At 39.5% G+C, this 63,717-nt stretch overlaps 1 protein-coding gene across 7 annotated transcripts; it reads left to right on the forward strand.

Annotated features, from left to right (window-relative positions):
- The first annotated feature begins 23,296 nt into the window (after positions 1 to 23,296).
- Positions 23,297 to 41,651, forward strand: Tial1 (TIA1 cytotoxic granule associated RNA binding protein like 1). Of its 7 annotated transcripts, none has more exons than XM_020169861.2 (12): positions 23,297 to 23,478; positions 29,904 to 30,000; positions 35,331 to 35,480; positions 35,719 to 35,773; positions 35,935 to 36,022; positions 37,878 to 37,953; positions 38,977 to 39,085; positions 39,406 to 39,501; positions 39,613 to 39,697; positions 39,925 to 40,048; positions 40,387 to 40,526; positions 41,273 to 41,651. In XM_020169861.2, exons 1-12 carry the CDS (start codon positions 23,447 to 23,449, stop codon positions 41,397 to 41,399), a joined length of 1,179 nt encoding a protein of 392 aa, XP_020025450.1. In that variant the 5' UTR covers positions 23,297 to 23,446; the 3' UTR covers positions 41,400 to 41,651. The 7 variants fall into 7 exon arrangements, with proteins under 7 accessions (XP_020025450.1, XP_020025452.1, XP_020025453.1 ...); XM_020169863.2 differs by having other exon boundaries at positions 35,382 to 35,480; XM_020169864.2 differs by lacking the exon at positions 23,297 to 23,478 and adding an exon at positions 26,155 to 26,216.
- The last annotated feature ends 22,066 nt before the right edge of the window (positions 41,652 to 63,717 follow it).

The following is a 63,717-nucleotide window of genomic DNA, read 5'->3' on the forward strand; positions in this document are numbered from 1 at the left end:
ATCCCTGAGATGGAATCTGTGAGCATTTCAAAGACATTTAAGAGCTGATCATGCCTTCCAAGATGGTAGGCTCTAGCTGGAGAGATAAGTGTATTGCGATGGTTAATTTTATACGTCAACTTGGCTATGCCACAGTGTCCAGATATTTGGTCAAACATTATTTTGGATGTTTCTGTGAAACATGAGGTTTTTTGGATGAGATCATCACTTAAATCCTTTGACTTTGAGTAAAACAGATTGTTATAATTGTCAGCGAGGAGTTGCATTATCCTCAAGGTGACATCTAACAGTGTCAAGATGAGAGAGATGCCAACAAGAGGGATACCTCCAATCAGGAACTGGAAACTTGAACAGGATTCTGAATCAAAGTCTAGTTTGTATAGGTGGAGGAAGAAGGAAAAGCCTTCTGGATGGGAATACACATACACAAGAACAAATGTGTGAGCCAGGTGCCAGTGGCTCATGCTTATAATACTAGCTATGTAGGAGGTCAAACTCAGGAGGATGTGGGTTGGAAGCCAGCCTGGCCAAATAGTTCAAGAGACCTTATCTGAAAAAATACCCAACACATAAAACAGGCTGGAGGAGTGACTCAAGTGGAAGAGCCTACCTAGCAAGAGTGAAGCCTTGAGTTCAAACCTCAGTATCACAGAAAAAAATAAGTGTGGAGTCAGACTCAAGTAGGGACCAACTGAAGGGTCAAAGAGTCCTGGCACCAGCACCTTCCTCATGGCAGCTATCACAGTTGCAACTGGACTCTTGTAAATGGGGGTGTATGCAAAGCCTGTCTCCCTCTCTAGGAGGTAGGGTGGTGTCCTTTGTACGTGTGCCTTCCCTGTGCCCACTTATTTCCATTCTCAGCATGAGCTGACATTGAATAAATATTGTACAGTTAATGAATTCACTTTGTCCTCCCAGTAAATCATAACCTATGGCAGGAGCAGTTCCCTACACTGTTCCAAAAAGAGTCAAGAACTTGGCATTGATGCTTATGAGAACTGCTTTTCCTGATGAAGAGAGAATTTTATAACTTTCTGTTCCAAAATACAAACTTGTAAACAATTCAGACAATGCATAAAACTACAAAAAACCATTGCCTAGAGATGAAATATGAACGAAAATAACATTAAGTCACCTTCGACTGTGAAATTGACACATTATTATTGCCTGTTATGGGATCTTTGCTTGCTCTTGAACCAGACCCTTGTGTTTGTAGAATACCCGCTGCATGTGACAAATAAGCAAGCAACAAAGCCATAGAGCAGCCCTGCACTCGGGGAATGGCTTACTGATGAGTTTTCCAGAATCAAAGCTTTTATTAGTTCTGGGCTGTAGTGTGGTTGTGCCACCTCTTGGCTATGGGACACACACTCTTGTTTTTGTGCTTGAAAACACTTAACCCCAAAAAAAAAAAAAAAAAACACTTTTTTGAAAATGCATTTTTCTCCCCAAACTGCAGTGAAAAGTTTCTCAGAACATTTCTCTGAAACCATTTCCATTTTCTAGAAAAAGGGGTTGCTAAATTTTAAAGGGCCCTTTTCATGACTTCCTATTTAGGTCCCCTCTGGAAACTTGCCCACCTTAGTTTAATGAATTTTTTAGTTGTTACTTGTATCTAAAGATTACATTCTTCTTTTTACCCTGACAGGCCAAACTGGTTTAGTTTGGTCCCTTTTCAAAAATAAAAAGCAGCATTGTTCTTAGTAGAAAGGAATCCTTAGCACTTTTTCCCTTATTTATGTTTGGATTGTTTTTAATGTTAATCATTTTTAAGTAAATAAGTAATACATAAAATCCATCATTATTTGAAAATACATTTAAAATTTTAAGCAATTGTATAAAAGAAGTATTTGATTCAACAGGTCTTTTTTTTGCAGTACTGGGGCTTGAACTCAAGGCCTACACCTTGAGCCACTCCACCAGCCCTTTTCTGTAATGGGTATTTTCCAGATAGGGTCTCATGAACTATTTGCCTGGGCTGGCTTCGAACCAAAATCCTCCTGATCTCTGCCTCCTGAGTTGCTAGGATTACAGATGTGAACCACTGGTGCCTGGCTCTGATTCAACAAGTCTTAATCTGGTCTGTCTTTGTTTTTTTTGTTTGTTTGTTTTTTGGGTTTTTTGTTGTTGTTGTTGTTTTGTTTTGTTTTTGGGTTTTTTTGGCAGTTCTGGGGATCAGATCCAGGGAATTGGGCATGCAAGAACAGTGTTCTACCACTGAGCTATACCCCTGCTCTCTTTGCATTCTTTAGGATTGTTTTTATAGGGTTCAGTCTGCCAAGATCAAGTCATATGCTGGAGCAGGCAGTCTCTGCCTTCAAGGAAGGGCTCTGTAATCTGGTGAGGTAGCTATACCCTCTAGGACAGGACTGGCAGTCTCCTGGGGCATCAATACATTATTCCAGGCACAGACCACTAGGCTGTCAAGTAGAGAAGAACATCTGCTAGTTAGTGGCAACTCTTTGTTCATGCAAATGGTGGGCAGGTTCAAATAACAAGACCAAGGTAGACTTGTGCTAGACTCATGTACTAACTCACTGTGGGAGAGGAGGCCATTACTTAATTCTTTCTTGTTTACATAAAGGTCAGAACTAGATTTTGTGATTAGAATTTTTTCTCTTTTCTTCTGTGTGGTTAATTTTTTTAATGCATTATTTTCTTTCTAATCAAAAGCAACTTATTTGCACCCTATAAAACACAGAAGGGCTGGCAGAATGGCTTAAGTGATAGAGCACCTGCCTAGTAATCAGGAAGTCCTGAGTTCAAACCCCAGTAATGCCAAAAAAAAAAAAAAAGTTACCTTTAGCCAGGCATATTAGAAGTGTTCCAAGTGGTGGCTCATACCTATAATCCTAAGTACTCAGGAGGCAGAAATCAGGAGAATCGCAGTTTGAAGCCAGCCCAGGCAAAAAAATCTTGAAAAACCCACTACAAAGGGCTGGTGGAGTTGCTCAAGATGTAGGGCCTGAGTTCAAACCCAGTACTGCAAAAATAAATAAATAAATAAAACACAGAAAATATAGAAGTCACAGGAGAAAATTAAAATCTCACAAATGGGGAAACTTACGACATAGGATCAAATTCTTCCCCATATCAACTAGATGCAGTAAGCCTCTAGTTCTCAGGTCCTAGAGCCTGAGAACTAAGCTGCTGGTTTTGACAGTGCAGAATTTGCTCTGATCTAAGCACCTAGAACTATAAACCTCTGGCTTTTAACACTTTGACCCATAAGCCTCTAGTTCTCAGCGTCTAGAGCCATAAGCCTCTGGTTTTGTAAACCTAGCTTGTAAGCTTCTAGCACTCAGAGCTCAGGGCTGCCAACAATAAGGGAGCTCCTCCTTGTTCATTCATGATTTCCATCTAAATAGGGCAAAAGACACTCAGCAAAATGTTTTTGACAGCATGATTTCACTCAAACCTCATGAATAGCTACTCTTATTACTGTTGATTAATAGAGAACACTAAGGATAGGAGAAGTTAAGAAAGTTGCCCAAGGTCTCCACAGTGAGTGGAGAGTCAGGATTTGAACTCAGGACTTAATTCCTACCTATATTAGAGAGAACTAGATAGAATAAAACATACTTTGGAGTAAGAAGCACTTTGGTGATGGATGGGATAGATTCTTCCATGAGTCCAACTAGCTAATTAGTTCCATTTATTATCATTGGGACAGCTAATGCAAAGTGCAAATTTATTGTAGGTGTAGCTTAGTAAGAAAAAAGTTGCAGATCAATTAATTTACAACAAAATAATAATATAATAATAATAGCAAGCATTACTATGGAGCCTTCTGTATGCCACATAAAGTTCTTCTATTCTTTCTTCTCTTCTTCTCCACCTCCTCCTCCTCCTCCTCCTTCTCTGGTGCTGGGGATCCAGCCTAGGACCTTGTGCTTGCTAGGCAAGTGCCATACCACTAAGTGATCTCCAGCCCACGTAAAGCTCCTCTAAGAGCTTAATCCTTAGAGGACTCACTGAATCCTCACAGGAAGCCTAAGGCAGAGGTGCTGTCATTATCATTCCCATTTCACAGATAAGGAAACAGGTACAGTCAGCTCAAGGAACTTACCATGAGCACACACTGGAAAGTATCAGAGGGAGGCCGTAAATTCAGGCAGGTTAGTGGCAGAAATGTGGGCTCTGAGTCACAGGCCATGAAGCTTCCAGGGCAGGGGCTTCTGCAATGTCAAGGTGGCCCTATGTGAGGCCAGCCTCACCAAAGCAACCCATGTCCCTAAGAAAAAACCAAGGAGCAGACTTTTGCTTCTTAAGTCACTTTATAAATGTGGTCAGTGAGGTGTAAAATGGCCTGAGGACATTTGAAAAATAGAGCCTGAAGGCTGGCATGATCAGACTTCACTCCCTTATGAGTATAAGCCACTTGTTCGTATGACCCAAACCATGGAAAGGGGTCCCTTGTCCAGACATTATTTTCTGAATTGGCTGGGAGGTTGTTTGTAGAAGCTTGAGGAGTTATTTGATAATGAGTCCATACAGAGGCTTTTCTCAGGCTTTGATGAAATCTTTTCATTATGCAGATGTGACCTTCTTGATACTTAATAGAGCTTTGCTTAATTTGAATGCTTATGGAATTCTGTTTGGAGAGATTGCTATTAACAGAAACTACTCATTAGTTCTCATAAGTTTGGGTATCTTTCTGTAATGGAGAATACATTTTTTTCAAAAACTCATACCTACCCCTCGTGAACTAGACTCAGAAAGGGGAGTATGGCTGGGCGCTGTTGGCACATGCCTGTAATCCTGACTACTCAGGAGACAGAGAACAGGAGGATCACAGTTCGAGGTAAGCCCAGACAAAAAGTGAGACCCTACCTCAAAAATACTCAACACTTTAAAAAGATCCAACAGAGTGGCTCAAGCGGTAAAGCACCTTCCTAGCAAGCATGAGGCCCTGAGTTCAAGTCCCAGTACTGCCAAAGAAAAAAAGGTTGGGGGAAAAAGGGGGTGAGCTCGTGTGCATCTTTGGTCCATGGGACCCAAGTCTCCTTTCCCAAGTGGTTGTCAGGTGAGCACCAGGAGCCACCCACAGTCCTAATTCCTGTTGCAGATTCGTCAAGGGCCCCACTGCTCAGGCAGAGCCCAAACTCTGGCTGCATACTCCAAGCCCATCCCAATGACACCCTAGCTGCCCTTGCCAGCTGTCCTCCTAGCCCTCCTCCAGTGCTGTCTACAACACCCCACTTCCCCCAGAGTACCTTCTGCATGTTCCTTCCTGCCAGAAACATAGTTCTATTCATCTCACCCTTCAAGACTCTAGCAGGGTCTTCTTCCCCGTCTGCCCTGGGAGAAAGATTATCCCCACCCCTAGTGCCATGGCATAGTTCTGGAATTGCCTGATTATGCACAAATTATTTAATTATGAGTTTCTGCCTCTCTAAATGAAGAGTCTGGGGATCTGTTTATTTGCTTTTATTTTTTTCCTCATCCCCATCTGACACATGACTTGCGATGACCTGAAAAAAAAAATGAACTGGGCCATTAGGCTCTGCTTTTATGCAAGTGAGCTAAAGAAACATGGGAAGAACTAGTGGGGGAAGAGGGAAAAGGTGAGGCTGTCACATGAACAGGAGAGAACAGGACTTGAAGATAGGAATGCCTGCTGCTGAAGTGCCCAGAGCTGCCTTAGCTCCACAGAGACCATCCAGTTCTTGTCCCTGGGAGGCCCAGCTGAACTGTGGCCACTTTTCTTGATTTCTGAGACCCAGTTCTCTTTGAAAGAAGCCAGTCTCCAAGATGGTCCCATGATCATCACCTCCTGGTATCTGCCATTGTATATCTCTTTTCACATTGAATAAAGCTGACTTGTGTTACCAATAGGATATTAGAGAAGTGATAGTTGTGACTTTCAAGATCGATCATAGAAGACATTGAAGATTCTCCCTTGGTCTCTTGAGTCACTGATTCTCAGAGAAGCCAGTCACCCTGTTGTGAAGACCCTCATGCAACATTGTGGAGAGACCTATGTGGTGAAGTTCTGCTGCCAACAACCAATACCAGTTTCCTAAGCATGTAAGTGAGCTTGAAGATTTGAATCCTCCTTTCCCAGTCAAGCCTTTGGCTAACATCTTGAATACATAATTCAAGAGCCAAAACCCTTGGCTAAAACTGTTTCAAATTCATGACTCACAAAAATTGTGTGAGATGATGAATGTTTGCTGTCATTTTTTGTCACTAAAGATTGGGGTAAAATGTTATGTGGTTTCTTTACAACAAAAATCTCTTATGTTGGCTTGTGTGTAAATAGCCACCACATGTAACATAATGACATTTTGGACTAATGTGCCATGATGGTCTCATAAGATTATATCACCTGTGACACTGTAGCTATCTTAAGTTTTGCAGGTATATTCTATGATATTTGCACAATGGCAAAATGGCCCTAAAGGGCATTTCTCAGACCATGTCCCCATCATTAAGTGATGCTTGACTGCACTTGCAGTTTACTCATGGTTACTTCTTGTGGTTGGCAGGTTCCCATTTACAAACTACGGGCTGATATGCCCTAGGATTAGCACCTGCTCCATTGTAAAGATAGAAGAAACCTCTCTCTCTCTCTCTCCTTTTCTTTCTTTCTCTCTCCTTCTAACATGCTACTTATATTTGCTGTGATGCTGTTTTCAAAGAACTTTTCGCTTATATCCCATTGACCCTCTCAGCAATTGACTTGGAAATGTAGTTCTAGGTCTCAGATGTACTTACAGCTATAGATTAATTTACATTGAGAACTTTGCATAAGTGCATGGATAAAGTAGATTTTGCAGTGCTTTCACTTATATGTGACCAATAGATTTGTTTACAAAACAAATACTGAATCCCTACTACGTATAAGGAGTTAGAAGGAAGTAGAAATAGAGAGGAAGCAAAAATTAATCTCACCTCCAGAGAATTTATAATCTAGTAGGATCTTTCGAACTTACACATAAAAAACTAAAATACTATGCAGAAGCTTCTTTTTTTGGGAGCACTGGAATTTGAACTTAGGTTTCACCCTTGCTAGGCAGGTGGTCTTACTGCTTGAGTCACTCCACAGGCCCTTTTTTGTGATGGGTTTTTTTCAAAATAGGGTCTCGAAAACTATTTGCCCAGGGCTGGTTTCAAACAGGGATCCTCCTGATCTCTGCCTCCCGAGTAGCTAAGATTACAGGTGTAAGTCACCAGCGCCCAGCACTATGCAAAAACTTTTAAAGCCTACATGTGATCAAGCAGTGGATAATCTTCCCTGCTAGAATGTGATACCGACAAGGGCAAGGATTTGTCCTTAACTCCAACACTCCAGAGCTGTACCTGGCACATTTTGTTATATTTGGTGCATACCAAATATTTATTAGTGAACCTCCCTGTTTTCACATAACAACCTGCTGAGAAAAACATAATGCTTAGTGTTTGAGTCCAGAATCAGCCTCCAGGATTTGGATCCTAGATTCATTACTTGCTGAGAAGTGATCCTGAAGTTATTGACTGTCTCTGTGACTCAGTTTCCTGACATGAAAAGTGTGGGTAATAATAGTACCTAGTTACAGTACCAAATAATAGTACCCACAGAGTCATGAGTGTCACGAATAATTCATGTACCACACTTGGAACAGAGCTGGAACCATAATAAACACTAACATGTCAACTCATTACTGTCACTACATTGATGCCCATTTCACAAAGAAGTAGAGGCCTGGAGATGACCAGTAGCCATGCCTGTGGCTTGTTGTTCTTGCTTTGTGTTGTTTTTGTAGTGCTAGGGCTCAAGCCCGGGCCTGTGTACTAAGCAGATGCTCTACTACTGAGCTACACTCCCACCCTTATCCTGGTACCTTTTTTTTTTCCTTTTTGGTGGGACTGGGGTTTGAACTAAGAGCTTTGCACTTGCAAAGCAGGTGCTATCCACTTTAGCTATACCTCCAGTCTATTTCTTGCTGGTTATTTTGGAGATGGGGATCTTTTGAACTATTTGTCCAAAGTGGCCTTGAACTGTGATCCTTCCACTCTCAGTCTCTCAAGTAGCTAGGATTACAGGAGTGAGGCATGGATGTCTAGCTATCCTGGTACTTTTAACTGTATCACTTTATCTCCAAAAAAGGTGATAAAAGCAGGCAGACCAAGATCGGTGTCACAGTATTTTCTTGTAAAGGAGGAGCTCACTTTCATCCAAAGATGATGACCAAATCTCTGGAAAACAGTCTGTTCTGAACTGAAGCCAATGGGATCCTCGCCACAAGAGGCTTTTACTACTTTCCCTCTTAGCGGGTTGGCAGTTTCTGTAGAGAAGCCCCTTGGGGTGGATGTAGCCTTTACTGCACGACTCACCAGACAGTTTATAGCATAACTTAGAAACACCAGGGATAGCAGGATTACTAATCACACTGTCTGCTGATGTAAACTCTATTTGGATACAATAATGGTTTAAAATAACCTGCAGTACAATTACCACCCTGAGGATGAGGCTGGTTGAATGACTACAGAAATATCATTCAGATAGTTCATTAACTAATTACAAAGCCCACAAACAGAGCCTCTTGCAAGGCAGGGGCCGTGGGGATAACTCACAGAGCTGAGCTTGGGAGCCAGGGGGTGTTCAGTTCTCTCTTCTGGCACCGGTCTCACTCTTGACTGACAAAAGGATTCTTCCTTCCCTCACTGTCTGTACTATCCATGGAAAAGTGCTATGGGAAGTCCAGAAATTCTTCCATACTGTGTCCATATGGCATCTAAAAACCCCTCCTCCTCTCATGGCTCACTACATTTATAACTCAACACAGAATCTCTGAGCGCTTGGACCAGACAAGCAGGTGGCTGGTCATTCACTTACTTTGAATCTATTGTCTTTGCTGCCTGGAGGGGCTGTGAGCACTGAATGGGAGAAATGTTTCTAGGGACAAAAGGACCCCACTGCCCTGCTGTGTGGAGATCAACTGCTGGAGGAACATGAGTTCTCCATACACAGGACTAGGGTGACAACCCCACCGACTGGGCTGGTTGTTTTACCAGCATAAGGGGATTTTTAAAAATTGGTTAGAGTTGTAAAGATGTTTGGAAAGTGTATAGGAGCTTGGCAACTTTGGACAAGTCACTGTTTGGATCTTGGGTGGGTAATAATGGTGTCTAAGAGCTAGTGGATTGGATGACATAAGGAATGTAAAGTTTCTAGCATAATACTTGGCAAGAAGCCTGGCTCAGTAAATGTCGAGCTATTCTGTCATGTGCCTGCACACACAAGCTTCCATGTGACCTTTAGAAGAGAACAAATTTGGACTGTGCTCCTTTTTCAGCTGAAGCTCTGTCAGTGTTCAGGCCCCATGCTCAGATGGCCCAACTTGTAATGGTATCTAAGACCAACTCCTCAAAATTCTCCTGAACTTTTAAAATCAACAACAAGCACATCCTACCTCCTGCCTGGCAAAGGTCTCCCAACAGTACCATTTAGAATTGTCAGACCTCAGATCCCCTCCCCACTTTGTTTTGGGAAAAAAAAATTTTTTTTAATTATTAGCATATAATAATTGTACATGGGGGATATATTGTGACATTTATATATGTGCTTACAATCTATTTTAATTAGATTCACCCCCCCCCCCCAAAAAAAATTCTTTGCAACGTAATTGAGCCTAGCTGGCTGAAATACACTATTTTTCTATTTTCCTCCAAAGTGAATGCCAGACATTTCTGGGGCCAAAGACAGGATTAACGTTTTTCAACCTAGTAAACACACCCATCTGGCTTCAACATAGGGAGCATTAGTGCTGCAGCCATTTCCTGTAATCGGCTTGAACAATCCAGGCTGCAAGCTTGGAAATTAAATTCTAGAAATGATTTTCCCATCCTGGAAGCTGTTTCAATTACAGGTTCTTGCAGCTGAACCTCGGGAAAGAGGCAAACTTAAAAGCTCTTGCACTTATGTAATGAGTTGGTACAAAGGGAACCTGGCCATGACAACGAGGAAGATGCCACCTGGAGGCTGAGAGCACAGCCGTTGGGCAGAGCTGTGTACCTGCACTGAGCACCTGCTGCAAGTCAGACATCTGAGACTCTGATCAACACAGGGAGCTGCAGTCGGCTCCTCCTTGAAGACTTGTAGTCCAATGCTGGAGACCCATCACCAGGTCATATCCATATAGTAGCTGGCACTAAACACTGCTGCTGTGGAAGCATTCACTCAGGTTGGGGCTGGGAAGACATGATGGTGTTAATCAATCTCCATGATTGACACTAGTCAGCTTTGTGAAGAAAGGGGGGAAGTGCAGAGGAAAGAGCTGGCAAGGTCTGAAAGGTATGTAATAGTGTGTGTGTGTGTGTGTGTGTGTGTGCATTTGAAGGCAACTCCAGCCTGCCCCAGGATTCAAGTTCAAGGAAGGCAGTTTGAGGAGACTAGCTGGGCACACCTTTGCTCCTCTTTTAGCATTGGAAAATCCTTTAGACACTACCTCAGCATCTTGTCTTCAAGACACCAGGTGTGAGAGATGGAGTACCACAAGCCTTCCCAAGATTTGCAGGGTACATCTTTGTATTTCCAGGTTTCATCTTTACAGCACAATGTGGCACTGGCAGTAGTATTAGGCTTCAGTGGGTAGCAGAACAGCCAGTCCACAGAGGCCAAAGAACCAGCTCCCAGGGGAAGAACTCAGGACACAATAATCAGTCTTGGAAGGTTTCCACTATAGGCCTTAGGAACAAATTTCAGAGGTCATTAGGGAAGTGACCATGGGGTGTTTTGACAGCAAATATGACTTTACCAAAAGTTCCTGCAGTATGGAAATGACTCGGGAGTCAAATGCAGGCTCATTTCTGCATTCACTGGTTCATGAAGCAACAGCCTGTCCTTGTTCCTTTTTTCCCTACCCCTCGATTTGGGTGAAGGATGATTTAATAAGGGAGGGCTGAACAATGGGGCCTGCAAGCATCTGGCCGCCATCATTCTACTTGGGGTTGGTGCTAATAGTTAGTCAGAGCTGCATTTAAGTGAGTCCTAACCCTATCAGTTGTCTGTTGGATTTATGTGATTTAAAAAAAATTTTTTTTTACTTTAATTTCATGAAGTGCCAAATTCCTCACTGTTAAAATGGAACAGTGGAGCATGGGTCACTGTAGGTGTCAAATGAATGTTCATGGGAGGTCTGGTATCACATGAGTGTTGGTAATAATGGGTTTTATCCAGGTGCTGCTGGGTGAAATGTTGCAGCTAATGCCTACTCTTGAACTTCTCTAGCCAGTCTGAGGTATTTGGAGGCCTCCTGTTCTGTCACATGGTGGGTAACAGAGTTAGCCTGCCCATAATCACACACTCAGGAATCCAAGGTCAGCTATTCTTAAGAGCCTCCCACCAGTCTCTCCTTCTCCAAGCTCAAATAGGAACCTGGCGCCTTCTTGATCACCTTCTCTACACAAGGCTGTGGGGAAAGGGCACTGACTGGAAGTGATTCACTCTGGGTTTTCACTCACTGCAGTAATAGAAGTTGAATATTTCTGTGCTCTTCTCAGTTTTGAAATCCCAGAAGAGGGAAGATTTTGTTTGTTAGAGGTTAAAAAAAAATCACCTTAAATATATAGGGTAGCAGAGTGGCTCAAGTGGTAGAACGCCTACCTAGCAAAGCATGAGGCCCTGAGTTCAAACTCCAGTACCGCAAAAAAAAAAAAAAATTGTGCTGGTGGAGTGGCTCAAGTGGTAGATCGCCTGCCTAGCAAGAGTGAGGCCCTGAGTTCAGACCCCATTGCCACCAAAAAAAAAAAAAAAAAAAAAAAATGTGATTTTAGTCAGGCACCAGTGGCTCATGTCTGTAATCCTAGTTATTCAGGAGGCAGAGATCAGGAGAATCATGGTTCAAAGCCACCCCAGGCAAAATAGTTCTTGAGACCCTACCTCAAGAAAAATGCATCACAAAAAAGGCTGGTGGAATGGCTCAAGGTGTAGGCCCTGAGTTTAAAACCCAGTACTGCAAAAACAAAAACAAAAACAAAAAAACCCCAAGCTGGGCATGGTGGTTCAAGCCTATAATCCTATCTACTTGAAAGACAGAGATGTAGAGGTTTGAAGTTTGAGACCAGCACAGGCAGAACGTTTGAGAGATCTATCTCAACCAACAGGTGAAGAAGTGGTAGCACATGCTTGTCATCCCAGTTACTTGGGAAAGCACAAATAGGAGAATTGCTATCCAGACCAGCCTGGACATTATGTGAGACCCTATCTCAAAAATAACCAATGCACAAAACCAAGAAAACAAGAGGCCCTGAGTTCAACTCCCAGTACTGCCAAAAGAACCCCAAAATAGTATAGGACTCTGAAGCTGAGTTTTTTGCTTCTCTTGGTCTGTTTCCTAACCTATAAATGAGAAATAATAGTAATACCTTCCACTTAGGGTTATTGTGGAGAATAAATGAAGGCAAAGGAACAAAGTCTTACAGAAAGCAAGCAATTATCACCATAGCCATCCTATTTACTGAGATGACCTAGGGTCTCTTTCCAGACATCTTCCATGCTTACGAGAAAATACACTTACACACACGTGTACACAGAGGGGTTATATTTAAAACTCCTTGACTTACTATTTCAATTAAAGTAAGCTCAGGTATGTTTCCATATTAATGCATATTGACTCTTCACATTCTTTTTGAATGACTGGGCAGTATTTCATTGAATGGGTGTGCCACAAATTATATGAGCAAAGGGGGACACTTAAAATATATAATTACGTATTTGTTCAGAGGATTTATATTTGAAAATGCATGTGGGCAACCATTTGAATAATTTAAACACATTTTGAACATTTACAAATCCTATAACAATGCTGTTGAGGGAAACGAACTCAAATCAAGAGTACTATGGACCACAATGGACTTGCCTAATGAGGCAAGTTAAAAACAGTCTATGTTACTATACTTATTCCAGATTAATTTGGAACAGAATGGAGCATTAACGGAGGTGTGATAGTTGTTTGTTCAAGCTTTTAACTAAAATATAAAAGGTCCAGTGGTTTTACTATTATATTTTCCATTTGGTCTCCCAGTACCTCAAATTCAATCAGTGTCCTGCTGTTTAGAGGTATTTTGAAATGTGCTAAGTCTTAATTGAAGTGGAATTGCCTGAAACCAGAGTTAATACCAGGAGCAACAGGGAGTCGAATTTATGGAGGTAAACTGTTGCTAGCTCTGCATGTCGACTCCTTTTGGCTCCTAGGGCCAGTTTAAAAGCTGACTGAAGACTGGATAGTTGGGGACCTAGCTGGATCCAGTCAGAGAAGCAGCTCTGGAGATTCTGCTGAGCTTTGGTCTCCCTTGGAATGTAAGAAAGATTTGTGTTCCAGGGCCTAGGATCACATGGCACCTGGCCAAGTGATTCCCAAAAAAGTTATGAAGCCTACTGGACACACCAGTTACTGTGCTGGGAGTTAGAGATAAGTAGGCAACAGGATGAGACTGGGTTTCTACTCTCATGGGGCTTCTATTCTAGTCGGGGGGATTGACATAAGCAAGCAAGTAAACAAAATAAATAGAGCTTTTAATTAACCCCATGAGAAAATAAACAGTGAAGAGTTTGTTGCATTGGTTCACTTTTTGATGCTATAACAAATACCTGAGGCTGGTTACTTTATTGAGAAAAGAGCTTTATTTAGCTCACAATTCTAGAGGTTCAAGAGCATTGCATTTGTAGCTGCTTGGCTCTGGTGAGGGCTTTATGGTGGATGGCATTTTGATGAGTGTGTGTGTAAGAGGGAGAGATCACATGGCAAGACAAGACAGAAAGCAAGAGTCTGAGGAAGGACCAGGCTTACTCTTTTCCTAACAACTCATTCATTCTTGCAGGAACTAATCCAGTCCCATGTAACTTGCATTAATCCCTTTGGAAGGTGGAGCCCCCAAGACCCACCTCTTAAAGGTTCCACCTCAACTCCATCATACTGAGGACCAAGATCCTAGTACATGAACCTTTGGGGACACATTCAAACCATTTCCAATCCACAGCCTCTGCTTTTAATAGGAGGTTATGAGAACTATGACTTGATAGATGAGAAGGGCCCAGCTCTAGGGAGAGCTGAGAATGACCAATATAGGCAAAAAAGAAGAGCAAGAGCAAAGGCCCTGGGGTGAGAAGATTTGTATACTTGATGAACTGGAAAAAAAAAAAAAAAGCCCACATGGATCATAATGAGGAGCAGGAGCAGAATCTAAGCCAATAGGGGCCGTATCTTGTGGGGCTGTATAGAACACAGGGAGTTTAGCTTTTGGTCTAAATGCTATGAAGACCACAGAAAAATTTAAACAAACAATGGGAATAATCTGATTCCTATCTTTTCAAAAAGATAACTTGATTACTACATGGATAACACAATGAAAGGAAGGAGACCAGTGAAGGAAGAGGCTGAAGTTTTCCTTGTAAGAAATAATGCTAGTGGAGGCAGCAGCTTCAGCACAGTTATAAACTCCCCTCCTCCTTCAGCTCCAGCAGATCAGAGTCCACTGTATGCTGCAGAACACACACAAACATTTCCAGAGTTTCCCAACCAGCTGCTCATCAGTTCTCTACTGAGCACCTGGGCAATAGAAGTTAGAGGCTACACTAAGAGACACTGCCTCACTGGAGAAATCAAACACCCCCACATGAATTAAATTGTAAGTTCCAGGCTGCAGGCTCTGGTGAGTGTGAGCACTAGAGTCAGAGGAAGCAGGGACTTGGTTGGCATCCAGTGCCTTTGGGACTCAATAGACAAAACTGTGACTTGTCTATGCTACCTTTCCTTCCCCTCCTAGGAATGCAGGCTGACCCAATCTCCCACTGACACTCTACCCAGATCCCTTTGGCAGTGTTAGTGACCCCCTAACACTCATCTGCTTGCTTTTTGAGGAGAGGTTACTGGGGATGAACCTAGGGCCTCATCATGCCGGGGAAGTGCTCCACCACTGAGGTGCACCTTCAGGCTCACGTTTGCTTTTTAAAAAGTTGCTGCAACCCTAATGTGTTTTTAGTTTTGAGTGTATATGGGAGAGATAGTTAATACCTGACTCTACTTAGTGAAGTTGGCCAGCAAGGCTCTGGTCTGCTGAACAGAAAGGCCACACATATCACAGGCTTGGGACTTAACAAGTGCTCTCTGTACAGTCAGAAAAAGCAAACCTCTGGGTAAGATTCTTGGAGAGACAGTTCTGGGGCTGAGTTTGGACAGCTTTTAGAGGCTGGCTTTGAGGATACAGGGCTTCCAACATAGGAGAAAAGTCTCAGCAGTGTTCAAGGGACAGTGCTGACTACGTAGATGGAGTACAAGGCTGTGTTTTCCACAAAGGGAGACAGGGTGGGGCTGCACCTGAAAACAAATTAAGAATGCCAGTCTGAGCATTTGAAATCTAAGCAGATAGAGCTATTCTCTTTCTGGTTGCTTTTAAGACCTTCTCTTTGTCTCTGGTGTTCTGTTTTCACTGTTGTGTTGAGGTGTGGATTTGTTTTTGCCTATAATATATAGTATATATTATGATATCTATTATTATGGTTTGAATTGTGAGCCCCTACTAATTCTTAAGTCCTAAACTACAGTCATTCAAAATGTGGTTGTGCTTGGAGACATGGTCTTTAAAGAGCTAATTAAGTTCAATGAGATCAGTAGGGTAAATCCTAATCCAATATAACTGCTGTCCTTATAAAAAGAAGAGGTCAGGATAACACACAGAAGACCACAGATCATGTGAAGACACAAGGAAAAGACAGCTATCTGCAAGCCAAGGAGAGATGTTTAGGAGAAAGCCACCCTGCTGACTTTTCTTATTTTGCTGCTGTGATGATGGATCACATAGATCTGACAGCAGGAGCCCCTACAGCCAAATGCAGAGCTAGCACAATGTCTGGGAGAAGAAAAGGCAGGGTGGTCTGCCATTCTCGAGGAAGGGAGCAGGCCAGCCATCTAGTACTCCTGCTAGAGGAAAGACAGCCATACTCATATCCCAGGTCCCTTTTACTCAGTAATTCTGTGCCTTGGAAAATGTGACCCACTATGTGAAACTCTCCTTGACTTTGGTGTGAAATCAGGCTCAGGGTGAGAGAACAGGAAAGGACCCTGAATTCCTTCTCTTGGAGGGCAATGACTCCCAAGAAGACAGGCCTGTTTCCCTATTTTAAAAATTAAATTAGCACAGTTAATTTGGGGCTTAATAGATATTACTTTTCTTGGTTTCCCTTCCACTCAACAACCTGCCATCTCCTAAAATGACATGCTTGCCCAACCAAGCCTTTCCATGACTGATTGCCTTGTCTTTGGTCCCTATGGGTCAGCAGGTGGCTGGATCCTTGGAGACAGAGCTCCCTCTGCTGGCTCAAGAGTGGAGCCTTCAGGATGTTGGACAGAACCTTCCCAAGGTATTATCATAATCCATAATAATAATCCATAGCGTTCTCTTTATGAGATGGGACAGTTATCAGTTGCTGTAGATTATTAGTGTTAATATGAAGAATGGTAAGGGCTCCGGAGTCTCTGAGGCCTCTAGGTGGCAGTGACCTTTGGCATACTTCTTAACCTCTGGGAGCCTCAGTTTCTCATCTTTATAGTGAATATTATAATGCTGCGTCAGTCAGGGTTCAGGGAGAAAGACATAAATGACTGATTTAACAGAGAGAATAGGGAGAAGTTGCTAAACACATCTTGGAGGTCCGAAAAGTCAAACTGGGCATTTGGCGATTTCCAAGAATAATTGTGGGAAGCAACTGCCATCTTTGGTGAAGGGAAGAGGTTGGGATTATCAGAAGTGTAGCAGTTACTTACTGCTGCATAACAAACTAGCCCCAATTTTAGAGGCTTCCCATTCTCAAAGCTGGCTTGCTGGGCTCGTTCACATTGCCCTCTTCTGCTGGGAAGTCAGCTGGGATATCTGGTTGGCTTAGCCTCTCTGTTTTTCTTTCTTCCTCCAAGTTCAATAGAGCTTTTTCACATAGCGGTATCAACAGTCCAAGAGAACAGATCCGATGCACAAGTGCCCATGAAGCCTCTGCCTGTTTGTTGGCTGGTGCTCCACCAGCCAGAGTAGGTTCCCTGGCCCAGTGAGTTGTTTCTTGTGCAGGTGGACTACAGGGATGTGATTCATTAAAGGTCGCTGATATAACCATCTATCATAAAAACCTAAACACTGGCCAGAGAGGGTTCCCTGGGGCCGCTGACATTTCAAGGGCTTGAAGGGTGGGTCTCATGGAGCTGTGGCTGGGGTATTTGAAGAGCTGGGCTGTGCTAGGATTGTGGAAATTGCAAATATTTGCTGCCTGGAGGGGCTAGCAAGCAGCATGTAGGAACCCCTCTTGCCTCCTGCTTTCCTAATGCCTCTAATTAGCACAACTGATCAGGAAGACTGAGATGCAGTTTACAGACCCCCAGCCCTGGATCACAGAGTAAGCAGAAAATGGCAGGAGCTGAAACAAAACCTTAAACCATACAAGATTGTGAAGATGGTATTGTTTCCACAGTTCTTAGCAAACAAGATAAAATGTCAATAAAGGAAAATAATCATTATTATTAAAAAACTAACTTTTGTAATCTCTCTTAAGCACAATCTTTTTGAACTCTCACTATACAAGGTACTATGCACTGGGATAAAACTTGGAACTAACTGAGGGGTTTTTCTAATTCAATAGAGTCAGTCCTTCCATATCTGTGGTTCCACATCTGACTATTCAATCAATCATGGACTGAAAATATTTGGAAAAAACTGCTCCTGTACTATTTCTTGCCATTATCCCCTAAAAAATATAGCACATCAACTATTTACATCACATTTGCATTATACTATATATTATAAGTAATCTAGAGATCATTTAAGGTACGCACTGAAGATATGGTGTAGGTTCTATGTCTTTTACACAAGGGACTTAGTTTCCTCCCATTACACACTATTTTACACATTAGTCCCTCTTAGCTGGTTTTGCTAGTTGTAGTTTCAGTTACTCACAGTCAACCATGGTCCAAAAATATAAATGGAAAATTTGTGAAATAAGCAATTCAGAAGTTTTAAATTGCTCACCATTTTATGCAGACACAGGAATGGCTCTGAAAAGTTGTTCTTTCATAAGAAAAAATTCACATCTATACACATGGCAAACCGCAGATGCAGACAGAGGCTTTTCTGATCCCCACCCCAATCTGCCTAGGAAAAACCTTTTCACAGGAAGAAGAGCTTGGGGGTCTGATATCTGGCTCAAACAGGGAGGGTCACAGATGGTCTGATGGCTGCTCTCTGGGAGACTTTATCTGCATAATAAGACAAGCTTTTTTTTTTAAATTTTGAGACAGGGTCTCACTAAGTGACCCAGACTGGCTTCAGATTCATAATCCTCCTGCCTCAGCCTCCGGAGTAGCAGGGATTACAAGTGAGCATTACCTTGCCCAGCATAAAACAGCCTTTATCTGAGGTATATTTTCCTTCTCCCACTTTTTCACTTTAAATCACAAAAAAACCCAAGGCTCTTGGCTATATAAACTTCAACCATCTTGCCCTTCCCTTGGGTTTTATGTTTTGCAAGACTACCATGCTATGTGTGTTATTAAATGTGTTGTCTGTGTTAATCTTGCAACAGAAAGCCTGGGCTGCAATGATGCTTGTGAAGGGTGGGAAGGAACCACTCTCTGATGTGTCCTTGCATGTATATACTCTCTCCCACAGCAAACATATACATTTTCGCTATTATTTACATCTTACACTAGGGTAGTACATTTGTAGCAACTGTGAGGTAACATTGATACATTATTGCTGGTGGAGTGGCTCAAGTGGTAGAGAGCCTGCCTAACAAGCATGAAGCCCTGAGTTCAAACCCCAGTATTGCCCCCAAAAAGGCATCAAACATTGATAGCGTTATTAATTTAAATCCATAGGTTAGATTAGAATCCCCACATTATGTTTCACAGTTCTATTTTTTTGTTTGTTTGTTTTTGGTGGTGGTGGGGATTGAAATAAGGGCCTCATGCTTTCTAGGCAAGTGCTTTACCATTTGAACCAAGCCCCAACCAGTTCTATGGGTTTTGACAAAATATATCCACCATTATATCATAGAGAATAGTTTTACAACCCCCCAAAATACCCTGCACTCCTATTATTCCTTCCTCTTCTCCTAAACTTTTTACTGTCTGTAATCTTTCTTCAGAACATCGTCTAGATAGAATGATAAAGTATGGGAGCCTTTTCAGACTGGCTTTTCTCATTCAGCAATAGAATTTAAGATTCCTCCCTGTCTTTTCTGTGGCCTGATAGCTCATTTCTTTTATTGCTGAATAATATTCCATTGTATGGATGTACCACGTTGCACTAGAGTTTATCCACTCACTTAATTGAGGACATCTGGTTGCTTCTGGTTTGGGGCAACTGTGAATAAAACTGTTGTAAATATTTGTTTGTAGGCTGTTGTTGTTTTGTGGTACTGGAATTTTTTTTAACTAAGTGCTTTGTGCTTGCTAGGCAGACACACTACCACTTGAGCCACTCCACCAGCCCTGTGTAGGTTTTTATATGGACATGTTCAACTCTGCTGTGGTTTGGGTATGGTTTTAGTGTGTCTCTCAAAAGGTTCATGTGCCTGAAGGTTGGGTGTCAATGCTGATGCTGAGAGGTGGTGGGACTTTCAAAAAGTAGAGCCTAACAGGAGGTGTTTAGGTCACTGGGGGCTGAACTAGGAAGGAATTAATGTGATTCTCCTGGGTTTCTCATTAGTTCCTGAGACAGAGCTGTTATAAAAAGAGGTTGCTTGAATCTGGCATCCTGTCTTTCTGTATGTGATCGCTGCACTTTCACTGTGATGCAATATGCCATCTAGTGTCAGAGCCAAGGGGACCGCCACCAGAAACCAATCAAGTGGTGCCACCCTATCTTCGATTTTCAACCTCCAAAACTGTTGGTTTCTCTCTCTTTTTTGAGACAGGTTCTCACTATGTAGCCCACACTGTCCTTGAACTCACCATCATCCTGCCTCAGCTTCCTAAGTGCTGGGATTACAGGTGTGCAACCTCTTTTCCTTTCTTCCTTCCTTCCCTTACTTCTCTTCCTTTCTCTCCTCCCTCCCTCTCTCTCCCTTCTTTCATTTTTTGAGACAAGGACTCACTATGTAGAACAGGTTGGTTTGGAAACTGGGATCTTCCTGCCTTAGTTTCCCAAGTGCTGGGATTACAGGCATGTGCCACTATGCCTGGCCCTCTTTATAAGTACCCAATTTCAGATATTTTTTATAGCAACAGAAAATTAAAATAAACTATTTAGCAAATATAGTTATGTTTAGCTTTGTAAGAAAATGCCAAGCTATATTCCAAAGTGGCTCCCAGCAGTGACAGATGAGAGCTCCTGTTACTTTACATCCTCACTAACATCTGCCATTTTAAAAGGTGTGTAGTGGGCATATTCTATTACATTTTTAAAAAAAGATTTACATATACATGTGAATATGCACACACATTTAAGGACTATATGTGTGTGGAAGAAAACTTTATATAAGGAAAGCAAGAAGCAGTAAAAAGGATCCAGGATGATGGGTGCCTCAGGTGCAGAAAAACAGGGGTGATAAATTAATAGTGTGTGCCTCCTGCACAATTGCTATCATAACTTTTTTAGGGTTTGCAGGTATTACATTATTAAGAGTCACTAAATTATGAATGAGGTAAACTGAACAATGGTCCACCAAAGATGTCTACTGTCTTAATCCCCAGAACATGTAAATGTTTTGCTATAAAAAAGGAGAATTTGAGGTTGGGTGTGGTGGTTCATACCTGTGATCCCAGCTACATGGAGGCAGAGATAGGAGAATCATGGTCCAAGGCCCACCCTGGGCAAAAGCTCAGACCTTACCTGAAAATCTAAAGCAAAAAAGGCTGGGGCATGGCTCAAGTGGTACAGTGCTAATCACAAAGCCCTGAGTTCAAACCCCATTATCCGCCCCCCTCCAAAAAAAAAGACTTTGCCCATGTGATTAAGCTAAAGATGTTGAGATGGGAAGATTATCCTGCCCAACGTAATCAACAGAAAATGAAGGAGGATCAGTCAGAAGGAGTGGTGGAAGAACAAAAGCAGAGGTCAAAAGGGGAAGATATGCTGCTCTTTGAAGGAGGAAGGGCCCAAGAGCCAAAGAATGCAGGCTACTTCTACAACTGGAAAAGGCAACACGTGGTTTTTAGCCCAGTGACATTGAGTTTTGAGTTCTGACCTCCAGAACTGTAAGATAAATTTGAGGCTGGTGGTGTTGCTCTAGTGGTAGAGTGCCTGCTGAGTTCAAACCCCAGCACCCCAACAAAATAAAACAAATTCAAGTTGTCTTAAGCCTCTCAATTTGCAGTCATTTGTTGCAGCGGGGCCATAAAAAACATACATTGGGTTGGGCAGGGACAATAGATTGGTTTATGATTAATCCAGTTCTACACATTGGTCCAATTAAAAAAAAATACAGGTCAAACCTTTGAATGATAAAGCTCCAACTCCTCAGCATGGTACAGGTCCTTGGCGACATGATCCCATAGGGCTCATGCTCACCTCTGTAGCTCTCATAGAACCCTACTCCATGTTGGCACCAACATACTACCCCAGACCCCTACCTTAGCCTTGGGTCCTGGCCTCTGAGCCCCTTTGCTGTTCCCACTTACTTTTTGTTTTTATTCCAGACAGGGTCTTGCTATGTGGCCCAGGCTAGCCTCAAATTCACAACCCTCTTTGCCTCCTAAGTACTGTGATGACAAGGCTATGCCACCACCACCTGGTCCTCTCATTGAGTCTTACGGGGCTTAATTCCTTTGTCATAGTCCCCATGAATCTTCCAGATTGAAATCTTTTCCCCTACAAATTGACATGCGTTGTTGCAGAGTGCACTGCACCTACAAGAATAGGATTGGGTAGTACCTGCAGCAGTCACTGGCACAGAGTAGGTTCTTAGTACATAAGTGTACCGCCAATTTCTTAAGGCATTGCTAACCGGGACCGTTAAACGCAGATCTTTCTTCGACACTGCCTTTTACAAGAGCGGGTACTAATTCAGTACCTTTCTCAGGAAGGTGCTGAGAGGGGGACAAAGCACACTAGGAACTGGGTGTATAAAAAAGTTCTAAAGGGCTGTGGAGCTAGTGTGCACCGCGTCGGTCCCCTCCTCCGCTCCCCGCCCCAACCTTCCCTCTCCTTAAACCCAGGACACGTTAGGGCAAGTGCTCTGCACGGCGCAGCTGCAGGCCTAGTTTGAATGTAGCTTCCCACATCTGCATGCGAAACCTCCCCACATAACTTGATATCTAAACACAACCTTAAATCTGCGTGTCTCGGTATGGAGATTTTTTTTTCCATTCCAAGAATAAGGAGGACAAGTCATGTTAATAGAGGACTGCTCTTCTTACTTCCTAATCCGGTGAGATAATGGGTAGGGAAACCTTTGAAACTTGTAATTTACAAGCAGGATATCAACGCTAAGAATACCTATTTGTGGGAAAACGCTCTCAAAAGACGCGGCTGGTCGGGTGGGGAGCCCGAGGTCGGCCACATCTCGCCAGTTCCCGCCGGGCCAGCCTCACTCTAGACCGTCGCGCGAGGCGGCGGTTGCTGACCGCGGGCCAGCTGTTCTCATCAGCAGAGGAGAGCCAGCAAGGCCTGAGGGCTCGGACACCACGCGGAGTCAGCGCACTGCCAAGAGCCGCAGTTGAAGAAACCGCTCTCAGGCTGGACGGAGGCGGAGCAGAAGCACACACTGGGCCAACAGAATAGCCTGAAGATGCCTGGAGCGGTCCTGGGCCGCCCCCCTGGCGCGAGGCACTCTGGGACTTGTAGTTTATTTCCCAGACAGTGCCTTTCCTTCTTGGGCTGCCCGCCTTTTAACGTCGCTTTTATTTCTCCTTCCTTCCCGGCACGCCCACTTCCTGGTCGCCTCACGTCCTCACGTATGACTACACTACCCAGAAGTCTCTCCTCCGCGGCTAGGGGGCGGGGGAGGGAGCTCGTTGGACTACAGTTCCCAGAAGGCCCTTGGAGCAGCGCTTCCCTCGCTCCTTCTCCGGACCACAATTCCCAGAGACTTCACTTCACGGCGTTTCTCTTTCTGCCCGACCTCCTCTGGAGCTGGCTGGGTTTCGGCCGGCCAGCAGGCCCACGGCGACGACGTGGTCGGTCGTGAGCTGTTATAGGGTTCCCTCCGCGGCCCAGTCTTTTGCCCCCTCAGCTTTCCAGCGGCAGGCCGTGGCTGCCGGCCTGAGCGGTGACCTGGCGGGCCGCGCCTGCGCCCTGTCCCGTTTCCTGCCTGGCTGGTGGCGGCGGCCATTTTGTTCATCCTCCTCCTCCTCCTGCTCCTCCTGGTTGGAGCGCAGTGTCCGGAGCGGGCTGGGGGGAGAGAGCCCGAGAGCAAGGTTCAGTGTCTTTTCCTGTGTCCCCGGCCGGTGCCCAGAGCCCCCCTCCCCTTCCTCCCCGCCCCCTCCCCTCCCCAGCCCTGCCCTCCCCCTTGTCCCGGGATCGCTCCGTCGCACCCACCATGATGGAAGACGACGGACAGCCCCGGACTCTGTGAGTACCCGAGACCGGGGGTGCCAGGTGCCGAGAGGCCTGGGCACCGGCGGGACGCTGAGGGTGGGAGCAGGAGACTAGGGCCCGAAGCCGGGACGCCCGGCGGTTCCCTGGCCGCGGTGGCGCGGACGCCAAGTGCATTCCTCATCGGTCCCCTTTTCCTTGGGAAAGGAAGTCCTCCCTTCCCCCCAAACGCAGTCACTTCCTGGGGTCTGGGGCTTGTCTCGACCTTTTCCCCTCGCACCCTTCCTAGGCTGGGTTTCTGCACGGCTGAGGCTGTCAGGCCCTGGAGAGCTCCTGCTCCCCTTTTGCTTTGGGGGCCCTTGGCTGGACTGGGCCGGGAGCTGCTGTCGGTCCCCACGGGGGCAGGGCCGGCCTGGGGGGAGGTGGGACCCTCGCTGCATCTCCAGGGACCCCGCGGTGTAAGCACCCCGCGGCCCTCCACGCCCCCGACCCCGGGCGCACCGGGCTGCTGTCCCGAGCTGCGCCCGGGGGAAGCGGGACGCGGTGCGGCGGCCCCGGCCCCGGCGCCCTCTCGGCCCCACGTGCCCCCGCCCACGCTGTCAGAAACGCCCGCCCCGCGCCCGCTACTTTTGAAGTGCGACAGGGACAGGGACAAGCCTCTGGCCGCTGAGCTCGCTCGCTCGCTCGCTCTCTTTCCCCCTTCTTGGGTAACGAAGTTTACTTTGAGCGCTCGCTAATGCCAAACTGACATGCAGTTGTTGGATTCCCTTGGCTCTGCCGGTGTTGCCGCTTCCTAGTCTGTTTGTGCGCCGAGGCCTCTGGGGTTGGATTAAGCGATGTCTTCACTCGCTGTTCCATGCGTGTCTTCCGGGTGCTTTTTGTGCGATCTTGCTGTTGCAGTTTACCTGGAGCCCAGTGTTAATGAATGAACTTCATCCTCCAACCACTTCGTTCGAGTTTGCTTCCTTTCCCCAAGGAAGAGTGATGACTCAGCCATTTGCTTTCTTTTCCCAGTAGTGTGGCAGCTCTTTGCTTTCTACCGCATCTTTACTTTTTAATTTTTTTGACAGTCTGAGTGATCTCGAATTCAGTGTTTAAATTGAGCATCTTCGGTTTTCCCAGCATCTCGAGGCCCACTGCTCCTACCTGCAGCGCAAGGAGTCAGATCGCTGCCTGTTCCATTACCTCTGCCCGTATTGATAGGCTCAGAGTCCACTTGGACTTATCTGATGGGGAAAGGACTTTCGGGGAACTAGATGAAGGTGAATGGGCACTTCGAAAGTTTGACTAGCTTCTGAAAGCTTCACTCCCACCCATGAAAGTGTGCTCAGTAAAGAAGGGAGATATTCAATGCTGATTTTTTTTTTCCAGTCTGTACTCTTTATTCCTATTTCTCTTAATGTCATCAAAGTATTTGCCATCCTGTTTAGGGAATTTTGAGGCCCAAAGCACGTAAGATGCCTGAATAAAAAGCTTGCTTAGTAGAACTTTTATGTTTTGTGTTATCTTTCATTTCTGCCTTCTCTTCCCAGAAAAGAGAGAATTGAGACAAACTTGAAATTTGTCCTTAAACATCTGTTGAAGCCAAGGCTGGATATTTAGTTAGCAGTGTGTACTTTGATGACAGCATCTGGGAAAAGGCACATTTAGGGCCTAGCTAAGCATGTATTTAAGGAAGATAACAGTTACATTGTATCTAAAATATCTGAAATGTCATCATTGCATCGTAATAGCTACTGAATAATTGATAAATTCTCATGGCCCATGTTTCATTAACTGTATCAGTTTGTTCCTTAAAAAAGGAATTACTGGTTTTTGTCCTGCTTAAAATGCTTTTTCAATATCTTTTTCATATAGTTCGCTTTACATCTACCTTGTCTTCATTTCTAGCAGATCTCCAGTGGACTAATGCGCTAATTCTTTGTTACTTGTTTCATACCCTTACCTTCTCCAACCTCTTTCTCTGAAACACACTTAAGTTGTCTGTGTTTACAGTTGCTAAAAATATGATGCATACATAGATGAGTAAATAAACATCTTAAGCTCTGTTCTGGTATGTCAATACATATTTGCTCTTCTGTCTTCCTTTTTCCTCTCACTGTCTTCTTCCACTGTTATCCATGGGAAGGGACTTTTTTTTTTTTTTCTTTTTCTAGACAAGGACTGCTACATTTTCCTAGGTCTTACCCTCCAGTACTTAGTTCACTACCTGGATCATAAGAGGTACTCAGTAACTATTTTACAGTGGTTATACTTCTTTCATTAAATTGGTATTAAGTTCTTTCTTTTTTTTTTAGTCCTGATTTACTTTGTAGGCAGGCATTGTCATACTGCTGCAGTTTGTTGACTTATACATGTATATTTTAAAACGTTCAAATGTAAAACCTTGGGATAAAAACTAATATTTCTTGGTATTTTTGGTAGAGTAAAAATAATGCATAATGACTTTTAAAGGTATGCACTTTTATATATTTCTCCTCAAAGGGGTTTTTTTTTTTTTTTTAGATACAAGTAATGTGAAGAAACTGTACATAATTTTAGAGGTTGCTATTAATAGCGTTTTGTTTATAGAGGTTCTGTATTTTGCATTGTGATCTATGGACTAGGTTTTCAAGTGGCTAGTATGTTTAAAAAGAATTGTACTCTTAAAGCTTATCTTAACCTGTTTTCTTAAAATTCCTGTGTGTTACTAGTGAGGTTTTTTTCCTGCAGACACACACAAGCTAAGACATATGGTTCTATCTTCAGAAAACAATATGGTGGTTATAGCCTAGGTAGGTCTTTAAATATTCATTACCTACAGTATTACTAATTTATTTGATGGTATTTAAAGTGGTATAGAATTGCTTTGATGTTGAGCCTAAAGTTCTGTTTGTCATACAGTTGCTTTAAAGGTCTGATTTCTGATGGTCTTCATTCTCATTTGACATTTATTTTTGGGGTATTATGTGTTGGCTAAATTGTCATCTTAAAAACAAACAAATGAGATCGAGCTGTGATACTGGTGTTTGAAGTGGACCAGCCTTGTAGGGCATGTCTCAGGCTTGTGTTGTATATCTTTTCAGTGCAGTGATTGATCCATGGTATATCTGAAACTACAGTATGGCACTGATTTATAGTAGTGTTCTATTATAGTGTATTTTATTTTCTCCACCCCTCTGATGCATCAAAAATCAGTGGGAATTGTGGCTCTTGGACAATAATAGCCATGTTACGCTTGTGCAATGTCGTCCTTTAAGGTTATTTTGTTCTTCCTGATACTAAAGAAGGAAACAAACCAATGATTTAGGATATAATCTGAACATGTAACAACAAAGCAGAAGGAAATATTGTAAAATCTCATTATAAAATTAACTAGCTATACCATGGATTTGGCTATTTTGTAACTATAATGAAACTTCTCATTCAATTTAATCATTTTCTCTTTTTCTTTAAAATGTGTGTGTGCTTTTGTGTCAGTATTCTTACAGATAGTCAATTTAGTTGTTACTACATGCACCTTTTCTCCCTACCTCCTTTCTAAAATCAAATACTGACAAATGGAGCGATTCTTTAGAGCTCTATTGAGGGCTATCGTTGCAAAAATCTCTTGTATAAAAACTTGTCAAGAACAAAAGCAAAAATGTTACTTTTATGGAAATTTAGCCATAATGTTTAGTGTAAAAGTGCTGTAATCTCAGCTTTCTTAGGGCTACTCTTCAGAGTAAAAGCCCTGTGCAAAAACTGTCATTAGTTTTCTGCAAGGCATGATGTTCTTAACTTAAAATTCTGCCCACTTGGACATAGTTTGGCAATGTGAACTTCTACCACTGTGAAACTGCCAAGTTTCTAGTCTCAAATTGGATTTTTAAGCCTGATGTTAGGGATAAAGTATTATTTTCAGTTTTTAATGCTTCAGTTCCTACAGTTCCTGTTCTTAGAAGACAAAATAGACTGTAAGGTATGGCTTTTCTTTATTTTTTCCTTGAATTAAAAATCATTTTGGAATTTCCTACACATTTTCTCATTTGAGTTAACCTCTCACTATAAGAATTCACGTCATTTGTCTTTTTCTGTTATTTTGTATATGTTCTTCAGGTAGAAATTATATATTTAAAAACTTGGAACTTTAGAATGTGTTGATTACTTCATAACCACAGCAGAAAGAAAGTGAAGTGTAGAGACTGTCATTTGGAAAGAGAAAAAAGATATTTCGATAAACTACCAAAAGATGATGCTTACTAGGTCAAGTATTGAACTCTGTCTTAAATATTTTTGTTAGCATTTATTTTGGACAAATTATTTTACAAAAATGTAACGGTACCTAAGCAGATAGTACATGTTTTAAAAGCTATAAAATGTGCCTCTATTAACTATTACCATGCATGAAGGCAGATGTAAGTGCATGAAGTATAGGACTCAGAATAAAAGAAAAGGCAGTTAGAAATTTGGGTAAAATTGAAATGAAATTATGTTGTGGATTATATCCTTTGTATTCTGATAAATTAAGATATTATCTGTGGAAGGCCTTTTTATGATTTTGAAATTTGGCTTTCTGCTTTACCACTTCACTCTTAATGAAGATATTTGCAAAATAGGAAACCTTAAAACTGGATTTTTCTATAAGACTTTCATAATGTTCTATGCTTAGATATTAACATTTTTGATCTTTGGCATTAGTGCTAGCATCGCACATTAATAATACACATAAATGTGCCTCTAAAAATTCTTCAGAATCTTTAACTTACTGAAAATAGGTTGACTTGGAATAAAAATCCTATTAAACAGCAACAGCTTTTATTGTGATTGTATGGAAGCTAATTAATGCCCATAGTTTATGGGAGGTAATTAATGTCCATACAGTTTTTCTGGAACAAATAAATGTGTAAACAGTAGAGCAAATGTAAAGCTATATAAATCATTTAAAATTTTTTGTGTTAAAATGATGATTATATTTAAATTTTCTTACTAGTTAACTTCAATATGTGAAAATCAGTTTTATCCATTCTTGTCTCTTAGAAATAAGCTTATTAGCCCTTTAGGTTAGATGAGTATAGTGTTTATAATGTCATCACCTGTTTATTTTCCTTATGGCTGGGTCTCTTATATGAAAAGAAATTATTCCATGGTGTAGGTTCTCAGAGCCTCCATGAGTAAAAAGGGGCAAGCAGTTGTCTGTGGGTAGCTCATAACCCCATAACTTCTCACACTGCATTGGCCCTGGATGGGTCAGCTTAGCTTTAGTTACAAGGAAAAAAAGATGGCATGCCCGACCTAAACCAGTTTGTCAACTAGTTTGATCTTCTATTTTAGTAACATTGGATTTGTATTTCAGCTTTAGAACATGTACCCTAAGGTTAATAACCATTGCAATGAAATTCCTAACTAAAACTCATTGCTCATCCGTAATTGGGCCTTTTTGGTTTTTACTTAAATTTAGCTTTCTCAGTCTGTTTTTCTCTTTCAGCATGTTTCATCTTAAAGCAGTTTAAGTATTTAATGTGGCAACTATGTTGTGAGACTTTAGTTTCAATTTCCAGATGTTGTACATTATGGTTAGAAAAATAAAGTTTAATGTCCTTTTACTTTCCAGAAGAAACTGTTAAGTTTTTTAAGTACTGTTTGTTTTATGAGGTTCATGAGATGTAAGTTTGAAGAATTATTTGCTGAGTACCAGAAAGACTTAAAAGCTTAGCAGTTTATTAAAGTAAGTTAAATCCATGGTATATGACATAAACCAAGGGGGTCATCTCTTGGTGGTAAAGTAGTGATTTTTCTTTCCTTTAAAATTTTAAAAATACAAAACATGTATATTTAATATTTGCCTTATTTGTTATCTACATAAAGGTGTATTTTGTTGATTTTGATTCATTTTTGACTAGGAAATTTCATTATTTTACTGTGCTCTACTAATATGAAGATATACCATTGCTAACAATCTCATTTAGCTAAAAGTAAAAGAATCCCTCACCACCCTCTGTGTGTTTGCTACAGCTTTACTCTAATTCTGTTCTTTGCTCACGTAATTGCTTTGGTTGAGAGTCTAAGATGAACCACTAACATTTAATGTTTAACATCCTTTCATGATTAGGTGTTCTAGTGAATCAGTGTTTGTCATATTTGTATGTGTGGCATAAGTTACTGTAAACTAAAATATACAGTGATCTTAGACTGGTTTAAATTTTTAATCACTCTATAGTAAGATGAGAAAAATATCTATATGGTATAGAATAATATGCCTTTAGGGTGTAAAAGTCATGTTGACTCAGTCTCTAAAATGCCTTTTGAAGTAGTTTTTTACTGGCTTAAGAACAGTTGTTGCTTTCCTAAATAAGGGTTAATCTTACTTTCTTAGGATTCGACTTACATGGAAAAATTACATTAAAGACACAGGAAGTTGAAATAAAAGGTGATGAATTAAGTGATAACACATTAGAGCTGGAGCTAAAGGAAAATAATGCAATTTTTTTATTCTTGTTCAGATACGTAGGTAACCTCTCCCGGGATGTGACAGAAGTCCTTATACTTCAGTTGTTCAGTCAAATTGGACCCTGTAAAAGCTGTAAAATGATAACAGAGGTAAGCTCTTCCCCTCTGCCAGTGTTGTACGGTAGCATGATGTTCAACACTTTGAGATACATGGGTTGATTAGCTTAATCTTCAAAATTCATTTTAAGCCTCAAAATCCTCTGGTGGAAAGATTAGTGCTTGTTATGTTGACTTATTGCTTTGATTTGACTGATAAACTAAGCTTAGAATGGAGTTTTATTTGAGAGGGCAAAGTTTTTGTGCTGCTATTCTTACACTGTCGTTCTTCATGATACAGTTATCTTCAAGTGATTCTGCTTGTCTAGAAATGGATAGTATTCATACAATTCCAATAAAAATGTTAATAATTCAGATAGCATACACTTAAAGTTTAGGAATTGGTGTATGTAATAGAACATTAGAGTTATTTGCATAGTGAAATAGCATGTGTCTTGCACATCTTTAGTAAATACTAATGACTGAGCAACTGAGGCATTTAAATTGCTAAAATAATTTTGTTTAGGTTGGGAATGTAGCTTTGGTACTGTGTGTATCTGTCATACACAAGGCCTTGGGTTCAATCCCCAGCACCAAAATAAGGTAATTTTGTCTTTTTTAGAGAAAAAACACTTTCTGTAGTTTCTTCAGTAAGACTCTATAATAGTACCCAATGACTCATGTATGAGTTACTCTTTTCTTCCTGTCTTTCTGTTTATTCATCAACATGTTTGGTTTTTTGTTTTTGACTACTGAGTACCAGATACTATGGTAAGTGCTAGGTGTATGGCAGTGAATAAGACAGTTCCTAGCCCCATGATATTTTATAATCCAGTAGGGAGGCAGAGGAGTTAACAGGTGATTAGACTATAGATAAATAGCATGGAAACAGATAGTTTAAAGTGCTGTGGAACAGGTAGAGTATTCAGTATGGTCTTAGGTCAGGAGAGGCTTCTTATAGGAGTCAGTACATAGGCTGAAATCTAAAGGAATAATGATATAAACTGGCAAGGAAGGAATATGGACAAGAAGGGGTTCTAGTTGGAGAGAAGAATGATAACAGAGAGCGGGAGTCGGTATGGGGGTGGGGGAGATAGAAGTCTGTCTTCTGCTAGAAAACTATTCAGTCAGTAGAATGATTGGAGTTTGAAATGGGATCAGTCATAAGAGATGCCAAGAGATGAGGCAAGAGTGTTTGGAAGGTGCCAGAAGCTGTGTGTTGGTATTTTATGCTGATGGGGAAAACTTGTAAAGTGCATTGGCTTTTTGATCTTTTTTCCTAATTAAAGAGTCCTCATTCTGTTCTTTCCTAACTTCATTTATTCATGTAATCTTTCATTAATTAAAAATTTACTTTGCACTAGGTACTCTTCAAGGCACTGGGGATATAATAGAGAGCCAGATAAATGAGGTTCCCAAACAAATAGGGGTAAAAGCCATGAAGAGAATAAAAAGGTTGGTGCTAAGGTAGGAAACGATGAGGGAAGATTAGCTGAGGCATGAATAACAAGATGGTACTATATTTATGTTAAGGGCTGGAAGCTAAGAGAAAGCAAGTAGAAAGGCCACTAGGAGGTAATGAGATGAGCTTGTTGTGTTTGTGGAGCCAAAGAGCATGGTGGTTGGAGCCTGGTAAGTGATGAAGGCTAGTGGTAAGAAGTGAGTCTAGCAAGGTAGGCAGGATTCACAATCTTACAGGGCAAAGTTTACATTTCAGTGGCAGGTCATTGGAGGGGTTTAAGCAGAGGAATGAGGTGCTCTGATTTGCATTTTTAAGCTTATTCTGTAAAGAATGTCTGTTACTACAAGAGAATTGTAGGAAGCAAGAACAGGTGATAAACCAGCGAGGTTTAGTCTACTACACAAAGTAAGAGATGGATGTTTTAGAAGGTTTGTGAACAATAAAATTTAGAGGATATTTTGATGTTGAATCAGTAGGATTAGATTGGCTATGGGTTGTAAGGAAAAGGAAAAAATTAGGCAATACCCTAAGATTCTTGTTAGTGCAGTTGTGTGTGGGTAATGCTGTTTACTAAAATGGGAATGACTGAGAGGAGCAGGATGGATGGGAAGTAGTAGGAATGAAGAATTCTGTTTTGACGATGTTTAAGATGTGCACTAGATATCTAAATGGACATTATTTATAGGCAGTTGGACAAGCTATTTTGTAACTCTGAAGAGTCCAGTGCTAAAGCTTGCAGTGGTATTCAAAACCATGGAACAAGATGATAACACCTAGAGAGAATAATGCTAGAGAAGAGTAGAGGGACTAATTAATGTCCGAGCCCCGGGCCTGGATCAGCTCATCATATAGAATTCCAGTCAGAATTTGAGTTAAGGAGGAAAAATTACCTTCTAAAGGATCCTTCAGTGAGGAAACAGTAAAACCAAGAGTATGTTAAGATTAAGAGAAGAGGTTTAAAGGAGAAGAGGATGTGGTCATCTGTTTTGAATACTGCCTGGAAGTCAAGACAAGGACATGCAGCTTCAGTGGCATGGTTGGGTTGGAAGCTGATAGGAGTGAGTTTAGGAGAAAATGGATGTGAGAATGTGTGTGAAAGAGTTGCTAGAAATTTGTTGATTTGGTAAAAACTTAGTTGTTTCAACAATATTTTTTTAAAAACTGTGTATACAAATATTTGATGAGTGGAGTGACTAGAAATAACTTTCACAACATACCCATATTCTAGAAAATCTAGATTAGAATTTATGAATTGTTATAAAACCTCATGTCCCTCTGTCTTGACATTTATGTCATCCTACAAAAATTGGTAACAACACTGATTAAGGTAAGGACTTAGTTGAATTTTGGAGTGTCACTTGGTGGTGACATAAATGGGAGTCTTCTAAAGGGCATTACTATTTTCCTTTTGTAAATTTTATTTCAATATATGAAAAAATCCTCTTCTCCTTAGTTTTACGATTTTATTACTTTAGATGTTACCATATAATCTAGCTCTTATACTATATATTTTCTTGATTTTAAAGCAAGCCTTATATGTGGTATGAATGTTTAAGTATATGTGTACAGTAGTCTTCCCTATCTGAAGTTTTGTTTTCATCAGTTTCAGTTACCTGTGGTCAACTTCAGTCCAAAAATATTAAGTGGGAAATTTTAGAAGTAAACAATTCAAAAGTTTAAAATTCCACATAGCTCTTAGTAGTGTGATAAATTCTTTGACTGTCCCAACTGAATCATTCTTTTGTCCAGCATATTCACACTGTATATGCTACTCACCCATTCATCACTTAGCAGCCCTCTGTTACCAAATTGACTGTCGAGGTATCTTAGTGCTAATGTTCAGTGACCTTTATTTAACTTAATGCTGGCCCCAAAGCACAAGAGCAGTGATGCTGGCAATTCGGCTATGCCACAGAAAAACTATGAAGTGCTTCCTTTAAGTGAAAATGTGAAAGTTCCCAGTAAGAAAATTCTAAGCTGAGGTGTGAAGATCCTTGGTAAGAATGAATCTTCTATGAAATTGTGAAATGTGAAAAAAAATTGTTAGTTTTTCTGCTGCACCTCAAATCACATTTAACACACATTAGCCACAGCACATGTTAAGTGCTTAGTTAAGATGGAAAAGGCATTAATTTTGTGTATGTATAGGGGAAAAAAAACATGCTATATACAGGATTTGGTACTATTGTAGGTTTCATGCATGCACTGAGGTCTTGAAACACATTCTCAATGGATAAGAGAAGTCACTATTAGCTTGATATATTGGAATTCAGTATGCATGTTATACTGGTTTCCTAAAATCTATGTGATTTTTTTTTTTTTTTTGTAGCTCTGCTATTGGACTCCTGTGTGTTTTACTTAATTATCAGTGTTTCCCTTAGAGACCCCAGAGCAGAAGAGGGAGGAGTAAAAGGAAAAATAGACCAGCCCAACTTGAGCTTTTTATTTACTCTTAAATCCTTTCTTCAGTAAATGTCAACTCATTCATGAGAGAAACTTAAATGTGTATTTTATTTGGAGTCTCTCCCCACATTTCTCCTTTACCTCTTAGGAACAGTGTTCAGATGCCTATGACAATAGCAATTTGTATGTGAACTCATAGTTTTCTATCAGTGTTAGTGATCCATCCCACTTTTTTCTCTCAAGGAAGTGCCTCCATTGCTTTGTCACTATTGTTTAAGTTTACACATCTAATTTTGAGTTTTTCTTGTAAAACTTTCCTGGAATGAAAGACAAGTGATTGTTGAAAAGATTTTTATTTTTAGTGTTTTTATCCTTTGTGAGTCCATGTAGAATTTCACATTTTAAATTTACTTTTAGGGCATTTCACGTTAAATAGCGATACATTTTAACCTAAAATAAAAAATTATTAGTACAGTTGTGCTGCTAGCCAGTATATGAAGTATACTGTATATATATACTGTATATGAAGTATACAGTATGAAGTTTTTTTAAACTTCATTTTCCATTTTTCTGAGTAGTACTACTTTCTTGAGGACAAGAAAGTCCTATTTGTACCTATTTATAAAAATGTATTTGCCAACTACTATCAAGAATATCCAATAAAGTTTTTTATATTGGTGTTTTGTGATGTAAACTTCTAAGCTTTGTTCTGGATTTTTGCTTGCTTGTTTGTTTCATGTGCTGAGAATCAAACCCAGGGACTGGTGCATGCTAGACAAGTGCTCTACCACTGAGCTACCCTCAGACCCCAAAATACATTTTCAGTAGTTATTTTTTCTGGACTTTATCCTGTATTAGGTTTTTTTTTTTTTTTTTTTTTTGTGTAAGACAAGGTCTCACTATGTATCCTAGGCTAACTTGCTGTTCTTCATTTCTCTTAAATGGTGGGATTACAAGCTGTGCCAGCATGCCTGTCTAGACTGTTCTGTAAGATGAATTCATTTCAATAGCTAGTTATAAATGTTGAATTTTTGTTTTTATTCTCAATTCTTTCCTTAACCAGAAAAGGAATACATATACTCTAGTTTTTGAAGCTGTACAAAGTACTGTCATTTATGGTAGGAGTTCTAGTTTTGATCAGGACCAAAGTTTTGTGAAGTTGCTTCATTCCTATGTTTTTTATAGTCCTGGGATACAGTTTATGAAGGATTGTGATGCAAAAGGAACATATCCTTTTAAAAATAATTTGGAAGAGAAGAATAGTGGTAAGGAGTGGCTCTTATCAAATCTTGATTTGACATTTTGTTTGGCGTAATGTAAGTTACTGTTCTATAATACAACATACTTTCCCCAGAATTGTATGTTTTAATACTCATGGTCATGATTCTTCAGTGTTCTGAGGTACATAGTCAGCTTTAGCTTTAAATCTTTTTAAGTGGTAGGCTTTCATAATCTTATGCAATCTCACCTTGTATATTCCTAGCTATCAGTAATGTTTTTTCCTGGATTTTCTTCTCAGCAACCCGATAGCAGAAGGGTCAACTCTTCTGTTGGATTTTCTGTTTTGCAGCATACAAGCAATGACCCATATTGCTTTGTGGAATTTTATGAACACAGAGATGCAGCTGCTGCATTAGCTGCTATGAATGGGAGAAAAATTTTGGGAAAGGTAAGATAATAGAATAATGGCACCTCATGAGTGCCTGTGTTTGCATGTTAAATTAGCTTGTGTTCTTCCTTAGCAAGTTCTTAAGAGACGTTCAGCTGCTGAGTGGTGGTTTTGTTTTATTCAGCCTAGTGCTGTTACAAAAGTAATCCTGCTTGATTAATGATTTATTAAGTGGTAAGTGTTATAATTCATAATGACATGTCTAATAATTCTGTTCAAATATAATCTTTATTTTTAGGAGGTCAAAGTAAACTGGGCAACAACACCAAGTAGCCAGAAAAAAGATACTTCCAGTAAGTACTCCTGCTGCATTTTACTGTGGAAGAGTTCTGAAATGATCCTGGCAGCATTACCAGCTTAACTAGGGTTCTTTTTTCCTCCTTTAGTGTTGCCTACAAAAGGTGTAATAACTGACTTTTTTTAAGTATTTGATTACCAAATGCTTTGATTTCAGATCACTTCCATGTGTTTGTTGGGGATTTGAGTCCAGAAATTACAACAGAAGATATCAAATCAGCATTTGCCCCCTTTGGTAAAATATCGTAAGTATCGTGCTCAGTACTAGACTCAATAGTGATAGGCAAAGTTGTTTATGATTAACTTGTATTGGAATTAAGATTTCCTTTCTCTAATTAGTGTGTTTTCCTTTGGTTATTAGTTTTCTTCTTTTGGTTTGTTTTGTTTTTTAAGTAGATGTTGTTGCAAATGTTAATGTCATTTCAATGTTTTGGGGTCTTGTTTTCATATAATCCTGTGTATAATATGTTTTAAAAAATTTAAGTGATTCTGTTTGTTATCTTTGAAGCAGATGTTTGGGTGGTAAAACTACAAAGTCAGATTTTTGTCAAGTGTTTTCAAAACTTGGTGGTTAAGGATAATGGGTTAATAAAGTGTAAATGTGATTTATACTGTATTAAATTTTTATTAGAAAAGTTTATAAGTGGGGGAAAGTAGGTTAATCCTTGAGTATATTGTGTTCGAATTGGAAATGTTCATGTTTAAACATGTTGGTAAATGTGTTTTGATATTTTAGCTGTAAGAAAAAGTATTATAGTATTAAAATGTTTAATGTCTGAATCATAAATGTGAGATTAATTAGACTTTTTGTAGTAATATTTGATTCTGCTAGTGAGGGGATAAATATGGTTTGATTTTAATACTCATGGTATTAACTCAAATCTTATTGTTACTTGATAAAATATATTAGCTAAAGTGGTTACAAGGTCTATAATCTTTCTGATTAAAATAAGTTTATTTTGTATATTTCCTATAGATTTAAATGAAATGTTTTAGTACTACTTAACAGAAATATGTTTCAATTAAGAACAACAATAATTTGTTGTTCTATAGATTGATTTGAAAGAAATATTTAATTCTTAATTTTCTATTTTGATATTTGCTTTGCTTTTTAATCTAAATGTGGTAAGTAGTACTGTTTTTAAAAATAGTATAAAAATAATACAGGTTACTGTTTTTCAATCTTTATTTATACCTGAGACCTGCAGTTTTCTAAAGTCCAAGTCACAATTAAAAGTAATAGCATTCTGGTTATTTTGCAGAATTGCTCATAAGAATGGACAGGATCTTGAAGGCTAACTGCAAGGAACTGTGCACACTGGAACTCAGTTGTAGATTTTTTTTCTCATTTCTATTTATTCTTATTATACATTATTTATATATACATATTTTAGTATTTACATTTTAACATTCTATATTCAGTGGAGTTCTATATTTCCAATCATTTTAACTTACTCACTAAAATTTCTGTGTAAATTTGTTGTTTTCGTACTGGTGTGCTTAGCATTGTTGTTAGTTTTTTATTCTCCTTTCTTAAATTTCTGAAAATGTCAATTTTTCAAAATTTACAGCTGCCCAAACTCCAAAATGATGGTAGAGAATTGACCAAGAAAAATAAAGAAATCTGTTAACAGGCCATGTATGCCTTTTTAATTCCTATTTTTTCCTCTTTTTCAATTTTTTAATATTTCATATATTTTGTATCACTAGGCAGAAGACATTTAACTATTTAGATATTGCATGGTAAAGTAGTTAGCATTGTTACAGTAATTTATAGAATCAGTAAATCTTAGAGGACACTAGCAAATAGAATATTAGAAAAGGAAACTATTGTTCCTATTAATCTTCAAATTTGAGCATTTAGTTTAGAAAGCACAGGCTGTTTGATTAGGTTGCATGTTTATTACATGTTTTTGTCCTACTGCTTTTTTCTAACAGGTAAAGAAGCATTAGGGAGAGTTCAGGAATGACTGTAGTTAATTAGGGCTAACTGGAATTTTATTTTAAAAAATGCTCACAATACAGTGTGTGTGGTTCCTTTTAGTTTTTATTTTGAGGGTTACTCTTACTTCCCTCATTTAGCTGTGCTTCTTTTCACAGGGATGCTCGGGTAGTTAAGGACATGGCAACTGGAAAATCCAAAGGCTATGGTTTTGTATCTTTTTATAACAAACTGGTATGTTCTTTCAACTTAATTTAAATTCTTAAATTCTAAATTTAGTTATTTAATCTATAGTAACTGAACCTTGAATGTGCTTGGATGTTAACTACAAACAATTCGTATGAAATTTCATGTATATATTAATAATAGAGTATAATTCATTCTTCCCTAAACTTGAAAATAAGTAGCTAGAAGAACTGATTTTTAGGGTGTTCACATTATAAAGGAAAATTACTAAAATTGGATTTGTACATTGGTGAAGGTGATAATGTGTTAGAAGTAAAGCCCAAGATTAGCACAAACAGCTAATCTAAGAAACTAGAGGGGGGAGATAAATTACATTAAGTCTTAACCAGGAAAATCTCAGTTGAAATTCTTTCTTTGAAATAATCTGGGTTTTTTTGTAACTGGGATGTTAATGACTTCAGCAATCATATAAATGAAAACTTAAGCAGCTCATCTTAATCTTTGCATGACTTCTTGAAGGAAGAGTTACTAAAATGTCTAAGCATTGCATTAACTATGGCATTAAATGATAAAATGTGCTTTGATTTTAGAACAGTTTCAACAACTGAAATTACCTACATTTTATTGGAGCAGTAAAAGACCAGAGTTATATTCTGTCTTTGTTTAGATTAATTGCATATTTGCATTGACCTGAATAGCCTAAACTCATTTTATATTGACAGCCTTTTAACAGCACTCTAAATCATAATTCAGAAGTCTTTTGAGTTTTTAAGCTATGTATAGGCACAGTTCATTATTGATAATACAGGGTAGATTTCGGGGTAGATAATTTAGACCATGATGTTACCATTTTTACATTTTCTTCAGTAAATGTTGCAATACAAACCAACCATAAAAAAAGTTAACCATTTTCTTACTGATAATAGTTTTGTTTCATTTTGTTTAGGATGTTTAGTGAATTCATTTTCTGATAAGATTTATTCCATCCAGCAGTGCCAACTTTTTATTTCAGTGTTTTTGTATACCACTCTTTTCTTTGTTTGTGATTATTCTCTCTTTTTTTCTCCATAGGATGCAGAAAATGCAATTGTGCATATGGGAGGTCAGTGGTTAGGTGGTCGACAAATCAGAACAAATTGGGCCACACGTAAACCACCTGCACCTAAAAGTACACAAGAAAGTAAGCTACGCCTAATTACAGATTCTTCATTGTCTGAAATTTGGGCTTTTAATATAAGTATGTTTCAAGCTGTGAACCACCTGATTTATTCATAGATCAAATCTATATTAAATCATAGCATTGAGAAAAATTATATTTTCTTGTCCTGTGGAGGCATATCATATAATAATTAACAAAATAGCTTGTCTGTGTGTGGTGCTAGGTATTGGACACAGGACTTTTTATATGCTAGACAAGTGTTTGCAACCTACACCCCCAGCCCACAAGATAATTTTACAACACTGTAACAGTCAACGTTTTCATTTTCTTTCTACATGTAGACAACACTAAGCAGTTAAGATTTGAAGATGTAGTAAACCAGTCAAGTCCAAAGAACTGTACTGTGTACTGTGGAGGAATTGCTTCAGGGCTAACAGGTACAGTAGTTGATTTCCTAATCCTCTTCTCTGTGGTGCTTCCTTACTGTTAGTATGAATTTCATGATGTATGTAAGTTTTAAATGTTTTATTTGTATTTCTGTTTCATAGATCAGCTTATGAGACAGACATTCTCACCATTTGGACAAATTATGGAAATAAGAGTTTTTCCAGAGAAAGGCTATTCATTTGTCAGGTAATATTCTATCTGTAATATTGTTACTACTCTTACGTGATTAATTCCTTGCACTTAAATTATTAGACCCTTCCATGGTATCAGTGTACTATTTTAGTGCTCCTTTATAATGTAGAACTTTAAACTACATATATACCGTAATGTAGGCGAAATACCAACTTACATGTGTCAATTGGGTTTAAATTCTTAAAAAATAAAAAGAACTTCATTAGATTTTCTTCTCTTAGATTTTCAACTCATGAAAGTGCAGCCCATGCCATTGTTTCAGTAAATGGTACTACGATTGAAGGACATGTGGTTAAATGCTATTGGGGTAAAGAATCTCCTGATATGACTAAAAACTTCCAACAGGTAATTCGATTTTTCTCAGCACTGTTTAAGGTTTCCATCTTACATACCTACATAAAAGCTTTGGAAACTGTAAAATAAATAGTACAATAAAGCATATAGCTACTTTCAGTTAATTGTATTAATGCTATTTCAAAATTGATTATTTTGTGGTATTAACTGAATCTTAATACTTTCTTTTCACAGGTGTCACCACCCCAATAAACTTAGACAATGATAAATAACAGAGTCCTATTCACATAAGGGTGCTTACTTAGTTTTTCTCTTCCTTGTCTCCCACTCTTTCTTCAAATACGGTGTTTCTTTCTTGTTCCCTAAAACAATACTTTGCTTTTTCCTAGGTCGACTATAGTCAGTGGGGCCAGTGGAGCCAAGTGTATGGAAACCCACAACAGTATGGACAGTATATGGCAAATGGGTGGCAAGTGCCGCCTTACGGAGTGTATGGGCAACCATGGAATCAACAAGGATTTGGAGTAGAGTAAGTTGTTTGGGTTTTCCAGTTGAGACACATTGGGCTCTGACATAAGAAATGAAAAAGTGCATTTTCTAGGGAGAATCTATTTAAAATTATACATTGTGATATTTAGATTGTAAGCATTGTAGACACAAATCTAATAAAATGTGTTTAATGATGCTAAGAAATTCTCATTACCTAGGTGAAGAGATCAGACTAATATTTGGTGTAACCTGTCTCTGTAAGCAATTGGTAGAATTTGACTTGTGTTTCTAATTAAAATATTTTTAATGTTTTTTGCATATATAAAAGATCTTTGTCTAGATACGCTAAGAAATGCGATTTTATGCTTTTTTGGCATTTATGAGAGACCTCCAAAACTTACGTGATATAAAATAGCTTGCTTTTCCTGATTGTTGATAGAGTGAGTTAGCTGCTGCTAGTAAGTTGAGAATAATAAAAAAAAACAAAAACCGAAAAAATTCTTACAAGTTGATAGATCATGTGTGCAATATGTGCTGGGTAGATGGTGTATGGAATCATTTGTTACTTTTTAAAAACCAGTTTTCAGATCTCTTTGACTTATTCTAAGTTGTGGTTATAGTACTGGGATATGTGTATTGAATAATATGTACGTTGTGTTTTCATTTCATTTGTTGTAGATTTGGTGATTTCTAGTCTGTTCTGTGATTAGGCTCTTGATATTGTAAAAACACGTAGGTGATTTTTATTGTGTTTGCTGAAGTTTTTTTGTGTGTCTTTTTTCCAAGTCAATCACCTTCTGCTGCTTGGATGGGTGGATTTGGTGCTCAGCCTCCCCAAGGACAAGCTCCTCCCCCTGTAATACCTCCTCCTAACCAAGCTGGATATGGCATGGCAAGTTACCAAACACAGTGAGCTGGGACTCTAAACAAAATTGTAATTCATGATAGGCTTCGATTTCCTGTGGCACTCTGAAGACATGAAAGTAGACATCGGAAAATGAAAATATTTATTTTAAAAATTGAAATGGTTGGAACCTTTAGCACAGCCTTGCTTTGGTGAAGGACACATGTCTTCTAGTTCTGCCTTTTTAAGTTTTTGTTCATGATGGATATGAACATGATTTTTCTTTGTGTACAAAAACTAAAATAAAGTCAATAAAGACGATTCTGACTACAAATTTTGATATAATAGGAGAAATGGGTAATACATTTTGATTCTTAGATACTATTCCATTTTTATCTTGCTGTTCAGTATTTTAACTCACTGTGTTTTTAAAAGAGCAAAAAAGGGAGGATCGTGAAAACTGGGAATCACATAAGCTCATCCTGAATCCTGATACTCCCCTTCCCTTCCCTGAGGTGGACCACATTTGAAGTCAGCAGAAAAAAGTGTGATATTCAGAAGAATGCATGATTTTGGAGTCGCTCTGGAGGAATTATTTACTTTCTCTATGCCTAAAGAAACTGAAGTCAGACTGAAATTTTGCAACCTAAATAAGGAACAGCATTGTCTGAGTTAACTTGAGCAAATGTTGGTGGTCCACATTAAGACATATTTTTAAAACTTCATAAAGTGTTGATTATTAAAACTGTAGTATATTACATTTCATTTTGGGGGGGGGATTCCAAGTATGGTGTTTGTATTAAAGTCAGACAGTCATACTTGTGCTTTTACATGAAGTTTAAATGATATACATTGTAAATATTGAATAACTACAGTGTTTAAAAAGCATGCTTCAACATAGAAGTAGCAGCAATGTAATTATTTGAAGTAACACTTAACACACTCCACTGCATTGAATGCAGTGGACTGATAAGAATGTTTAAGATTGACATTTCCAAGGTTGGCTGTGTAAAATTGAAGTGACACAAATTATTACACAGAAAAAGCCTTAATTTTAATTTCATACAAATCTTTGATGCATTAGTATATTCTAAAATGTCATTGGAAATTAGATTTTTTTTTTTTTTGCTTTACATTATTTGGTATGTAAATACCTTGATTAAAACCTTGTAAAACAATTTCAAGGTTCCTATAAGTTGTATAGCACAAATGTTTTTTAAAAATCTTGGGGTGTTTTTAAAAATTAGATATATTTTACCCAAGAATTTTTTTAACAAGATTGCTAAAACATCTTATTTAGACAGTTTGATGTACCAATTTATAATTGGATATTCAGTTTAAATAGTGCACAGAGTTGTGAGTTTTATTTTTAATTAATTTTTTTTCTTGTGGGGAGTGTGCATGAATGATGAGCCTGAAGAAAGGCTTGACTTGTATGTGTGCAGTTTGTAAATGAATCAGTTAGGAAGGTACAGAAGATTGAAGTTTGCTTCCATGATATTTTTCAGTCTGTGTGCATAAAATCTGCCTCAAATTTCTATAAAACAGGAATGTAAAATAGATGAAATCCTCTGTATTTAAATTGCGACAGCTAGGGGGTGCATCTGTTTTGGCCATGTATTCAGAATGTTAGCCTGAGCTCCACTGAGGAAATAACCCTTTAGAACTCAGTATAAGGTGCAGCTGGCACCAACAAATTGTTGGGGTTAAGCCTTCCAAGTCTTAGAGTTACCTTTAAGATGATAATGGTTTTGTATGTTAGTGACTACAATAGTTTTGGTATTGCTTTCTTCCTTTTCCCCATTTAAAAATACATTAAATATATTCAACATAAAAAAATCACAGGGTCTGAAGTTCATCTTGGAGTGGAAATTTTTATGGCACCTTAGTTTTACCCACAATAGTCATGTTTTATACTCTTCTATTATTAATTACCCTTGTTTCGTTTGTTCATACTGTGTTTGGGAAGTGTTTTGGAAAAGTTACCTTATATTCTATTGAGAGAACACAGGAAACTATTATGCCCCTGAGTTAAAATTTTCATGAATACTTGTGAAATGTGAACAACTTAAGATTTTAATAGATAATTGATAAAAAAAAAAAGTCTATTAAATTCTCAGTTTGCCTCCTTTTTTTTTTCTCCTGCCAGTAAATTAAGTGGCTTATTGAGCTAACAGCTAAATATAGCTTTATTGTTTCCTGGTTACATATTCTATGATTTAATAAAATTATCCAGGCTAGTTACATTGCCATAGTAAATGTGACTAAAGTGTCCTTTGTCTTAATTTGGACAAGAACAAGATTTCATGATCACAGTTCTTTCATATTAAACAGTCCTAGAATATAAAGCTACTTATCCAAGTGAAATGTACCATTTAGAAAACATAGACTGTCAAGTTAACACAGACTCTACTATTTTACAACACAAGTTGAAGTCAGTGCTATCTTGATCCAATTTAAGCCTAACATTTGTTGCCTTCCCCATATTCATTAAAAACAGCAGCAGAGATTCTTTGGCATGCAAGAAAATGTTTCTTAATTATTTTGATATTTATTTTAATTGTGTTTCTGCCTGCCATCTTCTTTGCTGGAATCATCTTTCGACTAGTATTTCCCCCCGTGCCATTTTTCTGTCTGATTTTTATGTCTGCTGGCAGTGAGAGGCTAAAATGACTGGCCATCAGAAGCCAAAGCTGTAAACCACAGTTGAAGTAAGTCTTTCAATAAAGACTAGACTGTCTGATAAGTGGCTTTTTCTTATTGTCATTTATTACATTCATGTTTCAGGCTGCCATGAAATAAACAATTTGGTTTTAAGTTACCAATAAGGTATGAGGAGCACATACAATTTCAGGACTCATTTCTAATGTTCTGTGTGTGAAAAGTCCATTGGCCTTATTGAATTAAAATTTAATCCCTGGATATGGAGGGATAGAAGTGTTTGCATCCTTCCAAAATGTATGTTCTATTGAACATGATACAATGAAACCTCATTAATTTGTACTCCACAAATAGGGAACCTATTTTATTATGTTTCAGTTGATCTTTGGTATTATCTATTAGTAAAGATTATGCTCAACAAACATAAAGGTTAGGAAATTAATGTTCTAGGTACTTTTGAAGTAGATATGCCCAAATTAAATCTTCGATTATGTATATACCTTTTTAAAACATTGTAAACATTAATTTTGCCTTTTTAGTGTGTATTGGAAAGATGCAAAACATTCTTTCGCCTTTTCTAGTTTTTAAAAATCCTTCATGGGCTGGTAGAGTGGCTCAAGTGGTAGAGTGCCTGCCTGGCAAGCAATGAATTCAAACCCCAGTACTGCCAAAAATAAATAAGTACCCATCACTCTTGTCTGTTGTGGTGCTACACACCTATAAATCCAGCACTCTGGAGATTGAGGCAGGAGTATTTTGAATTCTAGGCATGATTAAGCCCTATCTCAAAAAATAAAAGAAGAATTTTCATTCTTTAAGTGGCCCAACTGAGGGGGATTTTGTTTGAAATATAAATTCGGCTATGCTTAGTAATAAAATACCAGATTTCCATCTTTTTTTTTTTTTGTCAGTACTGGTACTGAACCCAGGACCATGAGTGTGCTAGGTAAATGTTCTACCACTGAGCGACAGCCAAGCCTTCTTTTGTTTTGTTTTTTGAGACAAGGTCTGACTATGTAACCAGGCTGGCCTCAAACTTGTGACCCTCCTGCCACACCTCTTTGAGTGAGGCATGGGCCACCACCCCCAGCTCTATTTTATTTGTAAATAAGGAACTATGTGAATAATTGTGACTTTAAAAATGTCCCAATTGTGGCAAATTGGTGTGATATTTAGTTAATTTATAAACATTCTCAAAATATAGCTCATGGTGGCCTCAGACTCAAATCAGATCCTCCTGCTTTCAGCCTTCTGAGTGTTGAGATTACAGGTGTGAAATGCCATGCCTGACTGGTAAGGTATTTAAGTACCATATTAATAGGAAACGTGTGCTCCCATTTTCTACTGAAATTGGGTTTATTTTGAAAAGTAGTAAGATAGTTTAGGTACTATTAATAAGGTACTTAGGGAAAATACCTCTTTTAGGGTAAGAATGATTTGGTTTTAGAGTTATATAAATATGAAAAAAGTTCAGAAGGGGTACGGGGAACTATGTGTGTATGTTACCTTAAGGGAGAAAAATGCACTAAGTAATTGTGTAATGGAATTAGGCTCTTATTTGGGGGAGAGACTTTTTAAGCAAGAATGTCAGGGTAACAAAACCAAATATATCCAATAAACAATTTTCTTAATGTTCCAAATCAAATCCAATATGTATGCTAAGTTTTAACTTCCAGTTTGTTGCATTTTTTAAAAGTGTTATTTTTTGTGGGCCTACATTGGCCTTGAACTCCTGGACTCAAGTGATCATCCTGCCTCACACCTGTGTAGCTTGGACTTTCTCTCTCTCTCCCTGTCTCTCTCTCCCCTCTCAACAAATGCACTAACAATTTTATCACTGAGATGATCCCCTGGAAACGCGTTTGAATGTGTTGGGGTTTTTTCCCCTTTTGGTGCTGGGGATCAGACTCAAGACCTTGCACGTGCTAAGCGTGCCCTCTACCACTGAGCTGCACCTCTTGGCACTCTGCTCCTTACCACCACCACCATTTTTAGGAGACAAAGCTTGCTAGTTGCCTAAGCTCCTCTTAACTCCTGGGCTCCAGGAGTTCTGTCTCACCCTCCTGAGTAGCTGAGGCTACAGCTGAGCACCACTCTTTGAGCTCCATATCTAATATCTTGAAGTCAGCTTGGAAAGTTCACAAAATAAACTGAAGTGTTTTGGGGTAGCTGTTAGAGGAAAACCAGGGCAATTGTGTGCTGAGAAGTAATCTGGTTACATTGTTCAGTTGTTGACTTGGAGCTGGGCTCAGCTTTCCTGTGCACCACTTTTTGACTCCTTCATTCTTGTTTATGGATGAGTTTTGCAAATAAACCTGGTTGTCAAGTGGTACTGTAGCATTATGACATTTTTAAGATAAGCCACATTTTGCTGTATATACACAGTAGATAGCACAACTTGTTCGTCTGATTTTTTTCTTGTCCTCCCCCACCCCTTTGTTAGGTTTTGGTATACCAGTAAAGAGAAGTCCAAAATCATATAGGCAAAATGAGCATGAAATATGTAGCTGTATGCAATTGTTCTGAGGATTGATATTTTATGTATTACAGATTTTCACATCCATTTCACTGGTTTAAGAGTTGGGAGTTGAATTGTTTCAGATTGGTTTATGATGATTGATTCTGCTAAACAAAAATAAAGCTAATGCCTAGGATTTAACATAACTTTAAAATATTGAGAACCTCAATTTTATAATCCTACTTTGCTTTCTTACGAATAAGTAAGCTTGGAAAGCGTTTTAACTGATTGCTTAGGTAGGTTATATTGCAGCATATGGCACAGCTCAAGCTGGGTGTCTGTCTGTGATGATTCAACTGGGAAGGAGTGCAACAAGTGGGTGCAAGCGGCTCACACCTGTAATCCTAACTACTCACAAGACAGATCAGGAAGACTGTGAGACCGTATCTTGAAAATAAGCAATACAAAAAAGGGCTGGTGGAGAAGTTCAAGTAGTAGAGCACTTGCCTAGCAAGCCCAAGGCCCTGAATTCAAATCTCAGTACCGCCAAAAAAAAAAAAAATTGGTGACAAGGATCCTAAAGAAGAAAGCTGATTCAGAGGGACAGTGACATGGGCCTACACAGTCTATACCTAGACAGGTAAAATAAACCAAGACAGGTGGATAATTGGGTTGGGTGTGAATGTGCAATATGTCATTTAAGATTATACACATTTTATCAAGAAGACTAAGATTGACCAGACTATTGAGAATAAAATATTACCAGCATCCTTGCTGGTAGGTGGTCCCAGTTCGATTTCCACTAGATGTGCTTCTATGTAGTAATGTGGATTCTACATTAGAATGTTGGACAAATGTTACTGTTTTAAAATAATTACCTTTTGAGTGATAAAATGATGGTTAAGGAGATCCTTGCATTTTTAATGGATGATTTCATTCCCTGGTTGCTTCACTATATATTTTTGATTGTGGCAGTCTTTCTCCATGAGAATGTAAGCTTTGAGGGAGCAGATACACAGGTACTCTATTTTGTTCTTTTTCTTTTTTGTTTACCCACACAGATTCTAGGGTCTGCTTGGCACATTGTATATGTTCAGTAAATGTTGAATGCATGCACATTATTGAGGAAGTGAAAGTAAACATGTATTTTAGTCTCCCTCTTGAAACAAGAACACCACCTGGTATTCTGTTTGAGCAGAATTTAATGACAATGAACTGAATACTTATTAAAATGCAGATTCAGGGGCTGGCCCCACAGTTGTGGGTGAAGGTAGTCTGAAATAAAATTGTCCTAGGTTCCTTTTTTCCTCTTCCTCACTCTTGAAGAAAACCATATTGGCCATGGTCACAGAAAGCCTAGTTGTTTGGAGTTAATCTTTGTGACTGCCACTTGGTATAGTTTACCAAGCATCTTTCAGAGGTGAGTGGGATGTGCTCATAATGGGAATGGTTGGCTACACTGGGTAGAAGCCTCTGCCACTGCATAGCTCTCTTCAAGACTGGATGGCTGTGGTGCCAGATAGCTTGAAGGGGATTGCTTTTTAGGAAGAAGCACTGCCAGCACAGCAGCATTGGCTTTCTGGATAGGAGACATGACTATAACAGACAAAAATGGAACTAGCCATGGGAAGTGACATAGTTGAGATTCTTGAAGTGACATGTATATATAGCACAGACATTTAAAGTCAGCAAGTACTTCACCGTTTTACTGATAGAAGGGTTAGCATAGAAGGAAGTTTCTTAATTGTGATAATTAAGGGAGGATGGTAAGTTATGAAAGACTTGTAGCAATCCTAGGTAATTTAACAGTGTTGGTCTTCCACTGTTTGATATCCCCCATGTGAAGGCACAGTTAAACTAGTGTGTCATTTAAATCTGATTCACCCTTCTATCATGAAGGATAAGTGTTTACTGAAGGCTTTATATTTTTAATTTGGTTGGGTCTTAAATATGTGCCTTCAATCTAGTTATGCTGCGAAATACAAACGCTTTAAATTTTAATATACCTGGAAATTACTTGCATTTACTCAAAGACATTTATGCCTTACTGAAATTTACTATCTTAAGCTTTGTTTTGACATTAGATTTGCTGATGATTTTATTATACTTAAAGACTGGTGACAATGCAAAATCGGAAACAACAAAAAACCACCTTACAGGTTTTTTTCTTCAACTTTATACCTTAGTCTTTGTTGCCATGCCTTTCAGCCAGACTGCTGCACTACCTTTATTTTTTTTAAATGATGATAGGGATTGAACTCGGCCTGCAGTATCTTCTTATCTGGACACCACTATCTATCTATATCTAATATAGTATATATTAAATAGGATATATGCTATGTGTACTCTATATATGTATATAAATAAAATATTCCACAAGGTAAATTAAGGTATTACACAGAAAAGACTACATCATATGTGTATAGCTCAGAATTTCCACAAAGTGTATTTCATGTAAATGGCACCAGATCAGAAAAATGGAGCTCCACTCTTTCTGAAATAACCACTAGCCTGACAGATAACGACAGGTGAGTGTGCCTATTTTTAAACTTTAAATATAAGTAGAACCAAACAATATATACGCTTTAGTATTTGCCTCCTACTAATACTATGAGTCTTATTGCATGTAGCTGAGTTTTTCAGTACCATTTTGTAGTTTTTCATAATATGTGAATGTGGGGGTGATTTGAACCATTCTCTTGATTGAATACGTGACTTTCCACTTAGAGGCTATTATGTCCAGTGCTGCTAGGAATTTTTATGTCTTTGGGAAATGGTATGTAACATTTTTTTTTTATGAGTATATACCTAGGAATGGGATTCTGGGTTTTGGGATATGTGTGTTTAGTAAGTTTTAATAGATGTTGCCCAACAATTTTCCAAACTGGCTGCACCTGTTTATATGTACTGCAGTACCTGAAAATTCCAGTTCCTCACATTGACAGCACTAGACATTAGAAGCGTTTTTTCTTTTTCCCCATTTTAATTGTTCTGTTATTTACGTAAACTTCTAACCTTCCAGTCTTTTCTACACAACAGCCAGAGTGACTTGTTTATTTTTTTTGTGGTGCTGGGGATTGAACTCAGAGCCTTGTGCGTGCCAGGTAAGTGTTCTACCTCTGAGCTATGTTCCCAGCCTCAAGTAGTTTGTTTTTAAGACATGGTCTCACTCTGTAGCCCAGGTGACTTTGTGAACTCTTAGTCCTCCTATGTCAGCCTCCTAAGTGCTGACATTATTGGCATACCCACCACACCTGGCCAGAGTGACTTTCTAATTTTTTTTAAACAAATTCAAAAGGCATTACAAAATACTGTAAAAACACCCCCCACACTCATCTCTCCTAGCCATCTAGTTCCCACTTAAAGAGACCAATGTGACGAGTATCCTATATTTTTCCAGGTTTACTTCTATATGAACACTTATTCACTTCCTCCCTTTTCCTAGAGAATCTGATAGCATGTTCTGCATCTTTCTTTATTTGCTTAATAAAACTTAGAGATTATTGTAAATGGTTGAATTAATTTTTTTAAGCAATCTAACATATGTAGTCCTAAAATACCTCAATGACTTGCCATTGCCCCAACCCTAAAATCCCAGTTCCTTTACATTACCACCCTGCACAACTGGGTTTCTACCTACCATCCATCCTCCCTTCCTGTTTCTCCCTGTATTAGCAAGCCCCAGCTATGCTGAATGGCCTTCGGTTCCTACTACTCACTGAGCTTTCCCACTTCAGGGCCAGGGCATATGCTGAATTCAACTTAGCAAGGTCTCCCACTGTCTACCTGAATGTTCTCATCAGCTTGTCATTTTTTTCAGAGACCTTCTCACTCCCTCACCTCCACATCTGAATTAAGAACTGTTACACATTCATTGTCCCTTCATTTCTTTTCTTTTTGTTGGTAAATTAATATTCTTAGTATCAGCTCTTGATATGTGTGTGTGTTTGTTTTTACTTTTGGCTATGATGCCACTAAGTGCCCCTTCATATGGCAGTGGTTTTATAATACTATTCTCTATAGAAAGAATAGAAAATTCAGTCTTTCTTCTAATAAGTCCTGTCATTTTTTTCCTTCATGGTACTTGAAATGATAGATTGCTCTATGGCTTTGTATAATTGCTTAATGATGTTCTTCCATAGGGATTTTGTGTATTTTGTTTATCACTGATGCCCCAGTCATTGTGCCTACATATCAGATGCTTAATTAATAGTTGTTGAGTGAGCAGATGAGTTTATGTGAGATAAATTTGCAAACTGTTACTTATTTAAATAAATCACATAAAAAATAAAAAGTATGCCTAGAGCCAGAAGGGAAATAGATGTATTGTGTACAGAACTGATACAGTAGTCTGGTTACATCTGTTAAAATAAGGTAAATGTATTGATTGAGGAAGCAGTATTAGATTGCTGTATTCTAGGGTACAGTTACTACACCTATGTTGAGGCTTGACTGTCTCCCAAAGTCAAGTAGCCATGGAGTGTCCCCTGGCAGCCTGCAGTGGCTATTGCTGGTGGAGGAATCCTCCCAGTTCTCGGCTATCCTGGGCAACAGGCAAAATTGGCTTCCTTTAAAGAACTCCATCATGGAAAGGGAATTCTGAGAGGGGAGCCAGTCTGGCCTTCACCCCACTATGTGTGCCCTTTTCTCTTGTGTCAAGTTACTCACTAAGACCATTTACCATATTCTCTGTTGAGTGGGCCCTTACTCTGGCCCCTTATGGACTTTTCACTAGGAATAGTCTAGGATGGGTTTGTTTCATTTTATTTTTGGTGGCACTGGTGGTTTGAACTTGGCTTCATGCTTTCTAGGCAGACACTCTACACTTCACCATGCTGCCGCCCTACATTGGGTTTTTATTCACATTGATAAGGACAGGATGTTCAAAAGAAATAAAAATTGGAAAACTATAGTTAATAGAGAAGATCTTGAAATTATAAGATTTCTAAAGTTCTGGGAACAGTGACCTAGTTAATATTTGAAAAAGGCTTAGGTATTTTTCCCTTTTGGGCAGTACTGGGAATTGCACCCAGGGCCTGAAGCATGCTCGGGAAGTACACTACTACTTGAGCTATACCCCTGCCCCCAGCCCTTTTGATTTGAATTTAAAAAAAATTTTTTTTTTAATTTTAAGTGAGACCTTTCTTGCTAACTTTGCCTGGGCTGGCCTCAAACTCATGATATTTCTGCCTCAGCCTCCTAAACTGAGATTATGGGCATACACCACATTTTTTAAAAAATTTCATAACTTAAACTGAAAGCTTTACTGTGGATGTAAAAAAGTATATAATTGTTTTAATTAAAACCAAAAAAAGTATTGGCAAGGATGTACCAAATTGGAGTCCTTGTGAATTGTTGGTGGAATGGAAATGGTGCAACCACTATGGGAAACAGTATGGAGGTCTTCAGAAAATTAGACATAGAATTGCCATGTGATCCAGCCATGGATTTCTAGGTATATATACAAAAGAATTGAAAGCAGGTTCTCTGATATTTTTCACATCTGTGTTTATAACAGCATTATTCACAGCAGTCAAAGGGTAGGAGAAATCTAAACGTTGATCCACAGATGAATAAATAAAATGTACTACAAATGATAGTGAATGTGAGGGAACTTTGTCCAAGTGTTATAGAAGTAAAAACACTGGAGTAACCACTCAAGGAAAAAAATTTAATTGAATCAGAATAAGGAGTTGAGGAGACAGCATGGATTGTGGGAGATTTCAGGCTGCTCACCAACAGAGAAAAAAACAGACATTTTATTGGGCTGTTGGAGTGGTCTGGGGTCTGATAATTTTTCTTAGTCATGAGGATATTTGTGTGTGTGTGTGTGTGTGTGTGTGTGTGTGTGTGTGTGTGTGGTGGTGGTGGTATTGGGATTTGAACTTGGGGCCTTATGTTTGCTAGGCAGGTGCTCTATCACTTGAGCCTGCAACCCTAGCTCTTTTACTCTGGTTGTTTTAGACAATAGGGTCTTTTTTTGCCCAGGGCCAGCCTAGGCCACCATCCTCCTGCTGTAGCTGGATGACATGCACACAGCACCACACCCAGCTTTTTCTGTTGCGATGAGGTCTCACAAAATTTTTTGCCCAGGCTGGCCTGGTGGAACTGTGATTCTCTTGATCTCAGCTTTGCAAGTATCCAAGATTACAGGTGTGAGCCACCTGTAATGGTGTTTTAGAAATTCCTTCCCTGTGGTTTAAGGGGATTTTTCCTATGTAAGATACAGATCAGTGGTCAATTTGTCCCTGGAAACATCCTGCCATTTTCCTGTACCTGGCTTTTTTTTCCCTTGTAATGAGGTAAGGGACAGGCAAATTTCATACATTGCTCACAAAGGAGGAGAGAAACTCTTGGTGGGTAACAGTTTTTATGCATTACAGCATGAAAACCTATCATGTCTTGTCCCCTGGAGGATATCCATTTCATTTTCCCTTCTAGGATTTCTTCCTACTCAATCTTAACGGAATGCTGAAGGGTGGAGGTCAGACTTCCTGTACTCCTGCAAGGATGGTTGGGACTGTTGACACCACCTATCAGAAAAATAGAAATCCCTGGACCCCTGATCAAATGAACTAGATTAGTGGCATAGGCTCTCTGTCTTTGAGGGGTTAAAAACCAGAGGTGAACATCAGCTTGACTTGAAACTGGCAGAGGGGGAAGACAAATTTTATTCCTCAAGGGATATTGGAAGAAGGAGGTTTTTGGTTTTGCTTTTTTATTTAAAAGAGCTAGCAAATAAATGTCTGGTTCTCTGAATTTGGCTTCTAGCTAATGAAATGCTCCTAATTTATGTCCAGAATAGGACATTCCAGGGCATAAAGAAAGGGAGTTGGGAAACATTTCATAAGCAAGAGGAAAAGTGAGGTGTGTTACTCTGGGCCTACCATCTATTCCCATTTCAGAGCACTTTTGATTCCATGAAGGTCCAATGGGCTGCGTCAGGACAGGGTAAGCAGCTCCATTATCGATAAGGAATGGAGGTAGTGGTGTTTTTTTTTTTTTTTAACTTACCATATCAAGAATGACACAAGGCTGCCCTGTGAGATATTCAACTGGGTTTCCTGGAGCAGCTGTATGAGTGCTTGTCACCATCATTCCATAGTGGGGTTATCTTCCAGCAAGGCTAAAAGGGATCTTCAGCACAGGTTGTCATCAGGTCACCTCAGGCTGCATAATCACTTTTAAGAATTCAAGCACTATAAGAATATCCTGTATTGTTTTCCTTGTTTCATTCAGCTACTTATTTGTATTCTCTTGGAACTCATTCAGTTATTTATGCATATTCTCTTTAATTTTGATTATTCTTAAATCTTTTGAATAATCCTTTCCCTAATAGATACTATCATTGGTGTGCATTACTATGGAGTTGTTCACTTTTGGAGGAGTCATTTTGCCTTTTTTTTTTTTTTAATATTTCTTGTGTTTTTTTGCACCACTGGGGTTTATACATCTAAGGCCAACTCATTCATTGGTCACTTTAATCACTTCACTTTTAGTCTTTCAGTTTAAGTAGTCTCATAGTTCAGACAGGACTGTGTAGTGTCAGGACTGAGGTACAGTTTTCACCACTGGATTGAGGGTGGTGCTCTCTAACCAAACATTCACCCAGGACTCAGGACACCAAGCTGCTGCCTGAGTACCTTTGGATCTGCAGACACCAGGGTGGAATGAGTTCATGCCCTTTGTTTTGTTTTGTTTTGAAAATGAAAGGGAAGAGCAGGGATAGGGAAGGAGAGATAAAGAAGGAAGGAGAAGAAGAGGAGGAGGAAGAGAAGAAAATGAGTAGGAGAAAGAAGAGGAATAGAAAAGAGGAGGAAGAGGAAGAAGAAGGAGAAGAAGAAGAAAAGGGAAGAGGGAGAGAGAAAGGAAGAGAGGAGAGGGAGAGAGAGGAGGAGAGGAGAAAGAAGAAGATAGAAGCAAGAGGACAGGGATGGGGTGGAAGGAGAGAGGAACTTTTGCCTGCAGGGCCAAAAGAACCAATGGGCAGGGACCCTCTCTCCCAAACTCACCCATCACAACCTTTCTAGAGAAGGGAAGACCCAGGCACCTGCTCTGCCACTGGTGGAGGTTGTGTCTAGAGTTTCTGGTGCAATGGATCTCATCTACCCTGGGTTCATCTCACAGGTCTCAGCGGAGTTGCTAAAATGATACCAAATATGAGAGAACTTTATCACAGTAGTTATAGAAATAAAAACTGATAAAGAGTACCAAGTCTCAGGCCAAAGCTTTAATTGGAACTGAGTGCCAGTGGCTCATGCCAATAATTCTGGCTACTCAGGAGGCAGAGGTCAGGAGGATCACAGTTCAAAACCACCCCTGGTCAATACTGTTTATTTTGTTTTGATTTTGGTGGCACTGGGGTTTGAACTCAGGGCCTAACACTTGCTAGGCAGGTGATCTACCACTTGAGCCACTCTGTCAGCCTGCAACCCCAGTTACAAAACCCATCATGAAAAAAGGGCTGGAGGATTGGCTTTAAGCCATAAGACTGCTGTCTAGCAAGTGGGAGGTCCTGAGTTCAATCCCCAATGCCACCAAACAAAAATAAAACAAAAAAAAAATATTTTAATTGGAAGAAAAAATGGGTGAGGAAAGGGGAAAACATTGATTTGGGACAGATCCAGGCTGATGCCAACAGAGAGAATGGGCATTTTAAGGGGTTGTTGAAGTGGTCTGAGGTTTGTTGGTCATGAGGATTACATATGTATATATATAAATTTCTCCCTGCTGGCTTAAGGGGATGTTTCCATGTAAGATATAAATCAGTGGCCAGTTTGTTCTTGGAGACATCCTGCCATTATTCTGCACCTTGTAATCAGGAGATAAGGGACAGGCACATTTCATAGAAGAATAACTCTTGGTGGGTAACAGATTTTATGGTAAAGGTCATGAGAACCTATCATGTCTTGTCCCCATGAGGATCCCCATTTCTATTTCATATACCTACAATGGAATGTAAGTTAGCCTTAAAAAGAAATGAAATCTGACATATGCTATAGCATGGAGGAACCCTGAAGAGATTTTTCTAAGTAAAATAAGGTGGCCGCAAAAAGACAAGAACTTAAATGACTTAATTCAAGTTTTCAAATTCATAGAAACCAAAAGCAGAATTTGAAAAGCAGTTGTATATCTGAAAGACATCTCAAGATATATCTTGCCTCAAATTACTTTCAGGAGGTTTTAATTGCTGGCACCATGAATTTAAATGGCATAAAAATATTATATATGAAGCAGTGCAGCTCTTGGGCAACCTAAGCAGTATTATCGGGCTCTGAATGCCTGAGAAAATAGCAGATCCCAATCTTCATTCTCGGCCACCACACAGCCATGCAGCCTGTAAAGTCAAGAATGGTATGTGAGCGTTTGTAGAGTTTACTGCTGTTTTTGTTAAGGGTGAAAACTTTCTGGTGACCCTGACTAAAAAAGGTTAAGGGCAGGTGGCTGAGACAGACTTGGCCTGTACTGGGAAGATTATTTGAGGTTGTAAATAGCACCAGGCTACGACCTTACCTGCACCAATAAATCCCTTCAAAGCATGGACAGGACCCAAAAACGGCACTTGCTAGCCTATGATCTAAATGTGTGAGACTCACAGTTATTAAAGGAAGTATTTTAAGGGGGCGGAGTGGGTTGTAAGGGAGGGGGTGGGGGCAGGGGGGAGAAATGACCCAAGCATTGTATGCACATATGAATAATAAAACAATAAAAAAAAATGAAGTATTTTAGTATTTATGATGGAAGCATATAAAACAGTACTGTTAACAGATTCTTTATCAATAAAGATCATCTATTGATCCTCATAACCAAAACTTGAAGTATTTTAATCCTCATAAACTAAACTTCTTTATGGAAAGATCTTTGGGCTTAAAACTTTGATGTGACAATTGCCAGGTCTCTTTGTGGAGATGTAAGCTGTGCAGACTGTCTCTAAAACATAGAGACCTAGCTATTGTGCCAACAACCCTTACTGCCTTCATTTAAACAAGTATATATGCGTGCATATGGATGGATGTGGGTGCATATATATATATATATATATGTGGCTATATAGAGACACACACACACATGTATCTCCACTCTTAAGTGTCTTCGAAATCCCAGTTATGGCTTTGTACATTATTAAAACTTATTTTGGGGCTGGCAGAGTGGCTCAAGCGGTAGAGCACCTGCCTAGTAAGCATGGGGCCCAGAGTTCAAACGCCAGTACTGAAAAAAAAAAAAACTTAATTTTTTTCTTTACTGTGCAAAATTTTCTGAATCACTAATAATATGAGTAGTGCCTTTAATACCTGATAAAAATATCGAATTTGTAATCCCAGGTACTGAGGAGGCAGAGATCAGGAAGATCACTGTTCAAGGTCAGCCCAGGCAAAAAGTTAGCAAGACTTCATCTCAACAAATAAGGCAGGCCTTTGGCACATGCCTGTGCTTCCACCTAGACAGCAGGTGTGGGTAGGAGGATCGTGGTCTGAGGCAGGCCCAGGCAAAAACTGGAGACCCTATCCGATAAATAAAGCAAAAAAAGAGCTTGGAGTGTGGCTCAAGTGGTAGAGCATCTGCCCAGCAAGTACAAGGCCAATTTAAACTTTAGTATGTCAAAGGGAAAAATAAACTAACCTGACCAATGTATCTGGAGTAATTCAGGAAAGTTTCTGATTGGCTAAAATTTAAGCACTAACAACGTGATTTACAGTCCTTGCTGATTTTCTTACATGCTTCCTTTTTTTTTGGTGGTGGGGTAGGGGTGGTGGGAGTAATGAGGATTGAACTAAGGACCTCACACTTTCGGCAAGGGCTCTACCACTTGAGCTACACCCCAGTCCTTTTATTTTTCAGATAGGGTCTCCAAATTTTGCTGGTGCTAACCTGGGATTGTGATCCTCCTACCTCTGCCTCCTGAGTAACTGGGATTACATGTGTACAGCACCATATCCAACCCCCTTACTAGCATTTTTGACATATTTTTCTATAATTGCATATATACCTATAAAAGAGGTATAAAGCAGCTTTTACTTGAAATTTGATGGCTGATCAAAAAAGTACATAAAATTATAAATGAAAAATCTTAATAATCTGGTTTGAAAAGTTTTTAAAAATTGATTTTTATTTTCAGCAAAATGATATATCTATATGTATATAGTTTGAAAAGACAAGCAGCACTAAAAGTGTTTGGAAAACAGGACTCTGTTCCCCATCCTACCCAGGCTTCCTCCTCAGACGCTACTATCTTTCATTTTTAGCTGTTTCTTCTGAACAACAATATTCATATACTATGTTTTTTTGTTTGTTTGTTTGTTTGTTTTGTTTTGAAATGAGTCTGTTATATTGTCCAGGCTGGTCTTAAACCCCTGGACTCAAGTAATCCTCCCACCTCAGCCACTTGAGTGTTGGAACTACAGATATTTGCCACCATGCATGGCTACTGCCAGCTGATTCTATCTTAACAGCTTTTCACTTTCTTGTTGACTTCCCATTGTGGTAGATGAGGCTTTAGCTCTCTTACTCCCTACTCTCTTTGGTTCCCTCCCATAAAAATATCAAAGCTGTCAGGTGATCATGTTCATGGGGACAAGTAGGGTAGTTTGTTTTCTTTCTTGTATACTTCCCCTCCACACACAGTGCCCAGCATTAATAATTGCCTAATTTTTCTTTGCTTTTTTATATGCTTGTCACTAATTTTTACCAAATGCAGCCATGCTTTATCAAATGCTTTTCAAAACAGTTTCTAAATATCCTCAGTCATCCATGAGGCCTGCCGCGGTGTCACTTTCCTGCTTCCACCTGGATAGGCTGCCTTAAACCTGTTCCATACCTGCCACTCGCTCATGTCGGGTCCCTTTCCTCTGGAGCCTGTACATTCCTATTTTTGTATTTACTCTTTTTTTTTTTTTTTTTGCAGGATGTCCTCAGTAGCTTTTCCAATCATCCAATGATTATTTGTGACCTTTTGTAAATTTTTTAAAACTAAGTTTTGCTCATAGACTTTATATACCATAAAGTTCATTAGTTAATCCACACAGATAGATATTTTGAATATATTTACAGAGTTGTGAACCATCAGATTAATCTAATTCTAGAACTTTTTCATCATCCCAAAGGGAAAACTTATACCTACTAACAGTCACTCCCATTCTCTACTTGCTGCCAGTTTTGGGTAGCCACAAATCCACTTTCTACATCTTCAGATTTGTCTATTTTGGACTTTGTACAAATAAAGTACTTCTTTTTGCCTGACTTTTTTCACTAAGAATAGTAATTTTGAAATACATCTGTTAGTGATTGTTTAATAACTCATTCTTTTTTATTGACAAGTAATATTCCATTGAGTGCAAATACAGTTTGTCTTATCCTGTAGCTGTTGATGGATATTGGGTGTTCCCAGTGCTGAATGATTACAAATAAAGTTGCTGTGAACATTTGTGTACAAGTCTTTGTATGGGCACCTGCCGTCATTTTTCTTTAGTAAATACCTAAGAGTGGAATGTTTTGGTTATACAATAGGTGTATGATTTTTTAAAAACTTCCAAATTACTTTCCAAAGTGGTTGTACCATTTTATAGTCCCACCAGAAGAATGCTCTTAGCAAGTCTTTTTTGGAAGTCATTTTTATGTTTTTGCCATTTCATACTGGAGTACTTTGTTGTAAGACTGTCATTGTGTTTGCTTTGTGGGCTGTTTCAGTTTGGAGATGAATTTTCTTCAGTTTGGGAAATTTTCTTGAAATACATATTGAATTTCCGTGCCAATAATTTCTCCATAATGTCTTTTGAGGACTTCTAAAACTTGGATTGACTTCAATCTTTTTCTTTGTCTCTTATTGTTCATTTCTTCATCTGTTTTAATTTTCAGATTTCCTTGACTTTATCTTCTAACTCCTTTATTGAAATGTTTCCACTTCTATTTATTTATTTATTTATTTATTTGAGACAGGATTTTGCTATGTAACCCAGGCTGGTCTCAAACTCTTAATCTTCCTGTATCAGCCTCCTGAGTGCTGGGATTATAAGCATGAGCCACTACACCTGGCTCCATTTAAAAAAATTATTCCAACCTCTCTTTCTTCTTTTATAGGTGGATAGCTTGGATAGCTTCTCTATCTCTGTCTGTCTGTCTGTCTCCTTCTCTTTCTCTGGCTCTGTCTCTCTCATTAGAGGCATTCCTTACATGTCAGTGGTCTTTGCACAACCCTCATATTTGAGAAGGAGGTGTTAAGAGCTCTTTGGAAGCTGTATGTATATGAAGGAGCCTAGTGGACTCTAGTACTCTGATTGGACAATGCTAACTTTGGGGACCCCCTAAATGTTAATATCTATACTGTTTTTGTTTCATTTTTTCCTGGGGTTTGAACTCAGGGCCTCACACTTGCTAGGCAGGCACTCTTACCACTTGAACCACTCTGCCAGCTTCATTTAATTTTTTAGAGGGAGAAATTAAATTTATTTTGTCCCAGTGCTGCTGGGAGGAGGGATCTCACAGTTCTGTGTGCAGACCCTCACTCAATGCCCAGCTTGTCTGTACCATCATCTCTGCCCCAAGCCAAGAGACTCTTTGCTGCAGCATTTCCCAAGTCATTTTCTTCCTGGGATGGACTGGGAGGGAGCAGGGGCCTGCTGGTGCAGACTTCTGTCAGTCCTCCATGTCAGCCCTTACCAGCCCTACTCTCCTTCTGTGCAGGGCTCCCTGCCTGGTCCCCTGCACCCTCTATCTGCATTCAGACCATTGCTACTTCCCCCTGTCAAGTCAGTTTTTGCTTCTCTACTCTTCTCTACTCTCTACTCACTTGCAGATTGGCTGAGATCTCTTCTAGTTTTGCCTCCTTTCTCATGCACCTCATCCCGCTGGGTTTTATAGCTTATTTTAAATTCCTCTTTAATCATCTTAGTAGAGTTTGGGAGAGAGGAGATAAGTGTTCCTTGCCTTGACTCACCTTCCTTTGTGTTGAGTGTTTCCTATGTGAAAGACACCCTTCTAGGTGCAGGGACAGCAGTGAACAAAATGGTGAGCTACTGAGTCCATGTTCAAGGGAGAATGTGAGGAGGAGCAGACAAGGAACAGAATATGTAAGTTACAGTACATTGGGAGGGGACAGCTGCTATGAAGACACATAGTAAGGATAGAGAAAAAAGAGGTGAGGAAGTATAGGGGATTTTTTTTTTTCTGGTGCTGGGGATTGAACCCAGAGCCTTGCACTTGCTAGGCAAGTACTGTCTTTGAGCTACACCCCTGGCCAGAGAGGTTGATATTTTAAACATGATGGCAGGGTGAGATTTTAATAAAGACCAGAAGAAAATGGGGACTTGTGTCATGCACATACCAGGGAAGGGTGCTCCTGGTGGGAGGAATGGTGCACAGGCCATGATGTGGATCATGATGAGGATCAGAGACTCAACTGTGCAGGAACTTGCAGGTCTCTACATGGTCCTGGGCTTGTTCTAGGGGTGATACAGAGTGTTATGCAGAGAGCTGACACAGTGAGACTTCCCTGTTGGAAAGGTTCAACCTGGTTGCTGGATATAGAGGAGATTATCAAAGAGGAAGCAGGGGGCCTGTTAGGAGGCCACTGCAATATCCAGGCAGACATGGTAGCTTGGATGAAATGGGGCTGGGAAGAAGTGTGAGATTCTGGGTTTATTTGGAAGGATTCCTGGATGACCTAGATGTGAGGTGTGAAAAGTGGCTCCAAGATGACTGGTCTGAGCACCTGGCAGGGTGGAGTTGCCTTTACTGGGGATGGAGTAAGTGGGCAGGAAGGGCATTCTGTTTTGGATACATTCCATATGAGATGTCCTATTAGGTACCTCAGGAGAAGTTGAGGAAGCAGGTCCAGGCTGAAGCTACAAGTGTGGGAGCCATGCAGCCTGGAAATAGCATTTAGTATGGACTTTGGGTGATAATGACCGGTCAGTACAGGCTGATTGGTTCTAACACGTGTGCCACTTGGATGCGAGAGGTCCATCCTGGGAGAGGGTGTGATGTGTAGGGAATATAGGGCAACTCTGCACTTTCTGTTCCATGTTTCTGTGAACCTAATTTTCCCCTAAAAATAAAGTTGATTTCTTAAAAAAAAAAATGCTATCAGAGCAATGAGACTTAATGAGATAGCCAAGGGAATAAGATGTTCAAGAGAGGCGAGGAGAAGAATAGAGAAGAGAAAAGGGAGATCTAAGGACCAGGCCTGTGCTGTACTACCACTAGAGGAGGGGGAGGTGGCAGAAAGGACAAAGAGGACAGTGTGTTTTCTGCAAATCATAGGGAGAAAGTGACTCAACAGAGTCAAAATGTTGAGGATGATCACGTGAGATGGCTGAGGATTGACAACTAAATTTTTCAAGGTGGAAGTCACTGGGGACTTTGATGAAAGCAGTTTCTTAGGGTGGAGGGGATGGACATCAGACCAGAGTGGGCTTAGGAGTTGGAGGACAGGAACTGGACACAGCAAGTAGAGACCACTCCTTTGAGGCACTGCTGAAAAGTGCTGCAATGACTTGGGGCAAAAGAAACTTGTTTTGTTCTTAAATTTGTTACTTATTTATTTCATTTAAAAAATTTTAATTGATAAATAAAAATTGCACATATTCACAATATACAGTGTGAAGATTTGATCTAGGTATGCATTGTGTAATGAGATCGCAATCTAATTGACGAGTACATCCATCACCACCTATGCATTACATTAAGTCCCCGGAACCTGTTCATCATAACTGAAAGTCTGTGCCCTCTGATCAACAGCTCCTTCTTTCCCCACTCCCCAGCACCTGGCAACCGCCCTTCTGCTTTCTGTTTCTGTGAATTTGACTATTTTAGATAACTCATGTAAGTAGACTCATATGGTATTTGTCATTCTGTGCCTGCTTTGTTTTACTTCGGATGATATCCTCCAAGGTTATCCATGTTTTCACAAACAGCAGGATTTCCTTCTATTTTTGCAGGCTGATTGTTTTTATCTTGAGGTTGGAGAAATCTAAGACTTACTAAAACTGATAGAATTAGTCTGCCCTGTTTAGCTAGAAATCCTAACTAGAATCAGAAACTGACATAGAACATTTGCCTTGTTAGGTGCCTCTTTCTAGATGCACACAGGATGAGGGGACAGGTGCTCTTCAGGGAGACTCTTCACTAGAGTCAGGAAACCTGACATAACATTGGTTAAAACCAACCAAATACAAGTTCAGCAGCTATCTGAGCCTCAGTTTCCTGCTCTACAGTACAAAATGCTGACCTCTAAGGACCCATCCAGCTGTGACATGCCAGGAATGTGTGACTGGAAACGCAAGAGAGATCAAAGATGGGAAAGACAATCTGGGTCAGCTTGCTCCTTCCATGGGAAATTGAGAGTTTTAAGAAAGCAAAACTAATGTTGTAAAAATGAGGGCTTATGTATTTGTAGCATTAAACCTAGCAGAAATTTCAACCAGTTTCCCATTACTGATTCCCTCCCCTGTCCTAAATCAAAAATGTATACAGTGCAAACATTTTGCAAAGCAGAAAAGTATAATAATAAAAACTTAATTCCCCCAATATCCTACCATCCAGAGATAAATTTTGACAACATTTTTGCAGAGTTAACTGCTAGCTTTGCATACATAAATATACTATATTTCTTCCTCCCCTCACCCATGGAAAATTTTCTCTATATTTATATCCTGATTTTTTCAATGAAAACTTTGTCATAAGCATGCTCACCCAACATCAAATAGTCTTCATGTCGCCTTTAACAACTGTTAAATATGGCATCATAAGAATATGTTATAACTTGGTCATTCTTTTAATGAGAAATTTTAGGTATTAAATAACACTGATGAAAAGAAGTGTTATGATACACATAAATCTTTGCATTGCTTATCCTTTCTTTGGCACAAATTGCCAGTTGGAGAATTATTCCCAGGTCCAATGGGTACAGTAAACATCTTGAAGACTCCTAATATTACCAAATATGTATCTTACCACATCTGCCTCTCTGATTTTCTGGAGAGTTCTAACCATTTGCTTTCCCCCTTTCATCTTGTGATGAACTACCCTGCCAACTTCCTATACTTAAAAAATCCAAGGTTGGAAATGTAGCTCAGTAGAAGAGTGCTTGCCTAGCATGTGCAAGACCCTGGATTTGATCTTTAGCACTGAGTGGGGGGAAAGCCACTTTTGACTGTGTGTAGGTTAAAGTTTATTATTTATCAAAATAGGCCTTGTAGGAGGAGTAAGAGTAATTCAGATTCCAATAAATTTTGTGCACCTACATGTGCTGGGCACTATGCCAGGGGCTTTTTT

The sequence above is a fragment of the Castor canadensis genome, chromosome 7 (genome assembly GCF_047511655.1).
Source record: "Castor canadensis chromosome 7, mCasCan1.hap1v2, whole genome shotgun sequence".
In the NCBI taxonomy this organism is placed as follows: Eukaryota; Metazoa; Chordata; class Mammalia; order Rodentia; family Castoridae; genus Castor; species Castor canadensis.

Coding starts and splice junctions, on each gene's coding strand:
- Tial1 (XM_020169861.2), top strand. CDS start 23,447: ATGATGGAAGACGACGGACAGCCCCGGACTCT. Junction 39,086..39,405: donor ACCTAAAAGTACACAAGAAA/GTAAGCTACGCC, acceptor TTCTACATGTAG/ACAACACTAAGCAGTTAAGA. Junction 40,049..40,386: donor TGACTAAAAACTTCCAACAG/GTAATTCGATTT, acceptor GCTTTTTCCTAG/GTCGACTATAGTCAGTGGGG.